Source organism: Aulonocara stuartgranti (assembly GCF_965226115.1).
Source record: "Aulonocara stuartgranti genome assembly, chromosome: 2".
In the NCBI taxonomy this organism is placed as follows: Eukaryota; Metazoa; Chordata; class Actinopteri; order Cichliformes; family Cichlidae; genus Aulonocara; species Aulonocara stuartgranti.
The window spans coordinates 33,743,398-33,808,528 of record NC_138940.1 but is presented as its reverse complement, the minus strand read 5'-3'; the positions used below and the strand labels follow the sequence as shown (position 1 = coordinate 33,808,528).

At 40.3% G+C, this 65,131-nt stretch overlaps 1 protein-coding gene across 2 annotated transcripts; it reads left to right on the top strand.

The window, feature by feature from the left end:
* The first annotated feature begins 4,700 nt into the window (after positions 1 to 4,700).
* On the top strand, positions 4,701 to 36,820 carry tsc22d3 (TSC22 domain family, member 3). Of its 2 annotated transcripts, none has more exons than XM_082553382.1 (3): positions 4,701 to 5,516; positions 34,552 to 34,603; positions 35,179 to 36,820. In XM_082553382.1, the coding sequence occupies exons 1-3, from the start codon at positions 5,176 to 5,178 to the stop codon at positions 35,446 to 35,448; spliced, it is 663 nt and encodes a 220-aa protein (XP_082409508.1). In that variant the 5' UTR covers positions 4,701 to 5,175; the 3' UTR covers positions 35,449 to 36,820. The 2 variants fall into 2 exon arrangements, with proteins under 2 accessions (XP_082409508.1, XP_082409509.1); XM_082553383.1 differs by lacking the exon at positions 4,701 to 5,516 and adding an exon at positions 33,669 to 33,992.
* The last annotated feature ends 28,311 nt before the right edge of the window (positions 36,821 to 65,131 follow it).

The window sequence follows — 65,131 nt, the reverse complement described above, 5'->3', positions numbered from 1 at the left end:
TGGCGTTCCATGTATGCCTTGCCTGCTAGCATCTTGCACCCTGCTGTTATGTGCTGGATTGTCTCTGGGGCATCTTTACACAGCCTGCACCTGGGGTCTTGCCTCGTGTGATAGACCCCAGCTTCTATGGATCTTGTACTCAGAGCTTGTTCTTGTGCTGCCATGATTAGTGCCTCTGTGCTGTCTTTCAGTCCAGCTTTGTCCAGCCACTGGTAGGATTTCTGGATATCAGCCACCTCCTCTATCTGCCGGTGGTACATACCGTGCAGGGGCCTGTCCTTCCATGATGGTTCCTCGTCTCCCTGCTCTTTCTTGGGTTTCTGCTGCCTGAGGTATTCACTGAGCACTCGGTCAGTTGGGGCCATCTTCCCAATGTATTCTTGGATGTTTGTTGTCTCATCCTGGACTGTGGTGCTGACACTCACCAGTCCCCGGCCCACTTCCTTCCACTTAGCGTTCAGCCTCAGGGTGCTGGACTTGGGGTGAAACCCTCCATGCATGGTAAGGAGCTTTCTTGTCTTTATGTCAGTGGCTTCTATCTCCTCCTTTGGCCAGCCTATTACCTCAGCAGGGTACCTGATCACGGGCAGGGTGTAGGTGTTGATAGTCCGGATCTTGTTCTTACCGTTCAGCTGACTCCTCAGGACTTGCCTGACCCTCTGCAGGTACTTGGTGGTTGCAGCTTTTCTAGCGGCCTCTTCATGGTTCCCATTCACCTGCGGGATCCCCAGGTACTTGTAACTGTCCTCTATGTCTGCAATGTTGCCTTCTGGTAGTTCAATCCCCTCAGTTCTGACTACCTTCCCTCTCTTTGTTACCATCCGACTACACTTCTCCAGTCCGAACGACATTCCAATGTCATTGCTGTATAGCCTGGTAGTGTGGATCAGTGAATCGATGTCTTGTTCACTCTTGGCATACAGCTTGATGTCATCCTTGTCAGGAGGTGGCTGACAACTGCTCCATTCCGTAGTCGGTATCCGTAGCCAGTCTTGTTAATGATCTCACTGAGGGGGTCCAGGCCTATGCAGAACAGCAGTGGGGACAGAGCATCTCCTTGATAGATCCCGCACTTGATGGTGACTTGTGCTATGGGCTTGGAGTTGGCCTCTAGTGTTGTACGCCACATACCCATTGAGTTCCTGATGAAGGCTCTTAGGGTCCCGTTGATCTTATACAATTCTAGGCATTCCAGTATCCAGCTGTGGGGCATTGAGTCATAGGCCTTCTTGTAATCAATCCAGGCAGTGCACAGGTTGGTCAGTCTGGTCTTGCAGTCTTGGCTGATTGTTCTGTCTACCAGTAGCTGGTGTTTTGCACCTCTGGTATTCTTGCCAATTCCTTTCTGTGTCCCGCTCATGTATTGACCCATGTGCCTGTTCATCTTAGCCGATATGATGCCTGACAGGAGCTTCCATGTAGTACTGAGGCAGGTTATTGGTCGGTAGTTGGAGGGGACCGGTCCCTTCTTGGGGTCCTTGGGGATCAGGACCGTCCGGCCTTCAGTTAGCCATTCCGGGTGTCTTTCGTTAACTAGCAGCTGGTTCATTTGTGCTGCCAGACGCTCGTGGAGTGCAGTCAGCTTCTTCAGCCAGTAGGCGTGAACCATGTCGGGCCCTGGTGCTGTCCAACTCTTCATACTGGAGACCCTTTCTTGGATATCTGCCACTGTGATGGTTACTGGACCCTGTTCAGGGAGGTCGCTGTGGTCTGCCCTCAGATCCTCTAGCCACTGAGCATTGCCGTTATGGGTTGCATCCTTCTCCCATATGCTCTTCCAGTATTGCTCCGTCTCCAGCCTTGGTGGTGCTATTCTCTTATTGTTCCCTTGCCACTGAGAGTACACCTTTGCTGGTTCTGTGGAGAACAGCTGGTTTATTCTCCTGCCTTCTATCTCTCTGGTGTACCTCCTCAAGCGGCTGGCCAAGGCTGTGAGTCTTTGCTTGGCAGTTTCCAAGGCCTCAGGTATGGACAACTTGCTGTATTTCTTAGGCACCTTCTTTGTCGCACCTTTCTGCAACTCCGTTAGTTGGCTAACCTCCCTCCGTGCTACTTTGATCTTGCCCTCTAGCCTCCTTCTCCATGGAGGGTACTGCCCCTTGTGGCTGTTCAACTTGTAGCCAAGCATCTCACTGATCACTGCTGCCGTATTGTAGATCAGCTTGTTAGTGTCGGTAATCGTGGTTGTAGGTATTGCCCGTAGTGCTGCATTAACATCATCTAGCAGACCTTCTGAGGGTACTTCACGTAATCTTGGTAACCGGCTACGGGGGATCCAGGTTTCAAGCTTGGCCATGATCCTATTTTTCAGGTCAGTTCCTCTCGCACTCAACGATCCTTCTCCTATCGCACTTGGGGCTATGTACCCAATCTCGGGTGGGGGTGATGATATCTCCCCCCTGACCTGGCGTCCTGACTCCTCCTTGCCGTAGCATTTGTGTTGTACCTCGTCAATCTCTAGCTGTGAGAGCAGTCCCTTCTTTCGAATGTTGGAACACTGAGCTACTAGTTGTTTCGCCGTCATTGTGGATGTTGGGTATCGAAGAATCCATAGGTCCCTCATCCTATTCATGTAGCCCCTTCCGCCGGGGTTACTTGCATATATATATATATATATATATATATATATATATATATATATATATATATATATATATATATATATAAGCACCTTGCTAATACTGGGTTGGACTCTTTTGCCTTCAGAGCTTAACTCTTCATGATATAGATTCAACAAGGTGCCTGAAACGTGTGGAGGCCAAGTTAATACAGTGTAAAACTGTATTAACTGTTTTATTCAAGAAAATAATTTGAATTTTGTGACATAGTTCATAATCCTGCTTATACGCCCATCAGAACATGGGTACACTTTATCATGGGATGGACAGTATGGCCACTTTCCTCTGACCTCTCGCACCAGCGAGGCCTAGAGAAGTTCCACACGTTGGATAGTTTCTAAATCAGGAGTTTCTGAAATACGCAGAAAACCCATTTTGAACCAATAACCATGTCACATTATAACTGCCATATCACCTTGCTTTCTCATTCTGATGCTTGATTTAAACTTCAGCAGATCATGACCATGTCTATATACCTACCTGTTGCTGTTGCCATGTGATCAGCTGATTATTCCATTTTATTGAGCAGTAAAACTGGTCAATCGAACAAAGTGGACATGTGGACAATTAGTGTAGAAGATTAACATGAGAGTTTGATACCATGCCTATAAATGGATAATAAACTATGGCTGCAGCTGAAGTCATAAACTCAAAACCCAGGTTTAGTTCATATCATATAATCTAATGGTGTAATTCTGTAATTGTATCATGAATAGTATAATTTATAAAATTCTTCCAGAAAGGTATTCCAGTTAATGTCAGTTAAAATCATTGCCGACCAAAACAATCACTGACTATACTATAGATCTCCACTAGATGGGAGTCTCTACCCACATCAGTTTTCAAACCCGGCGTTTCCTCCACCCAAACAGTAGCAACCCCTCTGCCTGAGGACATCATTACACACTCAATAACGCAATAGTCAGTCATTTTCTCTGCTTAATTGATCCCTCTGCTACCCAACAATAGGTGCTCTGACATTTTTTAGTGTAGCTGAAATGTCTGCATGCCTCAGAGTAAATGCATTTTTTATAATTATCTTTGTTGTTGTGCTCTTGTGTGACTAGCCATCTGTAGACAACATGCAGTGCACTTGTTGGTCAGCAGCTGAGGTCAGAGCCTCAGCAGTACCATCTTCCCAGAGCGTCTGTTTTGGTTGTAACGACATTGCCCTGGTATTTACCAGGACTTGTGAAACATTAATCACGTGGACGAACACAGCACACGCTTTCCCAATCCAAAGCTGTTTGGGAAACAGAACTGGAAAATGACAAAATGCTATTTAAACATCGGGAGGCCCGATAAGATAATGTTTTTGTTCACTTTGCAAGAAAAAACTCCAACGCAGCATGCATTTTGTATTTCATGTGATTTTTTTTTTTTTTTTTATTTTTATTTTTTTTATAGTGCATTTATATTCTGGCCATTAGTTTTCACGCTGACCGATGTTGCATAAGGCAGTTCACACAGGGCAGAAGTGAGTCACATCCAAACAACACGTACAATGAATAACATATAGACAACATATACACATTTTGCAGTCACACTTTTACTGAGTAATTTGCAGTTTCTAATTTTTGCTCTGTCTTTATTTGGACTGTGTCCTCTCTGCCTTATTTTTGTGTGTTCTCCACAAGGAAGTCCTGAAATTAGTGAAACTGCTTGAGAAACCTAATTTACAGAGACTTGTATAGTGGATAAAAGCTAATAAACACAGCACAATCAATGACGCATGTATAACACAGTTTTAGCAATTCAATGTCAATGTCTTCTCACATGTTATCATTGCTCTGTGTGTCTTCCTGCAGCCTCTCTCACTCAGCCAGTCCTTCGGCTGTCATAATGGCAGGGTGGAGCCGGTGAAACTGCACATGTCTCAAGCATGCTCTGCGGTGTCACCCCTCTCTGTTTCCCTTTCTTACTGTTGGTGCACGCATGGCTAAACTGAACGAGAAAAGAGGAGGGCCCAATAAATCACCAGCAATGCTTTTTACCAATCACAGACTTTTCCCCACCCTGTTTGCCTTCATCGCTCCCTCCCTTCCTTCTTACTCCCTCCCTCTGTCTCTAAGCACGCCAACCACAGAAAAAAAAGTCCAGAGAAAAAACTGATAAGCAGCTTCTGGGTTTTGCTTTCAAGCGGACTCCTGCTGAACTGGTGTGAGTGAGTGTGTATGTGTGTGTGGTGCGTTCAGTCTTTTTCCTGCCACAGTAGCAACACATTGCAGCAGCGTCGGCCCCGAACAAAAGGCTAAATGCAGCAGAGCCACAGGAGGGGAACTCAGAGCTAGAAGCAGGCAGAGTGGCCCAGCGTGAGTGCACTTCTCAGGGAGCAGCTCAACCTGCCATTTAGCCCTCCTGGCCCTGCAGTGGAGACAGGACGGTACACTAGACTGACCCAGGCTACCTGCCAGTGTCTCTGTCAGAGCTAAGGAACACACCCCTGTTGTGTCTTTCACTTTGTCTACTATTTATAAAGCTCAGTCTCTGTCATTTTCTGCTGAAATTTCTGCACCTGCCCTGGGCGACTTCCCTCTTCATCCAGCTGCACTCCAAGATGTCAGATGACGACTGCCTCTTGCCCATCGGCCTGGACTGTTGCAGTTGCTGTCTGGACCTGGCCAATGGCTGTGATGAATCCATATCCAGCAGCCCAGCTCAGGGCCTTTCTACTACAGGAGGCCTGCCAGCAAGCCCCACAAGCCCCACTGTAAATCACTTCCGCCAGCTCCGCAACCAGCTGATGTACCAGAACCTGAACACGGACAAACTGAACAACATCATGAGACAGGACTCCCTGGAGTCGGTTGTGAGAGACCCCTGTTTCCTGCTCAATGAGGGGATCTGCAACAGCAACATTGACCAGACCATGCTGTCTATATTGCTCTTCTTTCACAGGTAAGCTTGGCTGTCAGACAGGTACATTCTTATCTGGTTACTTCAAAGATCTTTCCTTTGAACTTAAGAATATTTTCATTTCTTTACCTCACTTAAGGCGTATTCAATACAAAGTCGCGATTTCACCTGTTGATCTGCATATTAAATCAAGTGAATCAAATGAAACACATTTAGAGTAATCAAACGAGGTGGTAAATGTAGTGTAATTAGGTTTCTTGGGTCTTCTGCATGTTTACAGTAATAGATTACTTACTGGAACTGGGACAATAATATGTGCACGTCCTCTTCAGCTTTAACACAGTGATGTTAAGGACTGAGGACAATTATTATTTATAGGACATAACTCTTATAAAGAAGTCTTGCAAGATTCATCACAATGGAAAAAAAGCTTTCAACTTCAAAACAACTCAATACTGTGTGGAGGGGAAAAAAGCCAGAGAAAAAAGGTAAACAAAATGTAATCTAAAAAGAATGCCTCGCAAATACACAAGGTTATTCTAAAGCAGCAGTTTGTTGTCATATTGATTCAATTAAAATGATCTTTTATTGCTAGAGGTCAATTAAAACTGGCCTCGCTCCTACACGGTCTCTGCCAAATAGTGTTTATAAAACAGCATTTGGCAGCTCACGCCGCACTGTTTGCAAGGAAGAGAATGTCCTGTTACAATGTTGCTGCCAGTTGGATGGTTTGTTTGGCAGCTACTGTCAAATGACTTCAGCCTCAAATTAACAGCTACCATCTTTCCAGTTAGCTACAGTTTTACTGTTGCGGAAATACTGAACCTGAGCCAGCCATATGCGATTAAATACGGTGTATCTGGGTGTCAGATACATAAAATGTGTAGATCTATGGGGATTACCAGTGAAAGCTACAAGAATATGAACGTGTTATCACTTTAAGAGGCACCATTGATGTTCACTAAGTTATGTGAGCTATGTGTTTGTGGCGTATATGTCAGAGACATACCGGTGCACAGATGGAATCTTGATAAAGGTTGGTTCCACTTGTGAGAGTTCCTGTACTTTCTTGAAGTCACTCTTGCAGACTTTTACTTTTTAAAAACTTGCGAAAATGCTTTCTTGTTTGGTTTTTTTTAAACAACAATTATATTAAAAAAACAAAAACAAACAAAGTTCCATTAAAACTGGAATTTTTGCAATTTAATAGAAGAAAAGAAGACAGAAAATGTTGCAGCTTCAACTTTCAAACTAAATACGTGAGGTAGAACTTTAAATGAAAATAAACCAATTCGTTTCATTTAAATGGGAAACACAAAAACTGGCATTTTGACTATATATGTAATATGACGGTCCTAATTAAGGTTGGCTGGAGTGATCACATTCAAGGTAATTATTGTTACGTATGCGATTACTTGTAGGTTTTATCTTATCAATAAAGTGTTCTGGCCAAGAAGCATTATCAGTACTTTATCAAATTTATCCAGAAGCTGGACTGGCACACAGTATCGAAATAAGCCTGTCTTTTTTTTTTCTTTCTTGTATGCTGGAAGGCAGTTCTTGTCCAGTGATGATTACAGTACAGACTGGGAGTTCAAAAGAAGTTAAACCATTCACTGTACACTGCAGCTGATCTGATAGCAGTGACGATTAGACATTTACAAGAAATATACAGATTTTGCAGGTGTTGGCTCTAAAAAAATAGAAACGGTAAGGCTGTGTCATGTAATATGAAGTGATTATGCAGCAGAGCAGAAAGTCTTCAGTCACCCTCATTTCTTTGTATCTTGCTTCCAAGGTGCCAGGCTTTGTTATAATATTTTTAAGCTGGTCTTGAGTAACAGTTCTCGAGGCTTTCTGAAGGTGTTTCAAAACGTTTCTCTTTTTCGCTTATTTTCAGTAAAGTCCTTATACGTGGCCATTTTAAGCGATTTTTTTCCCCATCTTGTTTGTTAAACCATTTAGCGCGAATCATGAGCTATGAATCATTCGGGCATAAAAAAAGGGATCTCAAGGGATGAATCAGTGTTGTGTCTGTACATAACAGACAACTTAGAAAAGGAACTATTTTTAAAATGTATCTTTAGGCACTTCGTTACAGTCGGCCTGTTGCAAGAACAGACAATTTGTGGCCTTTTTTTAAAGTGATGAAAAATATGGGATCATCTTTACAGAGAACAGAAAGCTTTGAATGGCCTTTAAAAGTATTCCTGAATATTACTTAAAGAAATTGAAGAATAAAAGTAGCCACACCAAATATTCAAGTTTGTTAGAATTGTGCAAACTGTGTCTGCCTTTTGGACTGAACTAGCATGTGTATCAAATATAAACTATTTTGCAAATGTCCACTACGTCCGCTTTGTTTTTAATAACCACTGTGTAAATGCTTATTAATTCTGACACCTTTTTAGGAGACTCTGCTCCTGCTCTCTTTCTGTGGGACTTCTTTATTTATGAGAGCGAGGGTGTGCCATAATGATAGATGGAGACACACTGGTTTAAAGAGTACAGCCACACATGACAGCATTTCTAAAGAAGTTTGTGTTTATTCTATATTATACTTTCAACATTGCCTTAGAATACACTGATAGGTCAGATGAATTATGATTTGAAGCATTCATTGTTTATGAATCACACCTGGAATAATGCCTGCTGGCAGAGGTTTGTTAAAGGTGTTACACACGAGTTTTTTCTGGCTTTGTGTGACAGACTGATACAAAAAGCAACACTTTCACAGTTATACAACTTATTAGAATAACATAACATAAGTGCTGTTATTTATATAGCATTGCAGTATTGAAATCTGCTTATCTGTTTAGTTGTCTACACTTCAGATAAAGATCAACGATTTCTTTTAAGAGAAGATGACTGAGTTACAGGCAGCACTGACTTTCCCTGGTGTGGGGTAAATGTAAGTGCCAACGTTTTTGACATATTTTGGCTGTGAGACAAACTGTTCACCTGTGCCATTTGCCAGAACGACCATATGTCTGCCTGTGCCAGCTGAACTGTTTGTCTGACGAACCCTCTTTGGCCTGAACACTTTGTTCCCAAACCCTTCCCTTCTCAAGAGAGAACCACAGACATGGATCATGTGGCTTTCATAGACTTCCTCGCAGGATTAAAACAGTGATTTCAAACCTTTGCAGGTTTTTTCATTCAAAAGGAAATAAGCAGTGATTCATTCGTACATGTACTTGCTGAGCTGAGGTTTGCAGAAGTTCATGGATTTTTCAATTATTCGCTTTGGGAAGGACTGGTGTCTGATTAAAGCCTGGCTCGAGTTTAGACGGTGACCTCACACTGGGTGGTCATTCTGCCCAGCAGCTATCATTCTCATTTGTCACTTGTTAACAGAATAAAATGTTCAGCATGGCCCGTGGAAGCACGACAGGACATCTCTTGGAGGCGACAGAAGACGTGTTATGTAAATGATTTAAGGGTTACGGAAATGTCCCGAGAGGAGAATTTTAAGTCACAAGTCTTATTTGGTGTTTGAGGAAGAGCCAGAAAGCCCCAAGGGGGGTGAGGTGGATCTGTGATATCCACAGGATAAAATGCGAGGAAATGCGCTGATTTATTTTAAGGCTTAGTGGGCTACAGTTGGCTGGAACGAGAAAGGCACTGTCGCACACCTTCAGCACTGCCAGTCAGTCAGTATTTAGCAGCTATTAAAAACCACTTGCCAGGGTGAAGGGGGGTGAAGAGCCTGCAGTGATGATACAAACGTTTATCGTAGGACATCAGGTCTGTGACTAGTCAGCTGTTAAGCCGTCAAAACAAGAGGGGGAGGTGAAAAGGGAAAAAAATGTGTCCAGGGAAAAAAATAGCAGGACAAAAGACTCACAGAGTGTCAGATAGTTGATTGTGGCCAAAGTACGGGGCTGACGGGGGGCCGGATTTGAAGACACAGACTATGAAGTGCTTTTATTAGGTAGAGCAAAGTTAGGCTGACTTTCTCAAGCCTTTTAGCTTTAAGGAGCAAAAACTTCTTGGAATCAAGGAGGTGCATGACTGTGTAGGGATGGGACATTCTTCATCTTCTTGTTCATGCCTGTTGACTGAAAAAAAGAGAGGACTTTTCCAGTCTGGTTGGAAAACACTGTGATTGCTTTGTCAGGCTGAAATGACCATCAGTCTTTATGACAGAGTTGTAGGTGAGGTTCACAGATTTTATGCTTGTACATAAAAAGGCAGGAAGATAAGATTACAAGATAAGTTTTACTCTCTGTTCTCGCTTTTCTGTTTATCCTTGAGACATCCTGTTGACCTTGTTATAAGTTTCTGACTTTGGCCTAAGATGACACTGGCAGTTGGCTTAAGTCCAGTTGACTGCTGAACCTAACCTAGCCCTCCTACAATGTGGAGTGGAGACGGCATCCAGCTGTGTCTGACACCCTGCTGATCATGAAAGCTCCAGTCTGTGATTCACATACAAACCACAAAGTAGCTTTGCTACAAGAACTTTTTTCTTTTTGATTTCAGGCCTATATTTACTTCTAAGATTTAATAACCTCAAAACCAAGGCATGCCTGGAGAGGCTTCTGCAGCCAAATAAAGGGTCCCATCACAGTCTGTAAAATTGCTGCTTTTCTACACAACACTGGATCGATTCTTATACATTTCAGCAGAATATGAAAATACATTTTCATTCATTTTAACTCCATAACAGCATTTCTTCTCAGCGGTTGTTTAGTCTTGCAAGGAAAACAATATGCACTGGGACCATGCTCTGTTTTTATTGTGCTTCTTTAAAGACACGATTGAAATGTGATGTTTATGTCAGATCCATGACATACACATACATGACACAATAACTGTATAGAAACAACATAGGGAGGTGGGAGGAGAGGATGAGGTGCTGAATAACATTTAAACATCAGGACAAGTCAAATTATTTAATAGATTTTCATCTGCAGGCTTTACAATAAAAGGATACCTTCTTATTTTAAACCCTGTGTGTTTAATTTTTTTCTGTAGATAATATTGTGGTGATGTAGCTGAGTTAGCAATGTTGAGGATGTAGAATGGGGTAAAGAAAAAAAGTGTTTCTTCTCTTTTCTCTGTGGTGGTGTAGATAGTGCCATTTACCAGTTCACTATTAAATGGGGGGAAATTTAGAACCTAGAACACATGTTTGTCTTATAAATACTTACAAGCTGTAACAGGCCTCATGATCAGAGTGGAACAAGCTGCTGTAACAGTATTTAAAATCGAATTCTACATTTCTTTCACTGCTACAGAGAAATTCCATGAAGGTGTAGTAGACAGATAGATATGAAGTGTGTAAGGATTCATTGCTCATTTGCTTGAGATAACTGTCCCTGTATTACCCGCATTAAAGATTTGGTAATGACATTTGAAAAAAATCTAAATCTAGAGGTTTTTTCTGTATTTTTGCAACAAACCAAATCAATCACCAATCAAATCTCGAGCGAATGCAGGCTACAGAAGTGATGGCAGGGAGAGCTAAAGGAAAAGAAAGAGTCTGAAGTAGGTTGTCAGACAGGGATCTGGGACTAAGACAAAACATAGTTAGCTAAGAATAGCAGTGCTGTTGACATTTAGTGGATATAAGATATAGGCAGAGTGCAGCTGTCGTAGGAGAGGTAACACTGTTTTTCTATAGCTACAGGAAGTTATTAATAATTGAATGAAGTATAGGGAACTTTAAAAAAAACATGAGCAGTCTTTGTTTTACTATCGTTTTATGGGTTTCCTCTATAACATAGACTTTGACCACTTGTGTCTTGGAAGCAAAAAAGCAATTCTGGGAACATAAGGTGGAGATAGAATATTGGAAACCAGCAGATTTTCTCACACACATTGGTATAGATTTGGCATGTATAAACCTGTGATTTATTTACTGAGGGACCAGGTTAGAGAGAAATGGACAATAATGGCTTTATAATGTACTTCTCGACCTACTACCTTACTGTGTTGTTACTACATGAATAGGCTGCCTTGGGTACTCTGCCAGAGAACGTCTGGAACCATCACTGAATGGTTTGTTTGCAAGTGTTTGTGCGTGTCTGCCCATATAAAATACATGACAATGCTCTATTACTGGACTAATCTGTCTGTTGTATTAAAAATGATAATCAAGTTGCTAATCCTTGTGAAGACTGCACACAGTGAAGTGTGCATGCAATTCCCAAAATAGGCAGGCATACACACACGCGCGCTATAAATTCCATCATTGCCAACACTTTCAGCAGACAGAGATCAGTGTTTGTTAACTCAGAAATCCACAGACAAACCCTGCACCACAGGTTGATGCAACCTCTGCTGCGCGGGCCTTTCTTTACCAACACTGCTGTGGTTTCATTCAGTTGTCCTTAGCAACAATACAAACATAGGATGTGCATCAGATGTTTGTTATGATATCTTTCTGTTCATTGACTTTTGCTTGCTGCAAAAGCTTCTCTTAATGCAAAGAACCTGGAGACTGATATTGGAATAAATAAAAGGCGTTTAGTTTTTGTGTGAATAAATATGCTTCCTGTCAGTGAGGGTTTCTGAAGACTTTTTAACATTTTGCAAACAGGTGTCCTGAGGCTGCTGTCTAACTGATTGCTTCAGATTTTCCAGAGAACTGAGACACAAGGCACTCTAACAACACAAACACACCCACACATAAGCACCCTGGCAATGGAGGGCGCAAAGGTGACCCATAGCATTATCCACGTGCAGAATGCAGCACACTGAGATGACCCATAGCATTATGCTGCTGGGTGACACATCACCACAGCAAAATCCAGCTAAGCTTCTTTGTCCTGTGTGTCACCGAGTGTAGATACAACATGTACCAGATATTGGATTAGAAATCTATAAGTAATGCCTACTGTCATCTGAGACAGATCAGATCAAGATCAGTGACTATACTGAGCAAGTTTCAAGTCTGTGTCAGGCTCTGAGCATTCTGATGTAACACAAATGAAAAGAATGAAAAAGCAATTTTAAAATGACAGCACAAGCTTCATTAGTTATGAAATGCCTGTCAGTGATGTAAGCTGTCACCAGATGTGATTTACTGCGTAAAACCACTGGAATTGTTCTTTGACTTGCTTAGATCATGATCGCAGTGATGTTGCAGTTATAAATCACCAACTATCCAATATCCAAGGACCAAATATATAGACAGTGTTTTGTTTTCATTTAAAAAAATATGTGTAATTAATGCCTGGAAGCTTAGCATCGCCACATTAATATGATTTAAAAACATATTCCTAGGTATTTTGGGGAAGACGGAGAGCAACCACAGGAATCGATGCCCTTTCATAGTGACTATTAACAGGAAGAATTTAAAAACAGTACCACCCATCCATTAAAGTTGTTTCTTCAATCATTCTTGAGTTTGTGCAGCTGTCTTTGTTGATGCCTGTTTTATTTGATGTGTCTCTTCCCTCTTTATTCTTGTTTATTCCCTTTGTCATTTTCTTCATTCTTTCATTCCTCATCTTAGTTACTCCAGATAGCAGTTATAGGAATTACATAAGTGTGCCGGAAGATGGGTGGGGTGTGTGTGGAGTGACCATGGCTTGCACTCCGTGCCTTATCTGCTTGGACCATGACTATGGCGCCTAATTAGATAATAAGGAAGCCTGTCAACACTTGCCATCACACACTCACACACACAAGGTTCTGCACTTAAGTGTGAGTCACAGTATCGCAGGCAGTCAATATAATAATTATACAATTTAAGTAGACATTAAACTGTAATATAGCTTGTATAATGATCGATAGCCAGGGTGCACTGTGATTCAAAAACATCTTTTGGTACAGCGAGTTAGTAAAGGAACAGAATATAGATATTAGCAGTGTAATGTAGATAAAGGGAAGCTGAAATGAAGGCGTTGGTAGAGTTGTGCTCTCCACACCATTCAGGCTGAGCGAAACAAGCTGCTGGCTGGGGGGGGGTGGTAAAATTTTCATTCTGCCCTATTTTCATTAGCATGGGAATCCCAGTCTCTTTCTAATCTCTGCATGAAAAGTGAGACTGTGGGAACCCACCCTGCTTCTGAGGGCCAAGTTTGAAAGAAAGATCAGTAGAAACAAATGGTGTGTCTGAAATTCAAGGGGAACTTGCAGTTTTGCTGTCCTCTGTATTATATGTCTATGTGTGTGTGTGTAAAAGGCAAAAGAACATCTTTATGCATCCAAATTGAAAAAAAAAATTGGCCTTTGTAAGTTCTCGTGAAATTTCACATTTTTCACATTTTGGTCTGGAAAAGTTAGAAGGTGTGTAATACGCTGGCTTTAATTGGGATTCATTCAAATGTTACATCGATTGGTTTCTCCATGCATAGCTGTTCCATAATCTTACATGTTTGTATCTAACACTGACGCAGTGTGGGATACCACAACAGTTGGCTACACAATGCAGCCCAACAGTGCTTATCTTATTTTCTCTGGGTACTGTTCACATGCAGGTTGAGTACATGATGTTCCCTGACTGCTTTCACACACACACACACACACACACACACACACACACACACACACACACACACACACACACACACACACACACACACATAGATACATATAGTCACAATTGCACAGGAAAAAGACTGAAAAGCAGTAAAATTAAGAATCACCTAAGACCTTACCTTTTCTGACCTTGAAGGAAACACAACTGTGTACAGCCTAACAAAAACACACATGCACACCCCTAGACACACACTTACACAAGCCTTTTAAAATGTCTTTAAGCCTGCAAGGCAGGCATGGAGGTAGCATCAAACAAAGTTAAACAAGGGTGTTGCCACAGCCCAATGCTGAGAACTGTTCTTAAAGACTCTAGGAAAACAGTTTCTTCTCTGAACCTCAGCAGGTCGTAAAGCCCTTCCTTCCAGGACGCAGGAAAGGTTAGAGCACCAAGACCAATCACATGTTCTATTTTTGAAGTAACTGGACATTGGGAGTTTGGCAACAGACGGTGTTTTCCTTTTCTGACTACACTTTGGTGCTCTCTAGTAAACATTTTGGAGTCCTCGGGGTGGAGGTGTAATTTAAAATCCCTGCATTTTCCCAGCATTTCTCCCCCTGTCATGCAAATGGTAAAACAGCAGCGTCTGTGTTATGAAGAAGCATGAAAGAAACTCATTTTGGTCAAAGAACTTACAGCAAACCGTTATGCAACACAAAGTTGAGTAATTATTATGTTGTTTTGCACATTAAAATTTTTTTTAATTGAATATATGTGTGAAATTGGTTTATATGAGCATCTCCAACATCTGCTACCCATCACACCTAAGTGGTGCTTTAACATTTAGTTTAATTAATGCTTTATAAAGTATTTCCCTAATTTTGAGTACATCACCACAACGGCTTTTACCTTATATGTTGGAGCTCATGTCTTACTGTAATTGCATCATTAATTTTAGTCCTGGGCAGCATGGCGGTTGGCACATCACCTCACACCAAGAAGGCCCTGGGTTTGATTACACTGGCTGGCTGGGGGCCTGAGTCAGTTTGGGTATTCTCCAGGTACTCTGGCTTTCTCCCACAGTCCAAACACATCCACATTAAGTTAACCAGTGACTCCAATTGGCTGTAGGTGTGTGAGTGGTTGGCTGTCTCTCTGTGTTAGCTGATATTAGCGCCAGCCCTCCATGACCCTGAATTTGATAAGGAGAAGAAAATAGAAAAATGGAAATTGAGTCTTTGCATGGCAATGAGATGATAACAAAAAAAGCCCTGGACACTTCATATAGCTGTCTACAGCTATCAAGATAGAAACTGAATGGAGAACATGGTGGGCAACATGCACCTGAAGTAGTGCAATACATTTTCTTCAACAAATAACATTCAAGTAATTCAATTCTATAAATGAACCAGAAACAAAAGCATACAGTGGCAGAAAATTCAATTTAATGTAACTGAAACTGATTAAAGTTTAAAGCATACATTCTTAAAACAATGCTGGTGAATTTACATGAAACATCAACTCTGACTGTAATATAATAAATATGGTTTCCTGTTTGTACTGGTGCCTCAAAATTCCCAAAGACTCTTTGACTTCAGGGCTTTTTACATAAGTGAACACGGGCTTTGTGAAAAAGGAAAATCGAGTGGGCAAAAGAAACAAGGAAGCCTGAAGTGAAAAATAGAATTAACCAAACTGGCAAAGAAAAATGATGCACTGGAAACTTTGTAAAGTACCATTTTTTTTTCCTGTGGTGACAGCACACAGGGACTCACAGCCTATGACAAAACAAAGCTGATGAAGTACAACCCAGCCGTGGCTTTTGAAATCTAGTCACTTCTCCTCACTAGAACTTTGACTGGGAAAAAAAGAAAGTTATGCTGCACTGAGGATTAGTTTGGGCCTTCTGAAAGACAACATTGGTGGAATAAAAAGAAAAAAAAGGTGGACCTGTTCTGCCAAGCACTTTCTCTCTCTCTCAATGTGCCTTGCTGGCAGTCAAGAGGCTGTGAGTGAGCAAAGAGAAAAAATGAACGTATGTGCCAAGTTTCAGTAAGTCTGTGATTGTTGCTGGCTGCTCCCCAGCAGAGGGAGAAAGAGAAGGAAGCGAGAGAGAGAAAGACTGAGAGTGAGTCCCAAATGAGCTACAGTAACAAGATGCATCCTGTCCAAGACCTCTTTTCTTTTTCTTTGTGCCACGGTGTTTTAAATGAGGCAGTTGTAACATAAGAGCAGTTTAGACCGGTTGTATCTAACTTAGCCCTGTTCCTCCTTCCCCTGTCATATTACTGTGCCATCACAAGGGGCATTTAGCACCAGTGACATTAAATGAACTCCTTCTGCATTCCTTCCAGTATGGAGTCATGGAGACCAGTGAGTCACAGACTCATCATTATGTTTGCATGCTGTGTTGTTTACACAATCTGGGATTAGGCTAAACAGCACATGTTACATGTTTTCAGCTGTTTTCTGGAAAACATGTACTGTAGCTGTCTCGTAAGCAGAGCGATAGAACTGTGACTTAAGAAAAACAGTGTGGGACTGGAAGGAACGTTAATGAATGAAAGAGTTTGTCCTCTCTACCCTTTCTTCATCTCGCCCTTGCAATTATCTCTCATTTTCATGTGCTAGTGCACGCCACACACACTCAGATTCCATCCAGACTGCCATCCGTATCCCTGACGCAAGTCTTTCAGGGGCCTGCAGTGTGTACAAAGACTTATTTATTTCCATCCAGAATGCAAGGTGTCATGTCAGGGGAAGTGGAACCTGCACCGTATTTGATGGAGAGAGAAATACTTAAGGTCACGACCTTACTTGTGAGTCTACGGTGTGGAAGTTGGTGAGGGTCAGGAGGTTTTCTTGTGTGAAAATCAATGTTCTTTGCTGTGAAAATGCTTGAGCCAAACAGGAAAACTGACGGTTTGCTCAATCTTCCTTCTCACTTGTCAAGTCACAGCTGTGTGTTAAGCAAAGCAAGTCTAAAAGGGTCTACAAGTCTACAAGTCCAGTTGCATTTGCAGACGTGGATAACCAGAGGAACTGAAAGCAGCAGCAGCAAAACCCTTGTCTAAACCTTAGCAGGCATCAGTTACAACATGTATGCACTCATTAAGTGATGCATAGCATGAAATGCAGGGTTCCGAAATGGCACCAGGACTGTTCAGCAACTGTGCTCCAAAAAGGCACACAGACATCCCAGCAACCCTCTGATAACCTCTGATGAGGCTAAAGACTAAAGGATCTTGTGTATCCTTTGTTGTATTTTCCAACTGACTGCATAGAATAAACATCAGCTGACATTAAAATGAAGAAAATCAGCAATTTCAACTGAGCGTGACTCAGTGGCCTGCCTGAATAATTGTTATATATATATATCTAATATATACTGCAGGAGTTGGTTAGAAATGATAGTGTCGTGTGTCTTTTTCCATCTCTCACTTCCACACGTTTGCTCATTCTGACCTTCATGTTTTTATTGATCCATCATCCTTGGCTTGCTTAGCATAGTCTAGCATTTACTTTGCTGCTGGGTACTCACATGCCAGTTCATAGCAGGGACACCATATACATACAAGAAGCTCTTACAAGTCTTTCATTTTTCCGTTGGATGTTTTTTTAGAACTCCTGGTTTAAGTATACCTTTAAAAATAGCTGTTAAATGGAAGCTGTGAGATTTAGTGTGAGCATATTACTATAATACAGCAAATATATTGTGTTGCCTGCAAAGTCCTCCTACATGATTAGTAGTTGAGCTACCAAACTGGCACAAAGGTCTCTTAGTCCCCTGGCAGTTCACATCTATATTATATATTATGATGCCATCATGTTGCCTTGCAATCACCTACCATTGAACTAAAATTGACAATTTGTAGCATTCATGCACCTGCAGCACCTACAAAAATATAATTTTAATTTAATAACAGTACCTTTGCTATGCATAATATATTATGATGTCATCATGTTACCTAGCAAAGTAAGATGCTGAACTGCAGACAGAAATTCTGCAATAAAAGAAGAAACAACAGTGTGAAAATGTTGGCCAGCCCATGCATTTTCCATCAATTTGTCACAAGAATCATCAGTTTGTAATTGATCTATTTTTTCCAGATTCATTTAGTAGTTTTAGTGAGTGGTTTTGCTGTACTTCCAGGGGTTTTTTGTTCATGAACCAATGTGCTAGCCCTCTGAAGGGAAAGGATGTTATTGTAGCATGTATCACTGAGAAATTCAGAGAAACACCCTGATAAAACACAAAGCCCCTCACTGTTATTCTTTGACAGCCAGCAAGGGGAGAACATATATATAATAAAAACAAGAACACAACTGAAAGAAAAGAAAGATACTTCCACCTATTCATATTCAAATGTGCTCTCTAGGAGGAGATATCAGATTCAGTTCAGGCAGTGCTTGTCTCTCGAGTGTTTTGTTTTTCTTGCAATATTAAGAGGCAATAATATCTAGGCCATCACACTGAAAAGTGCCTTAGTAAGCACCTCTCCCGGGGCATGTCTTTTATTTCCCTCTCAAGTTGGCATCTTAACAAGCATTTGCATTTCAGTGAAACAGTTGGGAACAAATCCATTGGTTCAAATTGGATGGTCAACAGGGAACAAGCAATTTGAATTCCTCCCAAGTTCATCTTTTGGGAATCCTCGTTTTAAAATTTGTGTAATAAAATAGCAAACCCCAGTGCCACCACTGAATTGATTTTGCAGTTCACTTAATTATATATTTCTCCACACTCGTCCTTTCAGTGTGAAAGCAAACTCTTACCGGTATTCATGCCAGTGGCTTAACATCTTAGTTTCATCACTTCTGTTTTCTTTTCATCGCTGCCACCGTTGAAGTCAGATTCATATTTTAAACAAGTCTCCACATTATCTGAGGCCACAGTGGTATTAACTAGATGGAAAATGGCTCTAAAAAGTGTTAGCCTGGAGTGATGGGTTAAACAGTCCATGCCACCTGTTTTCACAGACACATTGAGACGTGCAGTAGGACAGATTAAAGACTTAGATTGTTCTTATCGTCTTGATCTCGTGATAAGAGGCTAACAAGTTTTGCAAATGTATGCACTGTTACTCCTGCACATCCTACTGAATCATCATTTGTACACGGCCATACATGTCTTGTTTAGTATATCTACTTAATATTTGGTATTGACTATAATTTTGCACATTTACAATTTAAGGTTTACATTTGTGACAGTGTTTTCCTAGGTTGAACAACTGAGTTAAAAGTTTATTTTTTTATCTGCCTAGACGTCATTCCTTTGTCATTTTAACGCACTTTTTCACGACATCTCTTCCAAACAAAACTAGTGCGCTCCTCTCAAGGTAACCCTGTTATTTGACAGTTTACCTAAAGAACTGGGAGTACAGCCAAAGCCTCCTATCAGAGGAAACACTGCCTAACAGTTGTGAAAGCCCTTTCCCTCTTTCTCCTCCTTTCTTCCTCATTTTTACATTTTCCTGTTTTGGTGTCTGGTAGCTTTGTGCTTTGCCTATAATAGAAAGTAAAGTCCTGTCCCCAGACGGCAGAGTGCAGACAAATAATAACTGGTGCACTGCGCTCTGATGGAAGGTGATACCCTGAGTTCTTGTCATCAGACCAGTTCCTGTGTCTGTTATGCATTTGTTTTGAGCTGAAAGGGTATAAAATATTAAAGCAGCAGAACATATTACAGCTAAGATTCTGTAGCTTCAGTTTCCTTTTTGAGCAAATCCTGCAAATGTAAATCGGTCCTTCAATTATATTTTGGATTTTTGAAGTAAATTATGATACATGCTCATTCATGTATTTTTGTGTTTAATTTCTCGGGGGTTCTAGTCTAAAAAACATCTATAGGTTGCTGAATGCTTTCACCCTTTCGACAGATTTGCTTTATGTTTTTAACAACAGCGTGAAAGGACGTGACTGGGCAGCATCACTTGTGTTCACCTTTATTCAGGAACACAGGCCAGACATGGTACACTTGCAAAGTCAACACAAATAGCTAAGCTCACTGAGCACAGGGCGGATGCTCTTTCACCCTAACCCCTCCCATTGTTTGTCCATATGCAGGTCACAGTTACATATACTTTATGTAATGGGCTGTCTTATCCTCTCACGGCAACACCTGTGTCAAAAAAAGGTGACTGCGTACCAGACAACACGAATATGACTAGACAGGTCAGAGACAGGATAATTATCTCAAGACAGAGTCAGGGTTAGGCCGTCCCAAAGCATACCAGTCAGATAGGATTTACTGCTCTGAGACTGTATGAAAGGACAGGAATAACAATAGCTGTTAGAGGAGGTGTGCAGTGCAGGCAGAGAGGAAGAAAAGAGGAGGAGCGAGACAGACACAAAGAGCCTAAAGACACAGACGGCAGGACAAAGGACTGTGCACAAGGTGGCAGACAAGACACAAAAATTACACTACTAAATTAATCACATTCTGGCAAGTTGCTTTTACATGTACGTCTCTCTGAAATAACGTTTTTGGCTTGGTCAGGTGCTTTTGCATCGTAAAGGTGCGCAGATACCTTGCAGGCACCACGCCGTGCTCTGCCTTTGTGTTCAGAATGTAATTAGAGTCTTCGTGAGAACACCACAGTCATTAAAGGAGTGTGAAGAAAACAATCAGTCACACAGGCTGGAAACCGGTGATAATGGTGTGACTGTGTGTGTGCACGTGTATGTAGGTCAGGAGTTATCATGGGAACCTGCGGAATACAGGATTTTGTTTCATTTCTGCAAATTCCTGAAACAGTTCCTCAAAAATATCATATTTGATTTTTACTGACACTGGTTTTCTGTTTGTCTAAAGTGTGGATTTACTGTAAAGACAAAGAATGACAGGTGCTGAAAAAGGGAACACAACTATGCTTTGCTGGAATGCGGTACCTGAGTGTTTGACCTCACTCACCTCTAGCAGTCTTCCCTATGATTTGCCTCAGTTCTTTCTGAATACCTTCTGCCGCACAGAGAAATGGCATTCCTAAATTACAATGCACATGCTTTATTCTGCTTTGTGTTTCCCCCAACCTTGCTGCATCTGCACAAAGTTGAGCCACTGCCATTCTGGTGGGAAGCCTCGTACATCAGCGCTTGAACTCTGTGATGTGAGCTGTCAAGATAAGGTGACAGCTTCTACTGGCTCCCAAACATTGCTTATGTCTGCAAATCTGTCCATCTTCAAAACAATAAAGGACTCTTACGCACTTCTCCTTGTCGATAGGCCAGATCTGATTAAAGATTTTACGTCAGCGTCAGGGTTCATTGCAAAAGATCACAAGCATAGCAATCACTGTCTTACATGTTCGGTTGTTGTGCACTATTAAAATAGTTTTCTAAAGTCACTGATAGCAGTGAATAAAACCACAGATTAGACTGCCACTTTTCCTAGACCTGAACTTTGAGCATTTAAAATCCAATTGTTAATCACCCAACAACATTCAGTGAAAACCCTCGGTCTTATGAAAGGTTCCCAATTATTAAAGATCTTTTCTTTCTGGTGCCTTAAAAGTGAAAGAAGTTGTATGCCAAACTCTATAAATCTGCATGTTCAGACAGCGACAGAGTGTCTAGTACGCAGGCATGCTTTTCTGTCTGTCTGTGTGTGTGTCTTAGCTTTGTTGGCATTCGTTAGTGACCCTGTGTTTTTTATGCATGTGCACATTGATTTCTGCGTAGGTCTGCTTTTCTATCTTGATGTACTTTTGTCCTTCTTGCATGCATACATATGTAGGGATCTTTTAGCGTTATTGGCATCCATGCTTGAATGCACACCTTCACATGCGCAGAAGTATGACCAGTGGCAGTACCTGTGTGGTGTGTGCGTGCAGAACAGAGTGTTCTCCAGTTTCATAAGTGAACTTTGGAACCCTTTGGTACACGCTGGAGGCGGGCCAGTTTGTCCTAGATTGTTTACCTGCGTCTTGATACAATGACTGGAATGGCAAATCATGTTTACGCTCTTGAATGCAGCTTGGAAACGGGGAAAATGACACTGCAGATAGACAATTTGTCTTGCATACTGTGACCGGCTTCAAGTTCAAGAGTCACTTAAGTGGACATATTTCCTGTTTTTTCTCTTTAAAGACATCGTGAACCTGCTGTAAGGTTATTTAAAAAGAATCTTTGTGTGGGTAAAAATCTAAGACGATGATTGATTGGTTTCAAGCTCTTTATGGCAACCATTTCCACATACAATAAAAAGATGACAACAAATAAAAGAAAACTGCTGTCAGAATGCAAACTGAGCAGTTACTAAGAGGGTTTTCTTTTAATAAGAACTGTAAAAAGACAAATTTCCTCATTTCCACGCGGATGGAAAAACCCCTAAACTCTGTCAATGCAACATGTTGTAACACTGTAGATGTTTATGTTTTTCTGGTTCATATCATTTTGTTTTTAATGTGCGATAAGATATCACATCACGTTGCGTTTATTTTAATTAATCAATGTCACCACATATCCTGTCAAGTCAAGTTCTTATCTGTTTAGAAGACTTACATCTCTGTATAAGGGGCAGGCATTTTGGCTCTTTGAGGGCAGGATAGGCTGGGGTTCCTTTAAACTCACAAACAACATTTCAGCCAATCGCAGCACAGTGCCAGCATATCACTGTGTTCCCATTAAATCTGGATCACACAACAGAGTGGATGTAGATCCTTCCCCTGGCTGAGTCACATCCTGAAATAAGTGCTCTTGTGCTACAATATAAATTCTGCTGAACTGAGAAAAAAAACAAGTGTTTGAGGTTGTCTCAGAATTTGATTTGCCTTCAAAATGTAAACAATAATTAAATGATGGGATGCTGACATCTATCAAAGGCCTATCTAACCTCCCTTTCACTGGTGCCACATTTGAAGATTTAGGCTTCAAATGCTGTACAAAACTTTAAGCACAAGTTCAACTGCAGTCTTAATGAGTGGTCCTAATGGCATCTCCATAGCTAAGGCAGACTTACACCATAAATATAATAAATACACCATGACAAACTATAAATACAATAAATACAGGGTGTGATGATTGGATATTCACGGAGCCTAGAATAACAAAAAAAAAACTTATGTTTTTTGCAAAGATGCCAACATGCTCAAAGCTATGATCCATTTTCAATACTTTTCATGTAAATATACATACAAATACATGCATGCTCACACCATCACTTACCAAAAAGATGCTTCCTTTTAGAATTGATACACTATCAGTAACACATCAACAGAGTGTTTTAACATGATAGTACCCCGTTACTCATCCATGTGTTAGTTTAAATACTTAGATTAGGATCTCTCTGTTGATTAAACAGACTTCCCATTAACTTTCATCAGGATATATATATATTTCAGCTTTTCTTCTGAAGAAGATAAGGCTTCTACTCAACTGCAAAATATTTTCTTTGAAGTACAACGGTGGCCAGCACATCTGGCCTTGTCCTCGTCTGTCTCAGGCCGTCCATGAGATTCTCACCATGCAGACAGGCTGAGGAAATATTGTGTACACAGTGTCCTCTCACCCTTCAGCGCTTCTCTCCCGCATTTGATCCACGCCATACCTCTGTGAGCCTGCACAGACTGAATACCCCTGTGGATTTCTTGGCTTCAACGTTAAATGGTTTGGTGATACTATTTGGAATGGGGGGGAATCAAATTAGGCGCTGAATATACATGAGTTCCCTTCACAGCTGCACTTGTATCAGCTTTCCCTTTGAGAAAAAAGTCAATGTGGCTTTCCTCAGTAAATGCCTTTAATGCAACTTTAAAGATTGGGTATATTTATGGACTTATTTACATATAAACAAGCCTAATTTCATGCAGCTGCTCCACCGATTCCAAGTCTGTAGCAATCAGTCAGAGTTTTCAATAGCATTGCCTCAAGCTATAACACAAATACCGGGTAAGATCCCTGGAGGGAACATTAAAGGCCTACATTCATTACAAATGAGAAGCGGTCCTCGCCCTGTTTCTGTTTGCGTTACTATTTCTGGTCGGAACACTTACAGTAGTGTGAAGTAGCCTGCATGTGTATGTGTAGGTGTTTGTTCCAGGAACAGTATGTGTGCTTAAGCAGTAGCTTTAATAATGATATATTCTTTTACACACTGAAAAAACTATTTTGCCTTTAAGGTGATTTAAAGTCTTGGGTAAACTGCACATCTCACCCACAGCAGATATATTACACATTATTCTATCATCTTTGTTTTGATATACAGCGTTTTGTATGATCTGAGTCATTCATGTGGTCTTGTTAAAGGAGAATAATATAGGTCGTTGGGCTTGTAGAGATCGGTGAAGCAGGTTGCGATGGAACCTCCTCAGGCTAATGGTAGGAACTTAGGAGAAAGCACCCGTGTCTTAGCTTCAAAGTAATTTTACCAAGAAATGAGTGATGATTTATCTGATATTTTCTTTCAAAAAACAGCAAATGTCTGTATTTAGTAGTTTAAAAGAATCTAAAAAATGAATAATAGCTGAATAACAGATGTAAGAGACCCCTCAGAACATAAAGTAACTGAGGCAACATAAAAGGTTTAGAATTCTTTCGAGTTCTTTTGAAAGACTTACGACATATTTCTTTGGAAACTGTTTTCCATTTTGTTGCAAGGCGGTTTGTTTGATGCTCGTTTGTGTTAAAGCTGCAAATGTGCTTTTCTGTCATAATGACCGGGAATGACTTGTTTCAAATTATCCGTGGGAACTTTGTCATTGCTCCATCGTCGTGTCGCAGGTGACAAAGGATTAGCTTTAATACTCAGCGGAGAAGCCTGCTGGAGTCTGTGGGAACGATTCAGTGTTTGGATGACACTGACAGTGAGAGTTAGCAGGGTGTCCATCATCCAGTTAAATCCAGATCATGCTGACAAGGTCATACGCGCGCGAGTATGCACGTATGCAAACGTGTGACCAACTGGATTCATCAGCATACACACAGGCAAGCAAAACACAAGCAAACACATAAACACACACCAGAGGATGGCTCAATGAGGCCTAAGCTCCCTCCAGTGTTGTCCCAGTTGTTGGTGACTCGGGTCACACAGCTGCAAGCTCAGCTAGCTCAGCCTCAGCTGGAAAGCGACGAAGATGGAAAAATGAAGAAATCACAAGAAAGAATATACATAAAATGAAAGGTCGTAACATGAATATGAGGAATAGTTTGAAGAAGATGAAAAGAATAATGATACTATAAAACATGCATGTGAAAGTGAGCTAAAAAGAAAAAGATGTTCATCTTTTCCTTATTGTTAAAAAGCTGCAGACTGCTCATTATTCTAGTCCATAAAGTATAAACAAATTTCCCACGTGTGGGACTAATAAAGGTTATCTTATCTTATCTTATAAAAAGAATAAAATATTTTTTGTAATTTTGCCTCTTTACACCATCACAGTAAATTTCAAACCAGTCAAAATGTGACTGAAGTGCATTTTCAGCTTTAACTCAAAGGGTAGAGCAAAAACATTCACGAATTACAGACAGTTTCATGGCCAGGTGAGGCCCCTTCCCTTGATATTTCATGACCACTAGTTACACTCAAGTACAGGAAAGCCAGAAGAACCTTTCCAGAAAACCTCTGAGAGTCTTCACAGGTCTGCAAAGAGGATGGACACATGAAACCAAAATGAACTTGTATCAGTTCAATGGGAATATAAAACAATGGAGAAGGAGAGAAACAAGCTCATGATGTGAAACATCAATGCATCATCTGTGTGGCATAGGCATGTATGGCTGGCAGTGGAACTGGATCACTAAGGCAGCAGGATGAATTCTGAAATGTATGGGCGTATTCTCTCTGCTCACATTCACTCAGTTGCTCTATAACTGATCAGACAGTGCACGACTCAAATCATACTGCAAAACCAGCCCGAGAGTTTCTCAAGGCAAAGAAATGTGATATTCTTCAGTGGCCAGGTCAGTCACCTGATCTCTGCCCATTAGATCATGCTTTTCAGTTATTAAAGTTAAAAGTGAAAACAGAAAGACAGACAAACAAGGAGTGGATGAAAGTGGTTTCTATTGAAGACCTGACAGAGCCCACGGGTTGTCTTTAACTACAATAATTTTGTTCTAAGTATTAAACACAGTACTTAAATTTAGCATGATTCTATTTTGGTCAACTAATTTTGAACATCTGGGAATTGGGGACTATTGATAGAAATTATTAGGAGTAATAAAGTGTTAATAAACTACTTTTTCACAAAACCTATGAATTAAATCTGAAAGTCTGCACTTCAGTCAGATCTTAGCTTTGATTTAAAATTCACTATGCTAGTGTACAGAGATATAATTAAAAAAGTGACATTAGCCAAACATTTATAGCTCTAACTGTATTTACTTATACTGTATGCTTGCCAGTGACAGCCATGATTATGATGAACATCCTGTGCTAAAATCACATTTCTAATTGCTTACTAATGTTCTAGTTGCTGATAGGGTTGACAGTAAATCCAACCAACTCCTGACAAGTTAAACCTGATACTATCATTTAGTATCAACGGATGAATGTGTGTAACAGTCAACTTTGCTGCAGATCCACCAGACTGCAGTGGATTTCAGTGAAGCCTGTGCCCATATCTAGTCCGATGTCAGCATTCCATAGTTAGACAGATTAATGGCAGTGAACTCTGCAACCCTTTGTTCTGGGATGTGATCCAGCCATGCGAAGTGTCATCCACTAGATCCAGTCTTTAAATATATACATACTTTCACGTAAACACAGAATGTTTTTTTTATCTGTCTTGGATACATATTTTTTATTTTAAATGTTTCCATTATCAACTGAACAGAATATAGTATTGGGTAGACCCATAGTTCCTTTCCAGTTTGCACCCCTGTAGCGTTTTGAGAGATCACTAAACTGCATCCATACTAGTCAGAGAGTTTGCCATCTTTCAGAGTGAACAATATGGTGTGTCTGCATGTGTGTGCGCGTGTTCTCCTCTGCCAATGTCAGTGTAAACGCAGTAAAACACAGATGGGAATCCTAAGGGCTACTGACTCGAACATACTGTTTGTGGGGGGAAGATTTGGGGCTGGGATATGAATGTTGCCTGACAGGGTTTCACCTGTGATATTCCCTTAACACAGTCCTCTGGGCCTCCGCTCTACTTCAGTATTTTCACAGTAAATTTAGCCGGAACATGTTGCTCGTTAGAATACAAGGTAAATCTTTACATTATGGCCTGAAGCTGTCTGACTTCTGCTGAGTTGCATTCTGGTGCCAGATGCTGCAAAGTCCCCACGCTTGTTAACTGCAATATACTGCACATCACCATTTCTACAATAGTGCCTGTTCTTCTATTAGTTACGGTGAAAGCTACTGTAAATGAACTGAATATAATTATGTATTGGCTAAAATGAAATATAATAACAATTTCTGGTAAGCAAACCATTCAAACGGACCTTTATGTTGCCGTGGGAAACTGCATTAAGCCAGTAGTCCTTGTCTTGTCTTTTTAATGATAATGAACACAGGTTAGCACCCAGACAGCTGTTATAAAGCAAAGGAGGTTCTCTATCAAGGGACTAATCAGATAGGTACAGTTCCCTACAGATGGCGAGGACTACACATGTTCACGAACGCACACACACACCTGTTTGTTGTAGCTTCTGATTTAGTGAGATTGGGCTTTTAAAAAACAAGCGAAGAAATGTTTCTTCTTTATACTATGAAGATCACAATTAAAGCCTTTAATGTAGATAAGTAATCCCCTCAAAGTTGGTATTTATTTTTTTGCCTGTAATTTAGTAAACCTGCTTAATACAGCAGCTGGTGGCTGATATTTATATCCCAGGTGTGTAATTTCTTCCTTTTTTCCTCTTTCTGTTTCACTGAAAATCAATCTAGGATTTACATCATCACTGCTCTTCTGAAATTATACGACAGCAAAAGTCATATTTACATTTTTTCCCCAAAGCTCATTCTTATTCTGTTCATTTCTTTTAAGAGTCAGGGAAACACAGTTATTCAAATTTCTTAAAGTTACTTAACACCACATGTTGTAACATGATCGACTGTCTGGTCGGTAGGAAGATTACTTTCTCGAGACATGTAATTACAGGGCACCTTTGGTGTGGCGGAAAAACAAAAGCAAGGGGCTCAAAAACTGGTTGGCACACTGTCATCTTCTTGCTTACTGCAGGCAAATTGAGAAATATGTCAGGGGGTTACATAAAAAGTAAACACTACATTAAGTGGGATATGTAATCCATACCTTACAGGACAAAAATGCCCTGAGCTGCACAAATGTGACCTTGTAAAACTGTAGGAAAGCAGGTTTCCTTGCGTGACCTTGCAGAATACACAGTGATTAAATATTACAGATTTAACATGAACTGCTCCTGAACTGCTCTGTACAGCAAAGTAAGCAGATCTGGAGGAAAGCTGTCCAAGAAAAACAACCCTGAATGCTGATAGAGATCTGTGATTGTTTGACACTGTGAACTGAGTTAACCCGAAATTCCTCTGCTACAAGGAAATATAGATGGCAATTTGTTAATTTCCAAGCAGTGTGGTAAAATTAACCGACCAATTATCAGTGCTGACTAAAAGCTTATTGCCTTTATATTTTATTTCCTTAAAATATGCCACAGACTCCCATTTCTGGATGAAGATGGCTGAAGCTTTCTGTCTGATAGCCCTACATATGCACTGGAGATTTGCTTGAAGAACTGGTTTCACATACTGTCCTGTTGTGTAAAACCACACTCGTCTGTGTATCACAGTCTACAGACTATCAAATGTCTTGTCAACAGACTGGATTAAATGGAGACAGACATGCGAGACACTTACATGGAGCTGTCAAATTAAAAAGAAACTAGTTATGCAAAGCGTGGGTTCATTTTGGTGTTACACCTTTAACAACAGCAGTAGCTCTTCAAACATTTACACCCTTTGATTACAATGAAAGCATACTGCAGTTGACAAACCCAGCAATTAAAAGTACTTTGGGATTTTTTAACTCAAGTACATGATAAGGCATGTTGCATAAGAGGCAGCTGAGCTAAGTTATATGCAAATTACAAGGAGTTGTGTAATGAGGTGTCCAAAAAACTTGTTTTGTGGTGTAAAGGTTCATTACATTAACAAGTTTGTTTCACATCATAGGAGAATGGCCCGATTATATTTTTATTGCACTTATTATGGCCGATTACATGAGGTAAGGAGACAGGCATGATGATTGTTCCCTTTAGGTGCAGTCAGAGAAATACCTTTTGCTTTGTTTGCCTCAAAGAGGCACTCCAGTGATTTAGAGATGAAACCGCTGGCGCCATTTCAGCAAACTGGCATTTTCATTGTAACTCTGAGGCCATTGTATTCAGCCAGATTGGAGACGCATCATACAAGTGTCAGCCTGAGCATGGCACTCACAGCTATGGCTGCATATCCAGAGGTTTCGCCAGACCTCAATTGTCTCTTTGTGCTCTGAGAAAACAGCTGCTGAGAGCAAACAACAGCAGAACAGTGAGCTAACACTAAGAGGGCTTTCGACTCTTGAACAGCCTCTTCATTTGGAAGCCAGAATGGGACAGTCTAAGACGCGTCCTGCTGAAGTTGCCCCTCTTGGGGCACGGCCACCCTCCCCTAGGTCGGTGTGCGCCCTCCGGCTGGCCGAACAATCCCAGAGATTCTGCTGTCACTACCAGCACTTCAACTTTCCTGAGAGACCTATGAGCTACTCACCCCCTTACTCACCGAGTCTGTTCAAGAGGCCAGATCGGCGGTAAGTGGGGGCGGCCGAGGACAGTAGGAGAATTTGTCTTGCTTGTGGTGTGGGGACATTTGCCAGGCTCGACAGTAACATGTGTCGGTGACAGATGCGCACGCCAAAGGCGGTTAAAGAGAAGACGAGCTCTGGAGGCTGGCAGCTTGTCAACATCTAAATGATATAGAGTTGTCATTGCAGTATTTTCAGAAGTTACAATCCTTAAATGAAACGATTGCCGTTACAGTTTTCATAATGTTCAATCTGCTCATGTGGTGAGAAACAGCACTAGAAGAAAATGCTGCAGCTTCAGGCTCATTATCAGATGTACTTATGGGGATTACTAGAGTAACACGTTCGTTTGGGGTGTTATTTTGGACTGTTGCTCGTGGTGACTTTGAAAAATGGATTTTTGTGCCCGCGGCACTGAAAGCGGGAAAAGTGATATCACTACCAGTCCTTGGATAGCAGTGTCAATCCTGTCATCACTCTCTGCCTGCACAATATATCACATAAAGAAATGTTACATTCAATACCAGGGCATGAATTTATTGAAACATCTCATGAGAGAGACCATGGCCATGTGCCCTATTGTTATTCATGGCTCAAGAGTCTGAGGTGATGAGATAATAACGACTGCCTCTGGGTGTCCTAGTGTATGAATGAGTTCAGTGTGAATTCAGTATTCATTGTTTGTAGCTGTTCTTGTTGCCCACACTGCCAGCTTCCTCTGAGATAGCCTCTGGCTGCAACCTTTGGCATGCACGAGTATTGTCGGGCCACACTCTTATCCACGCTATGCATTCCTAATTGGCCCAAAAATAATTTTTCTTCTGTATATATTTTCTCTGCAGTATTATGAATAGCTTCAATTTGACGGGGAAAAAGTACAACTCCTAAAATGCTGTTCATAACAAAAAGCTGGAAGGCTGGTATTATGTGACGGCCTTATTCTTTTGAAGCCATCAGTACAGATGAATCATGGTATTATATAATGGAGTTGGCTCTTGCGCAGGAGACATCTGATGGAAACTGTGGGCCATCGCCTAGCTCCAAAATGACTCACTGAATTGGGCACACGCCGAAATTGTTAGGCATTAGGTGTTCCACGGAAACACGAGGGTATTTATTTTTTGAAAAGGCAGGAAAAATCTGTATTCCTCTTGAAAGGAGGAATTTAATCAATATTTTCCATCACTTAAATTTGTATCAGAGCGATTCTAAAGCTTCTGTAGTAGGAAAAGCAGGAGACTCAGTTTACACTGTGATCATCTTACCTAATGCGGTTCATTGGTTATACTGTGCTGGAAGGCTCCCCACTGTGTAGGTCCTATCTGTGCATCTCAGCTGAAGACATTCGCTGTGACTCCTTCCTCCAAAATGGGACTATCACTGCTGGGCAGGGTAATTCACCTGTCTCTCATTGCTCGAAGCGGGCTGGATATTAAACCTGGCAGCTGAACTGTCGCAGCACGAAATCTGAGACGACAGGCACGATGGGCCCTAATACCCAGTCACTGTGCTTTCTGCTAAGCCTTGTTAGTCCAACCAGAAGTCCAACCACTTTAATTGTTTTGTTATGTAACACAACTCCTTCTTCTCCTCTTTCAAAAAAACAGAAGGAAAAAAAAGGAATTTGGTTTTTAAAGTTATAAAAAGTTAGAGGTCTGGGATTATTTAATATTTTAAATGCAGGTCCACGGTCTTTAGGCATGTGTGATCATGCAAAAAATATCTTTGGACTCATAATTGAATTATTTTATTCAGATAACATCCTAATTTTTTTTTCTGTCCTTATTTAAATAGACCTAATATCCTTTTGAAAGATATGACTGAAAGGATGTGGATTATGAATGAGCAAAATTTAATAGAGTTGATCCCCTCAGCAGGGAATCTGCATAAAAGTTATCCATGGTTGAATATTCCACAAATTGATGTGCCTGTAGAAGAATTGTTATGCAGAGACTCTTTAATAAAATTGTAATTGGCTTATTATCAGTATTGAATCAGATAATTGCAACAACAAAATGGAACATAATGTGACAGCTGAGAAGTGCCGGGAAATTACATTAAAGCTATTAAAACCTGCAGCGAAAACAAGGTCTATTACGCAATAATAGCAGTGGGTAATGCGATGGAAAAAATGGGATGACAGCAGGTGTTCTCTCTCTGTATCCTTTGTAGTTATCCTATGTGACAAATGACTTATTATTTTATGCTTTGTGTGGATGCATTTGAGCTTCATGTGGTAACATGCCCGTTCGAAAAGGTCTCGCTTAGAGAGCGTTGCAAATTGATGTACTCCAGTAAGAGGTTGTTGATGCTTGATGTAACTACGCAGGGGTGGTCAATTAACTTTCCCAAGGGGGCCACATGAGAAACTGGGACTGTTGTGGAGGGTAGTACTAATAAGCTGAACTCAATTTTGCTCAATATTAATTTTATCACTTTAAAAGCTTGTTGGTACAGCCCTCCACAACAATCCCAGTTTCCCAGTGAGCCCCTTGGGAAAATTAATTGCCCACCTCTGCTATAGAGGTACAGATCACCCATTAAATATCCTGCAGTATGTTGTTTATTGGCTGAGACAATGGACTGTAGTGTGATAAAAACTAAAAGGAACAAGAAATGATGTGGTAGGCATATACCATATGAACAAGTAGGAGCTAAGTCCTTAACTATAAATATAGAATGCCATTTGAGAATTTCCAGAACTGGAAAAACAACCTGGAAATGTACGGTGTACGGAAAATTCCCAAGGAAACACCAGGTTCCCTCTAATTAATTTTGTTGCCCAAGTGCACTGTAGTCTACATTTTCACCACTAGAGTCCGGTAGAGTTCAGACATAGACTGATTGGAAATTTACCTGTGGATAGGACGGAAAAGTACCTATACATGTGCATATGGTACGTGTGGATGGTGCAGGACATTCCGTTAGAGCATATACTGTGAAAAACTCCAGAGTATCATCAACCAGTCATGTGAACAAAATGTGAGGGTTTTTTTCTTTTACATGTCGGTAACACTGTCAGTACTGACATGTAAAGTAACTCGATAAAAAAAGAAATAAAAAAAAAACAATCTTCCTAAGAAGTCACGTTAAAAATCACTTGTTAAATAAGCCCGTTTAATAAATTAGCCATATGACAGTATAAGGAAAAACTTTTTGGCTTTATTTACATCAATCGAGGGTTTTAATTTGCTGCAAGAACGAGTAACAGTGCAGGCTAACGTGTTCAGATAGTTTGTTTTCTACTACTTGTTGCAGCTTTGCGGATTTCGGTTTGTGGGTTCGCAGAGACTCACGAGAAGTTCAGCAGCGGGGCAGAGCTGACGCTGCCTTCAAATGCTGACGTTTAAGCTCGGCATTTGGAGTAGTAACTGTTTACTAAAAGGGTAATGAAACCTAATTGTTTATCGTGACTGCTTTGCTTTAACTGGTGCACGGCTAAACTATCAAAAAGGTTTACTGATGAGAAGTGATTCAAGACCCACATCAAGCTTATATTTCTTTCATTTTAAAGGGTTATGATTGCTTATATAAGTGATAAGTATTATATACCTTATATATATATATATATATATATATATATATATATATATATATATATATATGCAATAATTATCATATAGCCATGTTAATGATCTGATAAAACAGATAAAAGGAAGGATGCAAAATTAATGCATCACTTTAGTATTTGGGATTTTTATTAGTTCTGAACGTCATTGCATCATGCTTATCCTGATTATACTGAACCTGCAGAGGAAAAAAAACATAAAAAGTAGTTAAATGAAGACCAAACACATAATCAATGCTACAGCCAATCTTATGATCAAGGTATTGAATGATCACTACGTGACCTATGGTTTAACTATTATGTCAAAAAAACAACAAAAATGCTGAGGTCGTGGCTGTTTATCAATCTCACACTGTTCTTGTTTTTTGCTCATGACACTGGAAGGCACCAAAAAGAAAAAAACTGCCCCCCTCCCTTCACCCCTCCTTCTCAGCTTATTTGACTAATTCATGCACGCGTCATGTGACGTCAGAACGGCAGTCGTTCAAATACTGGCCGGTGGCAGAAATAGCATCAGACAGTCGCTTGTAAAAATCCGCGAAGCTGACAAACCCGACACAGCACTGCGCTTAGCCCGAAGCGAGTTAGTGCATCGTTGCTAAAGACGAAACAAACCCGGATCCCTATTTAGCTGATCAACCAGCCGCAAACGTGGCGAGAAATATTATCCAAACGAGTCTGGTACTCAACATGAGCACGGAGATGTTCGCTAAAACACCAATGGAGGTTGCCGTCTACCAGTTGCATAACTTCTCCATCTCTTTCTTCTCCTCTTTACTCGGAGGAGACGTTGTTTCGGTCAAACTTGACAACAGGTAAATGGTCATCAAATACTTGAATACGGTTCTTTTTTATTTATGTGTGAGGTTTTACCAAACGTTCGTCTGTTTTGTTCTTTTTCTTTTATTTCCTCATTCTGCTTCAATACTGAATGCTTTGCTGGTGGTTCAAAACACATTTATGTGCTCGATTTCTGATGTTAAGAGTTCCCAAATGCTTTCTGCTGAGCTGTGTTTCTCTCTGCTGCCTTTGTGGACTTTGAACAGATATCTGTTCTGCCCTATTTGCCTTATCGCTAGCTGGCTGCCGCATACTCAGTAACAAGGTTACACTGAAACCTAAATAAAACCTTAATCTGACTCCAAAAGCAATTGACGTGTAGTTTATGTTTGGCAAAAGTAGCCAAGATACCAGCGGAGCAAACGGTTTTCATTTCCGTTTGGAATGCTTTCTGTTTCACCTTAGTAACCCTGGGAATTCCCAGAATTGGAGCGACATGTTTTCTTTGTTTTTCTTTTGTGGAATATGAGGTGACTTGAAGAGTTTTAAGTTGCAGAATGTTAATTAATGGGCTCTATTTCTTCTCTTTTGCAGTGCCTCTGGTGCTAGCGTTGTGGCCATCGACAACAAAATCGAGCAGGCCATGGTAAGCTAATAACACACCAGCCACTACACCGAGATGCATTACACATGCATGCAGTGTACAAGTAGCATAGCTGTTTCCTTCAAAGTGATAATAACCACAAAGTTAAAATGTTAATTCTGTATCACAGTAGATATTTTCCCTCCCAGACCTTAAAACTGTGAGATTTTGCTAGATTTCTTTACTAAAGGTTAATTCATACATCAGAACAGTTATAATCAACGACCGCCCAAAATACAGTTATGTAAAATCAGCTCTGTGAAGTGTCTAGGAAGTCCCTGCAATGTGACCGTAGCACAGGCTGCTGCACGCTTTATTGACGTGCAAAGTAGTAAACGTGCAGGAATGTGCACCTTTGAGTTAAGTAACATGTGAACTTTATTGTGCCTGCTAGATCACAAGAAGTACATGTGAGACTAGGAGTAAAATATAGTAGCAGATATCCTCTAATGGAAAAACTTGGCTGGCAAACCCAGTCCTTCTTTTAGACTGTGCAAGCAATCAAACCAGCCTTGCAGGCTGTAACAGTTGCTCTGTTTTATGTACCTAAACTAACCTCTCTTCTTTTGCTATGACAGGACCTTGTCAAGAACCACCTGATGTATGCAGTGCGTGAGGAGGTGGAGATCCTCAAGGAACAGATCAAGGAGCTGGCTGAGAAGAACAACCAGCTGGAGAGAGAGAACTACCTGCTGAAGAACCTAGCCAGTCCAGAGCAGCTGGAGAAGTTCCAGTCGCGCATCCCGACGGATGTGCTGTTACCCCTGGACAATCAGAACATCCAGGGCACTCCGGAACAGCAGCAGCAGCAGCAGACCTGCAACCACAGCACTGGTTCTGCTGTATAAGTGGCTCTGCCTTGGGGCGGGCAGAGCCACTGTCTCTTTCCAATTATGGACCTCCATTTGAATGAAAGCGTCATTAAATCGCTGCCGCAGAGATCTCTTCAAAACAATGAAGGTGAAGCATCTGGGCTTTAAATGATCGATGGGACACAAACGAACTGTTGACACTGATAAGCACAGACCAGAACTGAAGACGCTCTGACCGGTGCCATGTCAGGCCCGTCCTCTGATACCGTCCAGCTTTTTGTCATGTTCCCTCTAATGTAGACGAAAGTGTTAAGAGTAGCGAGAAGGTTCTGACTAGACACAGTCGAGAACTTGCTGACAGAGGGCGGCTTTCCCTGCCTAGCCTAACCCTTCCAATAGGTGAGAAGGTGTTGATCGGGCTGGCCCTGCAGGTGCTTGACTTGGAAAAGTGTGGAGAGTTTGCTCTTCCATTACTCACAGGAAACCCATCTGAGACGGCCCTCCAGGTCTCAGTGAGAGGTGCCCCATTGCGTGGATTTGTCTCAAAAGCCTTGCAGCAGTACATTTCAGCCTCATAACAAAGACTTTACCTGTACCGACAATGTATTGCTGATGTGTTTGTGTACATCCGAGCATAACACCAATAATTAACAGAATAAGCTGGGCAACAGAGGTAGAGGTCAGTACAGATTAATGTTTTTAGAGCTGGTGAACCGATCAGTATACTGTTAATGATTCAAAAAGTGTAATTTTGTATTGCCTGCAGTTGGGGCTTGCTGCTTATGGGGGAAAATTAATCCTGCTCTGTTTTTGTTTTTGATTTTGGAACAAAAATCAGTCGTTTGTAAAGTAGGAACATTGTGTTTTTTCTTCAAACGTTTCTTATTTTGTAATATATGGTGCATATCTGTTTTCCTAACTCTTGACGGAATAACTACAATGTACATAGAGTTTAAAAGTCCTGAGATTAACATAGTATAGCTTGCTTGCAAGCAGACACCTGCATTTCTCGCTGCAGATGCACTCCTGACTGTAGCAGCGTCATCGAGCATCTGGCCTGTTTACCTGCTCAGATGCCAACTCGAAAACAATGGCATGACAACAGTGCCTGTAAAGAAAGAGAGGAACGCATTCTCACACTGTCCTCAGTTGCTGCTGTTGTTATTGTTGTTGTTTTCTAGCTACCAAAGACTCGTTATGTTTTCCACACAACAGCAGACGCTGAGCAAACCAGGACCATGTGCAAAACTTCACAGGGAGAAGTCTTCGTCGTAACTAGAGCTGACCTTTGTATTTGTTTTGTAAAAGATGACTGTATTGTTGCTGTAATGTATCCTCAAGAGTTGTTCACTAGATGTTTGGATACAACTGCACATTTGCAATAAACCTTGTTTACATTATAAAATAAGCTGACATTGTCGCTCTCTCTCTTTTTCTTTTTCTAAATTAAGTCTGCCCTTCGGTTCATACTATATAGTGTCTGTAGTTTTTAAGTAGGGCTGGTAGTGTTAGTACTAAGAATATCATCCCATCACTAAAATGTCATGTGGTACCATCACATGCTTTTGTTGCTGAATTTTAGTAATAAGAGTGGGATACATTCAAGAATGGCTATCTTTAAAATGGATTTCCTTAATGTACGTGATGTGAAGTTGCATACTCTGTAATGGAGAAATCTGAAACTGGGAGGAAAAACTCAGTAGCTGCAGCAGTAGACTTTATTTTCAGGGGCAAAAGTTGAACAGCTGTGAAATCCGTTCATCTGAGTTTCAGAGTAAACAACCCTTCAACTTCTGTTCAAACTAGCATGGCTTTCCTGGAAGTTGTAGCCTCTTCATCTCAGTATCTGAATACATTGATTTTCTATTGAATTCTGCGTGCCCTGTTTGTGTTTATGAAGTCTGACAAACAGCATGTGATTTGTGAAATTGTGAAATGCATGGATCTCTGGGGTACTGCAGCACAAGTTTGTGTTTGCTATTTATGGCTGCGCAGAGTTGGAGTTTTTTTACCCCTTGACAATTTGAGAAAGTAACTTATTACTCACTCTTTATTTTTCCAAAGTCAAAACCAGCACGACCGCTAATGACAGCGAAATAATAATAGTTAGGTTGCATGCAGATTGGAATCTGGCAGAGTGAAAAAACAGTTTGTCCAAGAAGCATTTTCCTTCAGACGGACTGGCAGCCAGTCACAGCAGCTTGTGTGCAGCTACACATGTTGTGGCTTCCCTGGTACGCAAACTAGACTTGCATAGTTGAAATGAGGAGACATGTCTCTGGCCCACAACCATCATCACGGATCAGATTTCACTGTTGTGAACACGGCATTGTTACCAGTGCTTCCTTATAAACAAGAGACTGTGGTCTTTCCAGGTGTTTTGTGTCACAACAACCGATTTTATGTGAGGTGGAGGGTCCTGATCAATATGTCTGACATGCATTCTTCATTTAATAGGTAACAGGAGGGAGGTGCAGTTTATTGACTCGGAGGGCATTTATACTATGTAAAAAGGAGTTTGGAGACAGGTGTCTATTGACTTCTTTTATACAAGAAAATTAGAGTCAGATCCATGCAAATATGAATCCCTGTGTATTTCAGCCAAAAGAGGCATCATGATGGATCCACTACAGCAGGAAGTGGTGCCATAATTTAACCACACTTGTGCTAATGGCTGGTGCTCTGTAGAGGAAAAATTATATTTGGCGGAGTCAGCATACCAAAGAGTGCAGGAGCTGAAAAAAGCCTGAAGTTGATTACACCTTTGGCTTCATTTACCATAAGGTTTAGAAACACTATGTTCTGGGAATAATGTGTTCATTTAGGAAAATTAGGGCAAATTAACCATGAAGATTTATGTATTCATACCTCACTGCATCAAATCCATAAAGACCTAACCCTTATAATAAATCATATTTTGTCATAAAAAAAATACTGTATGTCAAACATTAATCTCTTGAAGGTAATAATCTTACCAGTCTACTTGTAGAACATGTTCTGGTTCTTTTATTTATTGACCACATTTCAAAATCTTTTTTAGGCTTCCAACGGAATTTCTAACGAAAGGAAGAAAACTAGTCCAAATCAAAACATCAGTGATTCCACACTACTTCCCTTGGAGTTCATTTTAATATTAAAAGCCTGGGAATAACCTTAGGTGTGGAAGTAATCCTTAGACTGCTTGAACCCAGGCGGCCCAGAGACGAGCTTGTGTTGGATTACCAGTGTTATGCAATACAACAAAAAAGAACATCTGTTCCAGATGGAAATTCGGGGGTGGCGTTGGGATATGTCAGATCTGCCTCAGTGTGGTCGGGGTTGCATGCAAGGGGATAATTTAGACGGACTGCTTTTCATGCGAACGTATACAACTTGTGCGTCTCCTGAATGTCAGCATATTTAGCACGACAACTTTAAAGTCAGAGTTTAATGAAAAATACGTCAGATTTGGAGTCCGTGTCATACTGCTATGCAGTCTCATGCCCTGCACATTTTTGTAATACAAACAAAGAGTCGCTCTGCTTTTTCCAGAAGAAGCAGTTCAGAAGAGTTGAAAATTGTTGACGACAGATGGTTATGTAAAAGAGAAAAAAAAAAAATGCTGTTTTGCTTCTGCACTTCTGAAAACTGTAGCGTGAAGGATGAAAGACTTTATTTATATCTCAGCTTTTTTTGTGTGTGTGTTTGATAGACCTTTGACCTTCTTAAAGCAGGTTTAACTGTTCATGTCTGAAGCAGGGTGGACAAAAACAATAATGTACAAGTTAATTTTGACATTTCTATTATTCAGTGTGTCTGCACAGTTATTATACCACTGCTTAGATTGATCCTTTCTCTGCTCTCTGATCATGACTTTGTGTCAGCATATGAAGTTCTCCCATACATTGGTAAATTGACACAGGAGACTGAACCACCTCAAATGTACAAAGTCCAACCATGCAGACAAACAAGCTGCGACAGCCCCTGCCTAACTACCAGTGTGTGGTGATGTGGCTAATAAGTCTCCCCTTGTGTTCCTGAAGGTACATAATAATGCTAGGCTGATATAATCATCTGATTTCGTGCACCTAGTCTGAGGATTCAAGAAGACTAAAACCAATCCAACTAAGCTCTCCTTCCTCACCCACATGCATCTGTATGTTCCTCTGTTGTTTTTTGGGGTTTTGTAATATATCCTCCACAACACCCTACATTTCACCATGTTTAAATGGCCACATTTACACATGCAGGTAATACTTCTGCTAAACATGTGCTATTTTTTTCTTTGCTTTATATTATCACGATTAAGGGTTAAATTTATCGTCCACCATTGCCCGTTTCTGTTTTGTCATGGCCTTGGATCCAGGTCATGACATAGGTATTTCAGATCAGAGACACCGGCTAGTGTTGGTTATGCTTTGAGTCATGTGAATGAATGTAGCTATGTTTGTTCTCTCTCACTTAATTTGTACTATTATACAGACATGAGACGTGTGTCTGGGTGGACTCAACAGAAATCTTCAATATTAAATTATCAATATTAAATATGTGGTCAGAGTGGACAATGGTGGGTCTTTGAAAATGTGATAAACATGTTATTTATTTATCAAATCCAAATTTGGATCACAAACCTCTGAAAAATTTCCTTTTTTTTTCTGGGAATTCCTTAATGAACGAGGATATTTCAATTTGCAGACCTGATTATGGGATTAAACGCTCACTAAAATTCTGTGATTCACTTGGTTTGTTTTCAAGTTTTTTCTTTTCATCATTTTTTTTAAGTTTACATTTTTTCAATGTTTTTGTTATATAACAAAAGAAAATGAACACATTGTAAACATGCATTTCTGCTGTTTAGATCTTGACTGTGGAAGTGCTCTGGCAACTTCTTGTTTTTTTGCATGGGGGCATCAGCTGCTGTTCTACCTGATCAAAGCCACTTTAGGAATGCAGACAGGTCACGGCATCTTATTCATAAAGGTCCGAGGTCATGAACCATTCATCTGATTCATGGTCATACCCCAGTTCAGGGCACCACTGCACAGCAGGAGCCAGCACATGAAGCCCCAAAAAGTCATGCTTTAATATGTGACATGTGTCTGGTGGCAAAGAAAGAAAATGCTTGCATTATGTGATCAATACAGATAAGGTAGTCTGTAAAACTGACCAGGTCATGTGCTTTTATAATTATATGCACCAGTCATAAGATTTGTTAATTAGTGGCTAATCATAAAAAGCCTTAGCTGGAAATAAAATATTGATATAATAATCACTGATCTAAATGAATGAAATAAAACAGACAAGGAGAAATTCAGAACTTTTTTGTTTCTTTTCTTCTGAATACATTTTAAAACCAGTGGTTCTTAGTCCATTTTGTTAATGTCCACTGGATTTAGTGAATGTGAATCTGTGTACTGTGGTTTTTCACAGTGCAGCAGGTGGTAATCAAGTGCACTGACATGCACAGAGAAACAGATGAACATAGCGGCAAATGGGCTTTATGTGGAAATACAGTAGATGAAAATGTCTATGGTTGTTTTTCTTTGTTAAGTTTCATCAAGTCTTATTAGTATACACCACAAATATTGCTTGGTAAGTTCTTCAGAAGATTTTAAGATTTTGTATGTGTTGTAAACATCTGTCTTTCTCTGCTCAAGCTTTGGCCTATGGCAAGAGGGAGAGCCAGTGTGGAAAATCAACTCCAGACTGTACTGGAAATATGTAGATTTGTAGAATAAGGAGCTGGAAATAATATTCATAAATAATAAAAATACTGAATTATTAACCTCAAAAATGAGTGAATTATTTATATAGTCTTTGATTAGAACAGTTTAGTGTGTAGGTTTATTAGGGATCGCTTCCTACATCTCCGAGCCACTCAGCCTTGATATGAATACATAAACTTCAAAATATGTGTTTAGTGTACTGTGGGGTGGTGTTGGCTGGGTGGCCATGGTTACAAGTTATGTCAGCACACACACACACACATACACACACACACACACACACACACACACACACACACACACACACACACACACACACACACACGGGACACAGTTCATAATAATAACCATTAAACTGAAACCCCTGTTCACGCATAGAAGAAATGGAAAACCTTTATTTTTTCTAAAAAAGAGAAAGAAGCACAATAACAAGCTGTTGTTGTTTTTTCACTAGTGAATTTGCAGTTAATTTCATTGCTTCAAGAGTTCCTTGGAGTTGCATGAGGAATATGTTGTAAAAACGTTTCAGCCAATACATTTTACATATATTTATACACTGCACAGAAAATGAAAGGAACACTAGAACAGTTTTTAATTAGAGTTTTGGTGTGATTTTAAATCCAGGCCTCAAGGGGCTCAGGATTTTGGTTTCTGATGAACAATGTTACGTTATTTCATTTACTGTATTTCAGTAAAGCTTTTCAAGTTGACTATTTAATTCTTCAAGATCTGATGTGAGATTTAAATGTTCTCTTAAGTTTTTTGAGCAGCAGGGATTATAACATTCCATACAAGGAAAAACATCATTGATTGTACCAAAATACCAGGATCAAAGCCAAAGCAGCCATAACTGAATTTGTAATTAACACAATCAAATATTATCTGTGTAAATACCTATTAATAAAACAATAGAAACATCTAACATTAGGTTGTATAAACCAAATTGTGACAGATTAGTGCTGAAATACAATATGTCTATTCAACAGTTTGGTACATACTGCGCCACAGTGGCTTGAACAATGTGTAACTTTGTGACACATTGTAACTTTGTCTGCTCTGCTTGGATTAGCAATCTGCTGCTTACAACAGAACTTAAAATGTTCTAAAAAAAATGAAAAGTATAAATAGGACACCGGGTCAGTGAGGTGCTTTTTCCTGACATGGCCGTCATGTGTTGCACTCAGTAATAACCTTTTGACATTTGAAATGGCAGGAAAAGCAGAGGTATGACAAATACAACTAATGTTAACGTCACTCCATTAACTGCACTTGGATTCGGTTCACATAAGTGATGTAAATACTTAAACATGTTTTTTAATCATACCAAGTGTCTCCTGTGGGATTTTCAGGCAAACAGAGAAGCAATTTTGAAATCTCTTAATGGCAGCTGTTTGTTAAATACAGTACAGTAAATTTTATAGTGTGCTGGGTAACAATAAATAGCTTCCTTGCAATTAAACCCCATTTTTTACCTCAAACCAGCGCAATTAAATGTGAATGTAGAAGTTACAGTTGTAGGAAAAAATGTAATTCTGTCTTGTGAATGATTACATGAAGTCTGGGAAAATGTTTGTGTTCTGGACAATAAACCTCGGTGCAATTTAAAAACCTTTACCGTTGTTACTTTTTGTCACCGTCTCATATTTCCTCTGTTGGTCATAAAAACAATTTCATGATACAATAAAGGAATCAGTCGGGTAATGTGAGAAAAAATGGGGAATATCAGTGAACTCAAAAAAACTGCTTTAAAACATCCTGTGTGTATCACAAAGCTCACATGAGATTTAGCTCAGAGCCCAGTTGTTTTTATGCTGTCCTGTCAGGTTATAAGACTGTGAGCACTTACAGTTTCCATCTGGTTTCTTAGAAATTCTCAAGGGAAATGTTGAAAGAAGAACCGGCTCACATAGATCAACATGTCTTTTTCAGATGTTTTAAAATTAGTTCCTACAATAAAAATTGGGACCTGCCATTTTTTGTGTGAACACTATTATGTGAGACAGAGAAAGTGACCCAGCAGAATAACGTCAGACTGCAGGTAACCAGAAATAAAAGTTTTAACTTTACAGTTTTTAGCCAGGTGTGTCTGACAAGTTAGGTAATTTGCATAGTGATGCCAAAACCTTGCACAATGTTGGAGAGTAGTGGCATGAAAAAACAGCAACAAATCAGCTGAAAATTGCTATATAATTATTAGTGGTAATAGTATAATGATAGGTTGGGTGCTACAGACACAATAGAGTATGCAATGTCTTAAAGATCACACTTGTCCTGTTCTGCTTCTGTACTGAGAGGGCACCTCTCTCGAGCTTCTGTTGGATTGCAGAACAGTGTGTTCTCTGATGGTTTATTACCTTCCTGTGGTTTTCTGGGGTTGTGAACTTTACGAGGATTAGTTTACAGCCATCTAACCTGTCCCCAGCTTTGGAGAGCTGCCGTGGATGAGAAAAGATTGTTAGTGTGCCAGATCTTTATGTTCTTCTATTGGCATCTGTAATACATAATTATGTTTTTTCTTAAATTACCAGTCAGCCCACCCTTTAGCTTGCTTTACTGCTGTACTGAATTCCAACAGCTAATCGCTACAGATGCTGCTTCTTCTCAGGCTCAACCTTAATTCAAGATTGTTATAAACAATCCAAATAAAAGGGTTCCTTGATTACAGGGAACAGGAGGCAGCCATGCTTGTTCTCCACAAAAAGGAAATAACAGCAGCCATGTAAAATATGCTGTAATCTATACTTAGAAATATACATTCATTCTCTCTCTTGCTTTCTCTCTCACACACACACAGTTCTGGTTCATAAACGGTCGTTAAAGCAGAATATTGCGACAGATGTTTGTGTTTGTGCAGATTATGACTGACAAGCTGTAAATGTATCATAATGCCTTTGAGCTACTTTTGGTGCCCACAGTTGGGGCAAGTGCACAACCACCTGTGGGGAGGTAAGAATGTTTATTGCATGACGTGTTGGTGAGTGATGCCTGAAGGTTGATGGCGGTCGTTGTGAAATTAGTTGCTAAAGACCCAGTCGCACAGGCCTAGAGACCATTGAGCCCCTGGTTAACCAGATCACTAAGGAAAAATGTTTATTGGCTAACCAGTTGGTGAGTGGTTGCTTGAGTCATTTGGTGAAACTGAACACCACCACCATCAAAAACCTCCTTATGATTGCTTTGTTTGGTAGCAGTTGCCCGTAGTTTGCAGGGCAGATGCCGACATGTCTTCACTCTCTCCGAGCAGTAGTGAAAACTGCAAAAAGTATAGCACAAGCCAGAAACAGATTTACCTTCAAAGTAAAGGTTGTGCCTTTTGAAACATGTTGGCTACATGAGGCCTGGTGACCAAAGGAATCACAGGGAGGCTTTTGGTACAGGACCCTCTTTGTCACTCATTTCACTGACTAGCTGCTAGCAACCTTTATGGATCACTTAACAACCAGTTGGGGAATACACATTTTCCCTTGCAGTCAGCAATGGCCAAATGGTGCCAACAAACTTCTAGTACTTTGTGATCGGGGCCTTGACTGAACTTACATTAATGATTTGTATATAGGTGATCAAATAGAAGCCAACTCTGTAGATTAATAGGTTTTCATTTGTTGAGAGTGATGAATTGTCATAACATCACAAATCTACAGCTGCACCCTTCTCTAGTAGTGATACACTACAGTTAGTTCATATAATGAAATACAGTGATTAAAGAATGACGATTAGTGTGTTTCCGTGTTCCCACTTTCAATTTGTAAAATGACGCTGTTATTACACAAAATGTTATGATGTCTGCTGCTCAGCCCCAAATGCACAGGTTTGTGCGAACAAATTTTATGCTTTATGTGGTGTTTCAAATGTTACTGCAGAGCAATGATGATTTTACTCACCGGTTGCTGGATGCCCTTATAAGCGAAATGAAAACGATAAACTATCATCTAATCAGGTGACCACACTGTGCTGCAGTATACCTAATACAAAATCAAAACATGCATTAGATAGTGCAGATGGTGCAATATTAAGCAAAGCCAAATGTCCAGGTGTAATGTTTTATATAACCTTTTTTTTCTTGTACTTAGTACTTAAGTAAATAGACCTTGAACTGCTTTGGATGGGCTGTTTGGTAACTGCATGAGCAAAAGGACAAAATCATACTCACCTGTTTTTTCCTGTGGTCTCTCCAAGTTGGAGAAGAAACGTAGAACACTGTCATTTTTTATTAGCGTTTGCAAACAAGCAAACTGAATGAAGTTTTCTTCACTTTAGTTCTTAATTTGGCCTAATTATTCTGGCCTTTCCAGACAAATTCCAGGAACCAGTCAAAAAGAAAACCTTCTAGCATGAAAAATAAACTATAAGGGCTTTCTTGGGCATACATTTCCTCCAATCCAAATGTCCTTGAAAAGGCACCCAAACAAACACAGCCAGATGCACATGACTCTGCCTGTGGCACATTCTTGTTTTATGCATGGGCTTTTTTTATGCTGGAGCTGGAGGAGAAAAATATTTTAGTTGCAAACACAAAAAAGTCTGTTTGTAAATGCACAACCTGATTACTCTGACACACACATATTGAGGCTTTAGGGTTAATCAGTGGTTACATAATGTGTAAAACTGTCCAACACAGCAAATTCTTCACAGCCTTTGATAACATGAAGATACTATAATGACAAGGTAACTAGTTAACACAGTTTGCATCAAGGGGTATGTTTGTGGCTTCCTCCAAAAATCCACAGATATGCAGTTAGCGGGGTTAGGTTAACTGGTTATTCTAAATTGACTGTATTGATTGTATTTGAATGCAAATGATTGTTTGTCTCTTTGTGTTAGCCCTGCAACACACTGGTGACCTGTCCAGGTTGCACCCTACCTCTTGCCCTAAATTAGACATTGAATTACATAACTAGACGAAAACAGATGGAGGGTGTATGTTTCTAAACTTCATTCAAGACAACCTCTTTAGATTTGTTATCTCAAATAGCTGACTAATTTAAAACCTGCAATCTAGTGTCATTTTCTCTCATGGGGTGGCACTACATTTAGTTTGAAAGGATGGGTTTTGTGTTTCTCTAATCCTTATTCTCCATCTGTTTTGTCAAAAGACATTTTCAGTGTGTGGGGTTTATGCATTTCAGGAATCTTGCAAATACCTTCCTTTGTTATGTGCTTGCCATCAGGATGTTTTTGTGAGCATGCAGGTTTATGCTGGGACCTGCATGCTAAATCAAGTTTACGCTGTGTACTACTTGGATTATTTCCCAAATGGCTGTAAAAATACTCATTTAAATGATCGTTTTAGAGTTGCAATTGTGTTTCAGTGTTGTATTTTATTCATTAGAGATGTATGGAAATGCTAGTGAATTTGTAAAAACTACGAGTTTAGCTTTTGCTATTTTTCGTTGAATATGCACAGTTGTTGAAATTGCTAGCTGTGTGGGATTTATCATTTTCCGATAGAGTGACTCTAAAACTTGCCATGTCAGTTGTTGCCACAGTCTAAAGGTACATGACAAACAGTGGCAGGCCATACTTTGCCCTCTATATTTAGGTTGCACATTTCCATGTGAGACAAATGTGCAGTTAAGAGCAAACAAAACTTCTGACATACATCTGCACAATCGACTTTATGCCTTGTCCTTATGATAACACAGTGTAAGATATGTGTAAGTGTATTCCACTCCCTGTTTGTACCGAGCATGTTGGCTGCATAGATGCGTTGAGTGCAGCAGACATAGTACCAAAGTATCACCTCAGCATGCTGAATGATTAATAGGTTTGCAATATTTACTAATGTAATTATCATTTCCAGCAACACTTCCAACTGCCTCCCCTAAAATGTAAAACCTCACATGTCCAGTATAGTAGGTTACCCACTCAAAACTGCCAATTTAAAAATGCCACTGCTGTATAATTACAATTAAACATAAGAATACATATATCACAGCAAATATTAACACCACAGATATGCAGCTAAACTTCAAACACTCCACAGCTGTACGATTGCATTTATGACACCCGACTGACGTCAGGATATCCCAAGACAGACTTGTGACCAGAAAAGAAAAGAGAGGCAGATAAACAGCAGTCAGAGTGAAGTGATGAGACGACCCTATTCATTCTTGAGCACAGCAAATCAATAAATGATGCAATTTCTAAGAACACAAACAGCCTGTACAGAGCTGGCAACCAGCAAATTTCCAAATGGCTGGCATTGTATTTATTTAAAATAGTGCCTTACCTCCAGAACAGTGACACGATTCTTTGTTAATGATTATTATTGAGGATTTAAAGTGCAGACTTTCATAGAGCATGAATAAAGATGGGCCAGTGGGCCACCGCTGATCTTTCTTCTCTGTTTTTTCAAAGGTAACTATGTGCAAGCTGTATTAATTAATTAAAGACCGATGAAAGAATATGTCTCAGTGATCAACTGATACAGTTGCTGTTTGCTGTTGAAACACAAGAGAAACAACAATAATGTGATTCATGGTTAGCATGTAACCGCACGCATGCAGAAAGTGCAAGCTGGCATGAAACACTTCTTCACACGTTTCTGAATAGGAAACATAACAGATATAGGGAGAATGTGTCAGCACTTTGTGTAAAACTAGTCATTTGAAAGTGAGATGATATTCATTGCCATTAAGATAAGCCTTCTTTCCAATAGATAGTATTAGGCTTGCTTCTGTGCACTAAAACCATATCCTGCAAAACAGAATTAGAACAATAAGTTAACAAGTAAACCTGAAAAGGTCACTGGTCCAGTTCAGTCTGTGTCACAAAATATAACTTTCCAAGAGTATTAGTCTTGACTTTTCTCTCGTCAAATAAATTCAGGTTTAACTAGTGCAAACCTGTTCTTTTGTTGTTTATATGCCGTAATTGGAATGAGATTATATACAATTGATATCTTTGGTAAGGCTCCCTCCCATATTTGATTAAGCTGATGAAACAGAACCCAAGGGAGGCTGGAATTGTTGATTGAGCCTTTCCTTTCCTGTTTTCTTATTTCAGTTCACCCAGTTTCTTCCCTCCCAGAAAAGCTGATAAATACAGATGTGCTTAAGGTCTCCTCCTCCCATTTCCTGCTGCCAAAAAGTATGCCTTTAGAAGGGTATTTTTTTTCTACACCGTAGAAGCCCTACGTAGTCAGTTGAAGTCCAGACAGAAACAGTTTCGGGGGAAGGGTATTCAAATCAGTAAGTTCTACGGAGCCAATGAAAAGCTAGCGTGTGGTAAGGCCAAGCCCATGTTGCATAACCCTTGTGCAGACAGACTGCAGAACAGAGACTGTCTAGCTCTACAGACTCAACAGTCTTCACACGCAACCCATCCCAGACCAACCAAGAAGGTTTATGTGTACATACACAATGTGTGTGTTTAGGTGTGTATAACTAGGTTTGCTTGCATGGATTTGTTTGCTTTTATTTCCTGACAGAACTGGGTCACAGCACATAAGTATAACTTTTTTGATGAGGCTGCCAGCTTAATATATACTTATTATAGATAATAATTATTTCTGAGTTCTGCAGGAGACTATTTTGACTGTGAGCATTCGTGTGAACAGGTCATATTGCTATATCATAAGTCAACGATCATCACTTGACCTTTAAATATTAACTTTTTAGACCTTTGATACTTTCCTAGAGAGTGCTGCATGAAATGCAATATAACACGTAGTGTAATGTAGTCCCTGCTCTGAAGATAAAGTTCCAAGAATAATCCTGGCCAACCATGTTCTGTTTCTTTAAGCTAAACACATGTTGCCACGACACATGTTGCAGCAACAAATACAACTAAAGTGATCTACAACAAATACACAGGATGTGGTGCACTCTACTGCTGGTGACGATACAGAGTCACTCACTCTGCACATTTCTAATATAATATTTGCTAAAACACTTTAGCAATATGCCCATATTGAGACAAAATGCTGCTCCCTTTGTAAGTAAAAAACTGAATTCCTACATGGGGTGAAAGCCATGTTATTAGAGACATGTTGCACCACTTATCCCCAAATAAGAAATCTATTCATTTATTTATTTCACTGACATTTCCAAGGCTGGTGTCAGTGAGTATGAAATTGCTGGACAACTGCTAAACAGAATACAGACTTGACTATAGTTGACCATGCTCCAAGTTTTTCTGGTCTCTCACTGTCTGAGCTGAGCGTCACATAAGAAAAAAAAAAGAACTGAGGAAAGTGGAGCTCACAGTGTTTGTTAAAAAACAGGCATTAAAGACAGAGGGAGGAAGTGTTTGGCTGTGTACCCAAAAACAACATATGGGAAAATACAATGAACAATTACCGAGCAACAAGGTTTACATAGCCGAAGTCAAACAAGGTCAAGGAAATGTTAGGTCCCCCAGTTTGGTTTTTCCCTGAGTGGACCACACTGGTTTAGGTTGATGTTTTTGGATGGATTTGGATGGTTTATACAGTGGAGGATGGAATAACAGCAGCAACCTTTTTACCAAGATGGAAAAGAAAGAATGATTTGAGAGATTTTGCAAAGATCAAAGAGTTGATGCTAGTTGCTTAATTAGCAGGCTTGTTGCAGTTTGAATAAACAGTCTGATGTGGTGTTTTACATGATGTTTCATTTTTTTGCCATTATTCTCTGCAGTGTTTATTAAAACCATGACTGAGGGCTCACGGATGATCAAGTTTCAGTTGCTCTATACTTTTGTTGTTCCATGCTCTCTGAGCTGTCTATTAACAATAGGGTCTCTGGGTGTCACAGATACTAAAATAAACTGAGGAAAGACTTGAAATCCTTCGACCTTTTTCCTGCTGCTGCTTCAGCTGCAGTGTGGGATTCACAAAGTGCTATTCAGGTCTGACTTTGCGTTTTTCAAGGAGTTTCCTGAGGGAAAGCTGTTCTGGCTCACTGACAGGACAAACATGCTCTCCCTCTCTCTTCTGTGGCCACAGGGACTTGTGGGTCTGTATTTTGGATTGGAAGGATCACCAGCCTGCTTCGCAATCATTTCCTCTCAGCTGTCGCAGCACCGGTCACCCACTGAAAAGTGGGTTGAATCCCTTATAATATGAAGGTAGAGCTGCACAGGATTTAAAGCCAGCTGTTTCTCATATTTGAAGATCAGATCACTGCTTCTAACAATTCTAAGACAATATGAGGAATCACAAAATACACAAGTTTAGATAGATAGATAGATAGATAGATAGATAGATAGATAGATAGATAGATAGATAGATAGATAGATAGATAGATAGATAGATAGATAGATAGATAGATAGATAGATAGATAGATACTTTATTGTAATTATAAAACAACACATGCTTTATTACTTGAATACATATGGTAGTCTTCCATATCTTTTTACCACTTAGTAAATTACTATTAGCATATCTGAAATCAACACAACAGTTTCATAAACATTAATACTAGTGTGCACTTTGAAATGAAACTGTTTGCTGAAAATTGAAACTCAAAAAAAAGTAAAGCTTTTTTTATGCTCTCTGTTTGCTGGAACCACACTTCTGACAAAACTGTGATCAGGCAGTTAAAGTACCTATGACAAAAAATATAAAAAATGACTTTTTTAAATCAAAATCAGCATTTAAAACAAGAATGTCTTGTAAATACAACTAAATGGATGCTTCTTTCAGCTACTCCCTTATTTTGAAAGGCCTGCCACAGCAGATGGATGCACATATTTGATTTGGCACAGTTTTACCCCAGATTGCCATCCTGACACAGCCCTCCCAGCTATTTGTGTCTCCTCCTGGTCCCAAAGCAGGGATCTTTTGCGTGTTAGACTAATATGTTAACCACTACACTATGGAACCACTAATAGCTTTGTAAAATTGGTTATTTTAATTCCATAAGAAAATAAAGCATTCTGCCTGCTTCATGGGATGTTAAGCAGCTGATAGGGATTTGAACTTCACTGCCTCTGGGGACCAGTAATTGCAAAGCTGGTACGTAAGAGCCTATTTTGTGCTTTTGTGGATAATCTGATCCCAAACTTCCAAGTGGATCAGAGCAAAGTTTACCTCTATTAAACCCAGCATAAGGCGCTCAAACATTCTTAACACTGAAAATAAATTCATTTGTAAATAACTGTGACACTTTCCCATGACACTTAAAGACCAGACCTGTCCAAACCAGACTATAGCTCACAACACTGAAACACCTCGAAACATCACAGCAACCACGTGACCCTGTAAACATTTCTGTTTGTTTAAATCAAAATAAATAAAAAAGACCGTTTTAAAGTTTTAATTGACTGGTTCACCTGTGTTATATGCAAAGCATATGTCACTATAAACATGATTTAATTTGGCATTAGATGCATGAGGTGTTTTATACCTCCTATTAAATGCTTTAATTGGTTTTTCAGGAATAAAACAACAGATGTTTAAAGTCGACACAAAGATTCTTTTTGGATTTAACCCAAATAACCTTCAAGTCCTTCTTGCACTGGCATGCTTCCTATTTATATACCTATAAAGCTAGTCAATAGAAACAGCTGCTGAACTCACAGAAAACTTTTTTAATGAGTCTTGGATCCAATATGTGCACGTTGAGGGCTTTGTGTACAAAAGTCTAAGTAGTTGAAGATGTAATTTGTCATTAGAGTTACCACATTTTTTATTAGTCACTGTAAAAAACACAAAAACAGTTAAATCTAAATTAAGATGCAGTATCTAACACTCTCAGAATGATGTGGGGGAAGGAAAACACCCATGAAAGCCACCGCTCTCTGAGAACTACCACGTGGATTCTGAAATCTGATGCAAAACTGCCATGCAACAGAACAAATGTGTTCCCAGTGTGCCCAGACAGACAATATCATCCTTGTTGAAAATGGCATTGCATTTTATTGGACTCTGACCACGTAGTGATGCTTTCACAGTACAACAGTGGAGGCTCTTGTTCACACTGGCTAGGACTGCATCATCAGTAGGCACTGATAATGTCAAATGCTGGTTAGGATGAATCACTGTCTATGTGTGAACTCCTGCTTTGTTTTTTACAAACAACTAAACAAATAAAAAGGCAACGAACTAAACAAGCACATGTATGGATGTAACATTTACAATTATTTAACGTCGTGGTCAGAGAAAGTCAGAGACAAACAAGCCACATTCCACAACCTGAACAGTGAGTTCAGGTATACCGTTGGTTATTGGTGATAATATGACAAGTTCACATCTTTCGGTCTTTATAATTTCTTTTGCTGTAGCATGAAACAAATCGAATAAAAACAGAAAGAAATATAAAGTAGTGGTTAAGCTACTGCAATGTGGCTCGGTATAAACTTGCTCAATTACTTAATAGTCTCTCTTTTACAGCTTAAGCTGTTGGGATTAGTAAAATGAGCAAATCTTTTGGAATGGTTTCTGTAATAGTGGAGTGTTTGTCAGTGCCTGGTGGTGTAGCCGTTTTAGTGTTTATCCGCTGGTTCACACCTATTAAAGGTATGACTGTCATCATTGCCAGCTATGGCTAAGCTTAACTTCCTTGGCACAGTTTACCTTTACCTTGACTTGGTAAGTCAAAGAAAGCATCACTTTTTAGTTTACTTTGCAATAGTCGATTTACAAAAAGAAGTCAAACTCATTACCTGCAAAAAAAGCATATCATCATGTAACTGTGTGCTTTGCTTATTCACTCCCAGACCAGAATCTCTGCAACCAGAGTATAAACAAACCTTAGGTAACACTTCAGCTTGGAGTTGCATGCAGAGCTCCAAGCTTCAGAGATTTCCTTGAGCTAATATTACTTAAACCCAAATAAACACAACGTACGATGCAAAGGTCTTGCTGTTCTCTTTATTATTTCCCATCGGGTGGTTTAAGGAATCAGATTGGGAAGAAAATATAAATCACGATAAAAAAGAAAGAAGACACTGCTGCGCTTTTCAGACAGCCACAGCAGTGGGACGCGGCACTGTGTTTGGTTCATATTATCTAAAACAGTCTTGTCAAAACAATATTTATTGTGCTGTGTGCTCAGGCGACACATCTGGTTGCCCAGTACTGAGGGAAGTCCTATCATTTAGAGCAGAGGAGCAGTTCCTCCGGAGCTTTGATCTGTTGAACTTGCATGGATTAATGCTGTCTTGAAAAGGCAATAATCTGCAATTTAATTAAAAACCCCACAAGTATTTTGTGTGTTGGTGGCCCAAAACAAAAGTTACAGTTTGATTATTTGAAATTTCAGGTTTTAACAAATCGCTCACCCCTTCTGTCTTCTCCCTCTAAATCATGTACCGGGGCAGTAAATTACACACTCAGTTATACCACCCTGCCAGTCTTTGATCATCATATACACAACCACCATGCAATGCTGCTCTATCCATAACTTTGTGTCCGCCTTACACATGTAACACCTTTGTTTATACAAAATATGAAAATCCAGCATCTTAATTAGATGTTTTCTATGATAAACAAGATCTTCATAGCAGAATATTGTTGAAATCAATTCAGTCAGTGCACAGATTCTTATAAGTATTCATAAGAACAAAATTGTGCAATTTTAGATTAAAAAAATGCATTTGAGTGCCTTTTCCCACGTAGCCTGCAGCTTTGCAGATTCCCCAAGTGGCAAACAGAGGGACACTGTCGTCTCGCACTGCTTCAAGGGCTCACTGACTATTTGAACAGCTGCGGACATCATGCTAAACCTAACTACATTCAAGGGTTATATCAGATCAAATAAATCCACTGCTTTTGCAGAACCTATTGCATAACTGGTACGTGATTAGAGCTACACTTTTAACTGAGATTTATTTATCATGAGTCCATTGCAGTAGTGGAGATAATCCATCTGCTTGTTTCAATGAGTCTAAGTGGAATTAATGCTTCTGGCTGGTTGCACAGGCCTTACTGACACACTTTGGACAATAGCCACCAGGCACTGGGTGATATCAGCTTTGTCCAGCTTTTCTACTGAAAGAAGCTGTGCCAGGACTCTTGGCGACAAACATCTGTGATGAGGTGGATTTCCACAGTTGGTCAGGGTGTGACCCACTTCCCCATCTTTTTATATCCCTTTTGCAGAAGGCCTGGGAAAAAGTGTTTCATCGAATCATGCTTAGTTAGCACTGTTACATGTGACACACCTCACAGCTCCACTTGCTCCCTCTCCACTCTGTGATTCAGGACATGAGAAAACAAACCAAGCCTTAAGGCTTGACAACTCCTATTTTGGGATTCTGTTGGTCTGCTGTCATAAGCAGCAGAGGAATCTCTTAGTCAGATTTTGTCTTGCGATTATGGGTTTCCCTCTCCCATCATTTCCATGGAGATAAAGACAAGCTCAGACACAGCTGGCGACAGTCAGATGTGAGAAATGAAAGGAAATGAAGAGTCATCCCCATTTGAGCCAGTAGTCTTAAAATAACCGGTTGCAAAGAATGCAGCATGTTTTGATGCCACACACTGAATCTAGGTGTGGATGAAGGAAAGAAACACTGGGATATGTTTGTCTCAGGATGATTCTTTTTTTTTCTCCCGATGTGTTTTATCAACAACGGGGTCTATTTTGGTCCACCTCTTTTCCTCGTAAGTGCAGACAGATATATATATAAGTGATACAAGTGCTACAGATAAGAAGCTTCCGATTACCCAACAGGAAGAGCGATGATGCTCATTTCCGAACCAAAGGCTTCAATTATATATAGTGCTGTTTGGAGGATGACTCCAAGCGGTGCTGCCTCTCAGCAGCACCTCATAAACTCTGAATGTTGCTTCGCTCCCCACTCCCCAATTTTTAAAATAAAGGGAGACACTCCAAAAGTTACTTTACATTCTGATTATTGGACGTGGTGCAGTCAAACTAGCAAATAAACAGGCAAACATGACTTGGCAGAGGTATTAAAGAAGACAATTGCAGAGGTGGGACCAAGTCATTGTTTTGCAAGTCTCAAGTAAGTCTCAAGTCTTTATCCTCAAGTCTCAAGTCAAGTCTCAAGTAATGTCAGGCAAGTCAGAGTCGAGTCTCAAGTCACTGGTGTAAAAGTCCGAGTCAAGTCACAAGTCTGAAACTTTGAATTTCAAGTCCTTTCGAGTCTTTAAAAAAAAAAACGAAAAAATAATGTTGCAGTTATGCTAAATGTAAATATTAGACCATGTAATTTTAAAATCTGTGTTTTTCTCAACACATGACAAAATAGTGAACTTAGAAAATATACACAAATTGTGAAATTGCACCTCTTTAAAATGCAGCTCAATTAAACCTAGCTCCAAGAATAATTTTCACCGACAGTTCTGAGATAACCTGCATGTTATTCTTGGATGCGGTTGTAGGACCGGCTTTAAAATCGCATGACAAAAATATCATACACATTAAAAAAAAACTGTATCACCAACGTAGCCTGGAAAACATTTGCTAGTTAGATGAAGTCAGCTATCTCATCTTAGCATATTTATATGCATATTTATAATCATACGGTTCTTGGAGTGAGTGCATACACTCATGAAGTTTAGTAACTTCCGGTCACTGCAACAAGCCCAGGTACAGTTTACCGACGGATGGGTGCAGGACCTTGAAATGCACCGTGTAGAACGAAAGACCATCTTACGTATCATAAGTTTACCAGTCTCACAAATCGTCTTCATAAATACACATTCGTTAACCGTTTATTAATATAACCTTTGAGCTCAACGGTAATTAATTAGTAGTGGAAATAATTTCTGGTAGCATCACAGAAATGTAGCAGTGACAATAATATTGTATGCTGTAATCGTACTGGGCAATTAGTGATACAAAAAACCTGTTTTATCCTGTGAATAAAAGTATATGTTTTTGTCAGTGTACCATAATAACAGAAGCGAAACGCAATATTGTGTCAGGATAATTTACTATTTATGCACAATAAATAAAGGAGCATAGCGCGACAATTTCTGTTCAGCGCCAGACTTGCTTGTAACCTATATCACTAATTATGTTATGAAAATGACGTATTAAGTACTAAAAAACACTGACCTTCGTGTAAATGCTTGGAGCAGACTAACCTGTGAGCTGGAGTGTTCTGGGACGTTATATTTGATCTTTGAATGGCTGCAATCCAGGCCATCCGTCGCGTCTTTGTTACTTCGGAAACATGGCTCGAACAATTTCTCTTCAACGACGTAATCCGATAACAACCGATCTCTTTACCCGTCGGCTTCCCGTGGCTGTCATGCGACCGGCTATTGCAGTTAATGATACAACGGCTTCTTGACATTTTTGTGTTTCTTTTTATCGCTGTATAACTGATTTTAATTGAAAGCCTGCGTGCGCTAGTACCGCTTGCCACGAGTTCCCAGAATCCTTTGCGGTTCTACCCGTGAATGACGTCACATTTTCAATCTTAAATTTTATATTTGGGGTAAAATATCAAGTCTTTTCAAGTAAACCGGTTCAAGTCCATTTCAAGTCAAGTCTAAAGTCATAAAATTAATGACTCGAGTCTGACTCGAGTCCAAGTCATGTGACTCGAGTCCACACCTCTGGACAATTGTATCATTGAATCAACATTTTTGCATTATCTATCTCTTTATCTCTTTTATCTCTTCTTTTATCAAGTAACCCCCATGTTGCCAGGAGCTAGTCTGTGTTTGGCCTTGAAAGGGATTAGCCAGTCATTATAGACAACTGTAATTTGCTTTTATATTGTTGCATAACTTGTTACATTACCTGACATTAGTATTGTGTGAACAGATGAGGAAGAACAGCACTAAATAATGATCCACTTAGATGAGCATGAATATGTGTGCTAAAGCTGCCGCTAGTTATGCAACAGACAGTGTTTTCAAAGTACACGTCCTTGAGTCAGTCTTTGCCTGTGTGTGGTGTGTCTGACTGCAGACAGATGGGAATGTAAACACACACGGATAAAATCTGGCACTAAACACACAACAGGATAACCTGGCTTCAGAAAAATATAGGGTTTGTAGTCTTTTTAGTTTTGCAGCAGTGGCTGGGTAATTAGGTAACCGGGGAACCAATGTAAGGCCAGACATATTTATTCCAGTGCTATAATGACCAAAAAAACCCCAGCATGCAAGTCATAATGACCCAGAAAGAGAGTTTCAAAATTAAAGCTGAATATGACTTTTAAATTCAAATATACATAAAGAGCAGATGCAACAGTCCTGGCAAGTGAATATTGGAAGATAATCACAGAAACCGTTTCCTTCTTTGGTCTCCAAGATGAAATTAAAAAATACAAAAACAACAAAAAAAGCATCCCTTTCACGGTTTGTTGAACAAGATGACCTGTGATTTTGATTTATTTATTTATTTATCACCTAGCAACAGCTTATGTAAGCTAGAACATTGCCCCACATTGTGGCTGACCGTAGTCTACAAACACTCCACTGAGCTTCCTTGAAGCGGAACAGCGTAAGGGATAACAGGGACATGAACTTAAGCCCCAAGAGGCTAGCTCACTAGTGTTATGGTTGTGATACTTGTTTGGCCTCAGCTTCAACATGATGCACGGTGACACTCCGACATATCCTCAGGAAACACATTCAGAACAGCATCTTGGTGAAAAAGTGGACCCATCCTGGCAGAGCTAACAGTGTGTCAAAGTGTTTTGGATAAAGCTTTGCAGCAGTACTAATGCAATGCGACAAGCTGACCTATGTGTTTAAGAGCTTGTTTCCCAGTAATGTTTCATTCCATTTAAAGTGTTCTCTATGCTTGTTGCTGCCACTGAAGATAGTGCCATCTGGCACTGTTTACTCTGTTCAACACAACCAGATGCCGGTTATTGTGTTATATTTTGTTGAGTGTATATTCCTGTGTAATTGTTAAGGTTACTGCCACAAATCACTCAGTGCGCTGTCAGTAATTCCCCACTAGACTAAAGCAAATGTCTCCATTGCATAATGAAATCTTAGAATTGTTAAGCAAGTCTTCAGGCATCATAGTTCAGTGAGCGCGGGAAAATTTACATACACAGTCACGAATTACAGCGGTTACTAGGTAACGATGGCTGTGGTGTCATCGCAGAAACTGTGATGTGAGGACTAATGCTGTATAAGGAGGGACATATCATGTCATCTCTGCCTTCTATTGACATTCTGTGGGCAGGAAGGAGTGTGTGTGGAGGGGGGGTTACTTTCTAAATGAGTCACGGGGCTTGTCTTGCTTGCGCACTCCTTGTCTGGTTGCTAACACTAACAACAACAGAACCATACCACACCATGGCAACTACGTGTGCCCAGGGTGGCATGAATTTACAATGCAAATATGAGGAGGTGTCATTTTTTTCTGAGAAAGCATTTCAATGACAGCCACCAATACACCAGCTCCCTTACTTTCAACATGACCTGAGCATCCTCTTATCATATACTGCCACATCCTAAGACAAAAATTTTCATGCCTCTTGTTCTCACACTTATCTCACTCCCACAGCTCCGCCCTCTTCAGGTTCCCCACCCAGCCTGTTTTCCCAGTTATCCTGTTTGTTTGGGTTTCTACTGTGTTCTTGAGTGATGCAGTCATTGTTGCTCCGAGCCCCCTGTCGTCATCTCGGAATCCATATATCTCTATCATTTTACATAATCCAAAATAAATGAGAGATAAAATGAAACATAATTGAGAACATAATTTACATAAAGTCATCCTCACTGCTGTGAGAAGGTCAAATACTCTCTGTGGTTTTTCTATTTATTACAGTAGATTAGAACCTCCTTTCATCCTCTCCACTTAAAACTTCGCACACCATGCTACCTTGAGGGAAAAGATGAAAGATAATTAAGGGGAATCAACTGATTTCTCAGGGGCTCTTGTACACTTAACTGCTCATTACATGGGAGGCACATCATTCTGGTTCAAATGAGACAGGTTTGACCTTGAGGACCTGACCGAAAAAATATCACTGTAAAGCCCCTCTGCTCAAACTTGCCTGAAATTTTGTTATGGTACAACCTTTATCCTTCCACTGGATTACTGTTTGTGATGTTTCATTTTCATTTTTCAAACCCTTGACAAAGCTCAGCAAATCAAACAGCAACTGAAGATGTGCATTAGTGAAAAAGCTACTGCAAAGCTTTTGTGAGAGGGTTTCAGTTTGTTGTTGTTGTCACAAATACCGTGAGTCGGTGTCTGTTTCGTTTTCAGTGCTTTGGCTTGTTTTACAGCTTCTCAAACAGGGTTACAGAAACTTTCTGTTATACCTAATGAAAATCACAGGAATCATAAATTTGCAAGTGGGATAAAAATGGTACCCCCACCGCCCCCACCCCTGCAATCCAGAGTGAGAAACTTTGAAACACTGGCAGAAACGTTTTGACCAGAATCTCATGGGCTATAAAAAGAAACGAAAAAAAAAAACAGAAAGAGAAGTTACGGAAAGCAAGGGTAAAATCACCCTGTGCTGAAAATCACAGACTCATCCTGCTGAGAGAGGCAACTTTTTTTTTGTTTAACAACCGTCTTCCTCCAGACTGCTGTAACAGACGAAACATTACCAAAGCTTTTAAAAAAGAGCTGGAAAAGAAACTATGATGTCAACCCTGGGACCTCTGCAGCATTTTTATCTGCTTCCTGTTTACCCCCTTTTGTGCATGCTTCTGTCAGTTGGAGCAACGGGAAACACCTAGAGCTCAGCTCCCTAGGAGAGCCAGGACACATTTGCAAATGTCAACAGCAGGCCTATTGTCACCAGGAACCTTAACAGACCTTATAAGGACAGACTCCTGCCGGCTCCTACCTCTGAGTGAAAGCAGAGGGGAAGAACACAGCGGACTAGAGGAGGCAATGGTGAAAAAGTTAGAATGCGAGAAGAGAAGCTTAATTAACACATTGGACCCCCCCCCCATTCTGAGTCATCATCAGGAAGCGAGCCAACCCCAGACAGCTCCTTCCCTTTTACTCTTAAAATAGTGAGAACTGTCTGGCTTCTAAAAATCAAGGTGAAAAAGCAAGCAAACAAAAAAAAAGCAATCCTTTGTTTCTTGAGGTGACACAAACAGTTGTATGAGTGATTAGTTGAGAGTTGTTTTGTTTTGTTTTCTACGTGTCCTGTGGTGATGGACTTATTTCCCCCTATTGCACCGGTGCTGCTTGTTTGTTCTGCTTGACGTCACTGTTGTATGGTTACTATGGCAATGGCCGTTATATACAATAATATGAAAAAGAGGAAGTGGAACATGACAATACTTTGGATGCAAGGTTTGACGTTTTTCACTGTAACTGCAATCAATCCAGACTGCAGCTTTTGGAAAAAGAGTGATTGCAGTTTGTGCTAATACTGAGTTTCTCTTGTTGGCACATCATCATCAGCTTTTCTTTTAATAGACGTATTTATTTAGGAAATGGCTCACTAAGACCTAGACAAAGTTCCTGTTTTAACCACTTGACTCTGTTGGTGAGAACCACTAAAACTCCCGCCCCCCCCCCCCCCCCCCCCCCCTTTACTGGCTCTTCATCATTGGCTATATTGGGTAAGAAAAAAACAGTCCTTAGAAGATGATTGGCTGCTGAAGATGTCATACCACTCTGTCGTCACGCTGGCATGCTTGCCCTGCATTTTCTAAATGCAGCTCATTACGTCGCAGCCCCCATCTATACTTGACTTTAAAACCAACACTAGTGGTTGTCAAAGACGCTGTTGATGCAGAGGCGGTGGTACAAGAGTTCCATTCATCCACTCATCATCTTACTCTACCTCTTACTACTAACATTATTCATTTCATTTCAGCAGAGGTGAAGGTGTTAAAGGGAAGCCATTCATGCTAAACATGCTGATAAACTGTTTGCTTAAACTTTGCTGCTCTGCCCCTCAGGAGAATTCATCTTTTGATAATGTCCTCAACTGTTCCAAAATCAAACTAAAAAAATGCTTCTTTATGTTTTTGTTTGCTTTTCAAGCCCTAAATAAATGTGTGATGTCACGGGAGAACATATATAAAAATTGTAATGTCGCTAAAGTGAAATGTGTCATTGTGGGACGAAGTCATTGAGAATCTGACACGATACACGTGTCACATTCTCATTTCAAAAGGAAAACAAACAGGTCTAATGTTTGTTTTCCTTTAGGGTGGGGGAGATGTATCCATTATTAATATAGAATAAGATTTTGTGTCTAGGGGGTGGATGGGGGGTTGGGCATCGTTTCTTTTTCCAGCTATGACTTCACCTCAACAACATGGCCCTCAGCCTCAACTTTTCCCCATTATCTGAGCTTGCCTGTTCCCAGATTCATGCGCTTCTATTTTTGGCCACTAATTTCCATCATTTCGCTGGTAGGCAGACCTATATATTTGTGGGTTTTAACATGGAAAATGAACATGACTGGACCCAAAGCATGGGTGTGTGGTGCTCTGTTTCAACCAAAGCCCAAAGTCAGCCTAAAAAATGTTATAATGGTGCAGCACCTGGATTAACCACACAAAAACTAAGGTCAGCAACTTGGATTCTAGCTGCCTGCTGGAGTTGCCAGGGTGTCTACGAGACAAGCCATGGCTGAAAATGTGGGTCAAGCACAACACCCTGTAAATCCATTTAAAAAAAAAAAAAATCTCATATAAAAAAGGAAACAGTGGCTGACTGACTTATTGATTCCTCTTCGTCAGAGAGTTAAACATCAGACCAAATGCTGTGTCTGTCTTTTAAAGTCATTTAACAAGAAAACCAGTCTTTCTCTGTCTCGCTTTCTCTCTCACACACTAAAAACCCAGGTCAGGTACTTAAAGTTTGACCTGACAGCCTGACCGGTAAAATGTCTGCCCCTTGACAGGTGGCTTCCAGCAGCCAAAACAAGAGCTGGAAAAGTCCCAAACCCATTAACAATGTCATGAATGGAAGCCTGGATATATAAATAATGTTTTTTTCCACTACAGGTGGAGATGTTCCACACCGAGAACAAACGCAGTAATTCACATCCTTTGCCAGGGGTGAGGAGGGGCGGGTGCACATTTGTGATGAGGCGCGCCCAGATACTCAAAGCACTGAAAATGAGATGGATCTGAAAAGAGTGCATTACACCAGTGCCAGAAACACAAATATAGTCCTGAAGTTGGCTCATGCAGAATGTAAGGGCTGGGCCCCGTGTAGTTTATGTTATTTTGCCTTTCTCGACGCTGTGCTGTTCAGTTCAGCTTAATGAGGTCATGTTTTTTGTGTTTGGCTCATATAAGTTTATTTTAAAGCATCACTTTTGAACCAAACTCACCTAAAGAAAAAACTACCAATTGTTCAGAACAAAAAAATAAATACAGTGCTAGCTTTTAGTTATATCTACTATTGTGCTTTTCGAGGGGGATCAGTGTCCCTGTGTGATAGTCCTAAAAGCCCTTTAAGAACATGACTTTTAAGTAACTGTGTGTCTTATCAGGGTAGAGTGACACAATTCTGTCATTCAGACGCTGGTTAGTTTTTACATTTTAATCACAGCTTCAGTCAGACATACCCGGGACAGTTACACGTAATATTTGCCATACATGCAAATATGTACAGTAATACTGCCAGTTATATTTTGATAGCCTCTTTAGTATATGTAGAGGAGTTATATGAAGAAAATTATCCATCCTCTAGACCAGTTTTGGGTAGCGGGGGGATAGCATCTATACCAGCTACCATATGGCGAGAGGCAGGGTACACCTGAACAGGTCGCTAGTTTGTCGCAGGGCCAACACACAGAGACAGAAACTCATTCATGCTCACATTCACACCTACGGGCAATTTACAATCATCAATTACCCAAATCCACTAAGCTCATGCCATTAGACAGTAGGAGGAAGCCAGAGTACCTGGTAAGAACCCACGCACAAATGCAAACTCCACACAGGTGGTGCATTGGAACCCGGAACCTTCTTGCTGTGAAGCAACAGTTCTTACCATTGCACCACCATTCTGTCCTTGGAGAAATCTATTTAATCTCAAATGATATAGATATATCTATTTTAATATTACAATATTTTTAACAATATTTTTTTGTGAAATGGCAAGTCAAGATGACTTTGATGCCAATAAAGCATGCTGAAGAACACTGAAGTGAACTGGAAAAAAGTGGACAGTGTCATTTACTTTTATATCCTGACTGATCATAATCTCCATGGGCCATGAAGCTTTTGGGCCATGTCTATAAATCCACATAACTCGTGGATGAAATCTGCTGCTGTGTGATCCTGGAGTTAAAACCCAGAAAGCGCCTATGAACGTCTAGAAACGTCAAAGTAGAGTTCAAGTTTTTGCACTTGAGTCACTAGGAAATCTTGCTGATCTGACGTGTCATAATGTCTGTGTCTAATGTGGTAAAGACTTTAAGATTAGAGGGCCATTTAAGTGACATTTTAATCAGTGAGATGTGAAAATGTAGCGCAAAGTGAATAAGAGGAAATTTATGGCCCTGTGATGAATTATGGAAATAAATTTGACGTTCAGGGCAGACTCGCACTAGACACAGATGCCTTGTACCATCTTTACGAACAGCTGTCCCCCCCTCCCCACTCCCCCACTGGCGTGCTCTCACTTTGCCCTTATCGATCCAGCAGCAGAGGACACATGAGCACGTCAACTCCTCTCATGCACTCGCGCTCTCTCAGTTTCATGATTTCATCCATTCTGCAGTTTAATTTTGGCCTTACATATTTGTTAATGGCATAATTTTCATGGAACCAGCTGTCACAGAGAAAGCACTGAGATTCATGCTGGAGCACAGACAGTGATTATACTGCATGTGTACCATGTCCTAGTCCAGCTGAACTGTGCCCAGGATCACCTTTCCAAGGCTGCTTTGCTTAACCGTGCCCTCGCACAACAAACAGCAATCACACTGGTCAAACAAACTGGACTTTGGGGGTCAAACGTGCTTGTATAGATTGTCCAGTGTGTGCAGAAAACTGAGTCTTAGCAATTTTCTGCTGAGAGTGGATTTGAGATGTGGGGTTAATTGTCCGGGTGTGAGACTGTGAAACAAAGCCCGAAAAGCCCAAAAGTGTGACCGTAAGACTAGAAGAACCTCTAGTTTTACTTTTATTTCAGCTTAGGCCATTATCCAAAACTGTCATGCTTGGTGAGCTGAGCAACTCACAAAGACACGCACGAACACGATGTCGTCAAATTAAAGGAAAGGAGAGCACGTCTTATAGGGACTACAGATTCAAAACAGAGAGGAAAAGCCGCTCGGTATCAAAGCAGTCCACTGCTTCCACCCTTTATCACTAAGATCAAAAGGGCTTTGATCCACTGTTGGGACCTCTATTCTTCCTGCATAGCCTGTGTATGTATAATTAGATCAGAAACCCTGTAACATCTCAGATGAAACACTGACCACTGTAGAGTGTGTGTAGCGCTGCTCCTTAAACAAATGGCAAATGCAGCTTTTATACAATTGCAACCCACTCCCCTCCTACCTGACTCAGCAAGATGTAAAACAGAAAACAAGCAAGAAAAGAGGAAATCTGTTGTCAGTTAGTGACCGTTTTATTTGGGGGGAGAGCAAAAGCTATTATTAGAGCAAGATGCAGGGAAGCAACAACAATGGCATGTTTAAATGAAAAACAAAAACAGGCGAAACATGACATAACACCTTCGATAAATAATAGAGAGATGAAGAAAGAGAAAAGAGTTTAAAAAAGCGGTGGAGCAAAGGATATCTAAATATTACCAAGGCCAGCAAAACATATTGTATAGTGGCCACACTGTCTCCTGAAAAACATGTCTTTGGGGAACCAGTGAGTCACTCGGGTAAAACCACAAAGTACAAAGGAAATTCTGAGACATGGTCAAAGTTTCATGTTTGCAGCTCACTAGAGTCTGGGCCGGATTTGGGTTAAAACGAATAAAAACTGGGTCATAAGTAAATGTGCTTGGCAAAGCGGCATCACAGGTCTTGGATCCCGGGAGCCGTAAACGTGCTGGAAGGAGGAAGGCAGTCACCTTTTCTTTGGAAGAGTTTCCCTGTTATTAAAGTAACACGGGAAGACGATGAAAGAAAGGCACGGGGGGAAAGGGTGAGGCGTGATAGACAGGCGGAAACAAACAGAGAGGCCGAGTGAAGGAGAGAGAGAGAGAGAAAGAGAGGCTGGTCTCTGCTTCCCTGCTATAGC

Excerpts from the sequence above, each read along its gene's own strand:
- tsc22d3 (XM_082553382.1), top strand. The coding sequence starts at position 5,176 with ATGTCAGATGACGACTGCCTCTTGCCCATCGGCCTGGACTGTTGCAGT. Across the intron at positions 5,517-34,551 it reads ATATTGCTCTTCTTTCACAG|TGCCTCTGGTGCTAGCGTTG; the intron begins GTAAGCTTGGCT and ends TCTCTTTTGCAG. Across the intron at positions 34,604-35,178 it reads ACAAAATCGAGCAGGCCATG|GACCTTGTCAAGAACCACCT; the intron begins GTAAGCTAATAA and ends TTGCTATGACAG.